The sequence below is a fragment of the Cyrtonyx montezumae genome, unplaced genomic scaffold (assembly GCF_038088225.1).
Source record: "Cyrtonyx montezumae isolate F1298 unplaced genomic scaffold, pur_monq_1.0 scaffold_24, whole genome shotgun sequence".
NCBI classification, from domain to species: domain Eukaryota; kingdom Metazoa; phylum Chordata; class Aves; order Galliformes; family Odontophoridae; genus Cyrtonyx; species Cyrtonyx montezumae.
In genome coordinates this window covers 1,248,856-1,320,944 of record NW_027071981.1, presented here as the reverse complement: position 1 = coordinate 1,320,944, position 72,089 = coordinate 1,248,856, and positions in this window count along the sequence as shown.

Below are 72,089 nucleotides of genomic sequence, written 5' to 3'. Positions count from 1 at the left end.
CAACTGTTGGAAGGAGAGATAGGAGAGGGAAGGTGGGCTATTTGCTACTCATTTTTGTTTTCTCCTGAAAGAACCCAGATCTATGCAGAGCATGGGCATCTCTGAAATCTCAGACTTTCACAGGGGTGGGATAAAACCTCTACCCACAAGTTCGATAAGGAATTTGAACTTGGGAAGGGTTTTGCTGAAGTGGAAGGAAAATGTCCAGCACTAGCTCTTAGTTAGAACAGAGTGAAGTCAGGAAGAGGGGAGTTGGCAAAGTAACTAACCTGAACACTCCTTTCTGGCCTGCAGAACAATTTACTGAAGGGGCAGCTAAATGGCACAGATTAAGCTCATTAATGTTTCAGATATTTGCTTGGTTTACACAGTGCTGTCCAGCAAATTATATTGATGCTTGACAGAATTATTGTCATTATTTACTTTGCTATAAACCAGATTTATAGATATTTGTGGCTTTTGTAAGGCTAAACATAAGAAACATTAATAGCTTTACTAATTATATCACTGCTTTAGAGATATAAATAGTGATAAAAATGCCATGTAAAGTGAGATAATAAAACATTTTTAAAGAGAGTTACTGATTGATGATCCCTTGGGCGAGCCTTAACTTTTGAATGTGAGAGCAGGGCCTCCTGCTCGGGTGTGAGTGCCTTTACGTCCATCAGCTGATCTGGGAGAGGAGAGGAAGAATAATAGCTATACGGAATGAGTGATTATTAAATCAGATTGCAGAATCTGAAAAATATTGAAATCCTGTAATAGTATAAACGGAGGCTGAACTTATTACAGCAAACCAGACTTTTTTTTCACCTTTCCTTCGTCCTCAGCCCCTCTAATGTTTCCATCTAATGACAGGTATGTGCAGACCCCAGCACAGCACAGCTCTGCTGAGGAATTCTGGGTCCTATCAACAGTGTGAATAATAATTTTATCGATACAGTTTTAGATTTTTTTATTTCCTAACACTTGCTCTTTCCAGGGCTATATACAAATTAGAGTATGTTTTTTACCAACCATCAAATGAAAAATCTGGTTTCCTAACTATTGATTCTAGTTTTGCTGTGAACATCTTTTTAAGGAGGGAGATAATGTGTGAAAAAAAAAAAAAGAGTTAATAAATGTTCAGCTGTTGCTGCCAGCGTGAATGGGAATTCATCATTGGTTTAAGTGCTAGTTGGACTCCAGACAATAATCCAAGCCTGTTTGACCACCATCAGTGCCATCAAGAACAAACCGGCAGGGCTCTGGGAGCTGCAGTCCCTGGGGATAGTGCACAGTCTCTGCTTTTCTATGATACACAGCACGGCGAGGCTCCGTGAGTTTTATTTTTTACTGAGTGTAATAATGACCTGGTTGGAACTCCCTGAAAGCCCACGGAAAGGCTTGAAGTCTCTGGTGGCCTTTGGATCACGATTGCTGCAGTACTGTCTTGGAGGGAACCACCATGGGAAATTCTCCCAGGTGGGAAAAAAAGAAACAGTTTTCTTACTTTTGCTTGTGATTTCTAATTAACTGGTCTTCCTAATGCAGTCGTGGGCAGTATATTGTGAAGATGGATGTAGCTAGAAGAAGAAAGCTGAGGCCACCGCATCCGTGGTGACATCTCGTTGCTGTCACATGGGATGAGCACGAGGCAGAGGATTACAGGCAAACCTTCAGGGGAGAGCTTGCCAAGCTTGTAGCAAGGGTGGGGAATGTAATGCTCAATCCACTGAAATCCTCTGCCTTTGGACTCATTCTTTGCAGTCTGAGAACAAGCCAAGCTGACTGCGTGGCTTGAAATCCTCCTTGGGAAAACAGGATGATACTGGGGCAGGGAGAGACAGATGCATAGCACCTGCATGCTTGCCCAGCTCATACAGTGTCCCAGCTGCACAGAGCAACTGGTGACCACCACAGGGATACCTTTCAGTGGAAGGATTCTGGGGTTTCTCTCTAGTCATACTGCAAATATCACAGGGGCTATTCTCCCTTTGATTTCAGTCTAGAGATGGAAGGAACAATTCACAAACTTTTTTGAACCATAAATAACCTATGTGCCTTGATGCTGGTTCCTGACCCAGGCCACGCCATAAGGTATTCTTATCCTTTTCTGAAACGTTTTTTCTGAGAGATTAGAACTGTCTCAGCTGACCATGTCATCAATCTGTGCCATAGTCTCAGAAAATAATTCCACTGCACACTTTTAAAATCTAATTCTCAAAACGTGGGTGAAAGGATGAGTATTTGCCTTAGGTTGGCAGAATTTTATAGTCAATATTAAAACTCAAAGTCAAATCGCTGTACATTGCTCCTTTATTTCGATCTTCTCTAATGTACTCCATGGGGCAGTGTGTAAAGTTAGCATATTTGAAGGTGAGAATATTTAAACTTTTTATTGGCTTCGAATTAGGAGGAGAAAAGGTTGAGTGTGGTTCTGGTTTGGAAAACGACGAGCTAAAAAATACTCTTGATACATAGCCCTGTTGGAGGTGAATTTCTGGTTGAAACCGAGTCACTGGAAAATTAAAACCATCCTTTTTATAGCCCTTTTCTCCCTGGATGTGTAAACATACTGGTGGTGCCTACAGTGGCTTCTTTTCTTCTTTGTGCATAGGGTGCTATGCTGGTGCACAGCTGGTCGGTGAACAGAGTGCAGTGGCTGAGTGACAGCAGCAGTGTCCACGTGGGGAGAAGACTTCCAGGTCCTTCTCTAGTATCTCTTAGGTAAGAGCTCACCTCGTGCACAAATTAGCTGATCAGGGGTAATGGGAGATAGAAACTAGGCAAGACTATTTCATTCACTGTAGCAGACATAGCATACCCTACATTTTTGAACTTGTTTGAGACCATTGCTCTCCACCTGCACTCTTGTTTATTGGTTTCCTGCGCTTTCCAAGATGGCTCTTAGACCTATAGGTGTTTTGAAATTCTTGGAGAAGCCTGCATCTCCCCCAGAACCTGGTCAGTTATCCTGCAAAAATGCCATCCACCAGTCTGAGCGGGGTCTTTCTGACTTATAGTAAACCAGCCCTGCTACTTGCTGTTTTAAAGATGACACTGGGAGTTTATTGGGGGAGAGAATCAGAGATGGAATAAAAGGAGAGAAATGTTCTTCGGCAAAGGCGTTCGGGATTGGGTGAGACTTCTTATCTGGGTGAGAGCAGAAATTGTTTGCCTTGGTTAATCTGTGAAAGAATTTATGAAAAAATAGGGGGACAACACAGGTTTTATGGCTGACAAGAACTTGAAGTTTCAGAAATGTAATGGCCATTTGTATTTACGAAGAGTATAACCCCATCTAATTGTTCCCCACCAGCGAGGATAAAGGCTCAGCAGTTGAGTGAGACTGTCAGGATGAGCTGAATAATGTTGATTTTTTTTTTTTACCTCCATTCTTTTTCCAAAAAAAGGGGACATTGCATTTTTAATTAAATGTTATACGAATACATTTCAGATAGACCCAAACACAGGGCAAGTATGCTTCAGAAATGCTGTTTCTACATTTAAAATGTATTTGAAATGTAATTTAAGAAAAGAGATAATGGAAAAAAAAAACACCCTAAAATAACTCGAAACAAGCCAGAATATAGTAGCTCATCATTACACTAATATATCAAACAATGTGAGCTTAGCTTAATTATCCCCTTTGAGAGTTGAGAAAACTAAGCACAACCTTCAATTTACAGCTGTTTGGTGCCGGGAACCTGAATTATTATTTAAGAAGAAGAGAAAAAAAAAAGTTTATTTATTGTGACCTACACTCAGTTTTTATTCATCATGGAAAATCTGTATATTCACAAATGAGGGCTATTCATCTGCAGACTACAGCATTCTTCAGCTGTCCGGGGCTGCATCAGCCGCACTTCTTCAGCTTTTGTGTTCATCTCGAAGCCTCTTCATCCAAATTGTTCATCATCTTGATGGCGGAGCTTTATCTTGCTCTAGTGCAGCTGCATTCCCCTTATCCAAAGTGCTGAGAGATACAAGGGAGAGAGAGAGAAGGAGAAAGAGAGGCAGAATAGAAGAGAAAAAGGAATGGCCAGTGCTCATATGAGGATAATTTGTAGTTTCTCAATAATAATAATAAAAAAAAAAAAAAAAGGAGGACAGGCTAATTACTGGCTTAACTAGGGCAGCCTGTGGATCCTCATGTCAAAAGGACTAGCGTAATTATTTGCCATCAAAGCACATTCATATTGTGGTACAAAAGAAGGGCTTTTCGCAAATGGATCTCACTAATAAACAGGGCTGAGAGGAGCATTATGTGTCTCCCTGGATGCAAGCGCATTAACACAGTGACATGGAGCATAACTCTCAGCCTCGAGAGAGAGAGAGGGAGAGGAGGGGGAAGAATGATAATTATCCCCCCTCCCCATCCTTCCTCTCCTTTTCCTTTGTGTCGGGCTAGGAAGCTGAACACGACCCGCTGGAAGGCCCAAGGCAGGCTATTAGTGACCTCTGAGCATTGACAAGGTGGCTACACTCTTAAAAGCCCGGCTTTCCATGTCAGGAGGGTCGCCAGAGCCTGCGAGAGGAGCTTTAAATGGTCCAGCAAACACTTCAACCTTAAAGACACCTGGAAGGTCATGACCAATTCGATGTAGATGAATCTGGCATAAAGAGGGCTCTTTTGAATCCGCAGACAAAAGTTTTTTTTCTTTTCTTTTCTTCCTTTCCACGTTGTTTTTTCACAGATCTTAGCATAAGAGGTACCAGAGAAAGAGGCATGATTCTAGAGACCACTTCTGCACTCACTGAGCAGATGTGGAGCCAGGCGCCCTCGAAGACTGTGGGCTTTCATTGGGGAAAGTAAACAGGCTCGGAAAGAAAAGGAAGGAGCAAGTAAGGATCTTCAGGGGAAGCCTGCTGGCATCAGTGTGCTATAGCACGTTTCAAACCCATACAGCAAAACACGTGTGTACGTGTAGATATATATGCGTGGATAGGTTATGTGAGGAGACTTTTTGTCTTATCTTTCACTATTCTATCCTCGAGCTCCATGGAGCTCTCTGCTATCAACACAGGCTACCAGAGGTGACCCCGCTCCCCCCCCTGCTGCCCCATGAGTGGAGGTCTGTGGGCTGCCAACCCCCAGTGGAGTGCTGCTGCTGGTTACGTGGCTACTTCTGGGCAATGCCAGGATGTGACGTGTTTCCCCAGCTCTCCTTTACTTGCCCTGTTTTCATGCGTGACCTCAGCCTTGGGTGTTCTGAGTGCTGTCAGGTCCAGGGCTGCCAAGGACATCCCTTCCACCCCACTGTCCCCAGCCCCTCTGAAACCCCTCAGGCAGTGCTTGGATCCTGGAAGGAGCAGACAGTTGGTTACAGGAGGCAGCTGCAGTAGTGTTTCTGGTAGGATGCTCCTGTGGCCAGAGAGGAAGGAGGAAGAGAGGCGGGCAGGGAGCAGGAACAGAGCCTGGGGCCGTGAGGTGCCCAAGTACCCTGAGATGATGGAGAGAAGCCACCCATTCCTGCTGCTCTTCTGCTCAGGAGGAATTTATAGAACTTTTGGGGGGAATTCCTATGTTTTTTTTATTTGTAAACTTTTTAAAAACACCTACTCTGAGCTCAGTATGCATTCGTAACTTTTTAATACCAGTAATCCGGGTCTGTGTGAGTATGTCCTATAAACAGGTCCTTGAAACATAAATAGGGCTCGTTCTTTCTTTCTTGTGACATCCCTTCCGACACGGCAGAACATGGCACACAACTGGAAGAAAGAAGGTATTGGTACCAGCAGGGAATGCATAGCACATGGTGACAGGAATCTGTGCAAACAACCAGAATGAAATGAAAGAACTTCTAAGACTAACTCACGTTTTCAAGGAACTGAAGACTAAGTTGCTTCCTCTCCAGCACTCTTCTGGGTCACATTCAGGTCACAGGGCAGAGCGGAGCCCCCTGGTCGGGGTGTGACACACGGGCACTTGCTGCACGCAGCACATTGATGGTGCTTCGTACATATTTTGCTCTGCAGTCAAGAAGAGCAACAAAATGGACTTGGGATAAGGAAATTCAGGAGGAGACCCTTCAGTGCAAACCGTAAAAAACCTGTTGCAGCTTATACTAAAATAGCAAATGCTGGCAACATGGGACTACAGGTGAACCTGTGCAGACAGGGCTTTGGGGCTAGGCAACAGCCCTAGGGAATGAACCACACCAGCAAATATCCACTCATCTGGAAGCTGTTCCCCAGAAAGGGATGCTGGAGTGACAAGAGACCTGCTGTGCAGGGAGCTGAAGCTGCTTGTGGTCTGCTCCTGGATGTTCCCTTGCCTCTTCAGCCCCATGGTTCCTTATGATCACATTTCCCTGGATTTTAGCAAATTCTGTATAGCCCTTTTAACCTTAGTTTACATGAAACTATAGCCAGAGACTTCATGGCAGAACTGGAGACCCACTGTTGTATAGATACAACAGTGAAGACGATAATTAATTTCACCCTAAAATAAATACCTCTATAAACAGAGTAAGAGGAGTTAGCTTTTTAGATGGAGAGATGGGGAGAGCTGGGTCTTCTTGGTGTTTTTAAATTAATCCCAGTGAACTTTCAGGCTTAGTTGCATCGAGCCATGCCAAAGTCTCAGTGCTGATATTAGCAATAAGGACAATATCATTAATATAGTTACATCAGATTAAAGAAAGTCATAGAGTTAGTATTCATTAAAAAAACCCCCATGTTAACGGTGACTTTTTTTGCCATTAACTGGGGCTTTTGCAGTATTTTAAACACTTACACAGTGTTTATGAACCTGGATAAGTATTTCTAGTGTTGCCAAGAATAATCAAAGACAAACAGAACAGTTGCAGCACTTTTTTCCCTGATGAAATGATATTGCTTCTAAACCCCTCGCTGGCCTCCAGCAAGGGACTGCGTCCTCTTAAAGCAGGAGTGTGCTGCTTGAACTTTGCTATCGCCTAATGCTTTCAAGGTTGCTTGTCTGAAGTGACTTAATTTGTAGAGCAGAGCCAACCTTGTACAAACGCTCCAAAAGGCACAGTGAGCCAGGGCAGCAGGGCTATTACTAATTTTTTATTAAAATCCCTTAGGCACACACAGAAGGCCCAAAAGCAGCTTTAATAATAGACAACATACAGCACATTTTTCTTGTATTCCCATGTAATCAAATCTAAAGCTTCTGTGCACTTTCTTTGTTTTACCTAGAGGACCAGCTTCCAATTTAGTTGTGGCCTGCACTAAACTGATTTTTCATTGTAATTAATGCCTACTTTGGCCTCACCACTTACACAACTTTCCATTAGAGGTTTGCAGCCATCCGCAGAGTGTTTGCTGAGTTACCCACCCATCCTACTACCGTTGCAATTTTTGTTAAACTGCTTTTTTTCTTCTTCTTTATTTTTTTTTTTTCTGCAAGGAATGTTTAAATTATGCAGTCCAATTGGTTTTGTTTCCCTTTTATTTTTTCTCTCCTTTCTCCCCCCCCCCCCCCCCACTCCCTCTCTTCCCCCCGCCTGCTGCACCTATTAAAGTGGTTGGGCAGGAGTCCAACTGGAAGGAAAGCCTTTAAGTGATTTCAGAGAGGGCCAGTGGAACTTATTTAGGCCTGGGGTCTGCTGCGGTTAATTTTCAGTCTGTGTTTTGTGCTGTCCATTTCCTCTGAAATACTACCTGGGGTTTAAGGTTCCTCGGCACAGGATGTTAATAGGCCTCTGCAAACATTCAAAAGGCAGCTTTCCCACCACTAACCTTAAAAAGATTGTGGCGCCGGGCCCGGGGTCAGATTGAATAGATGAAAAAGTATACGCTGTGCTTTTGCTTGCTCTTGGACCTTTCCCTGTTGGCTCGCCTGACATTTTCAGTGACTTTTCTTAGTACCTTATTTTCAGTGCGCTTCCTAGAAAATTCTGCTTATTACCTTCTCCCGTCCCCCCCCCCCCCCCCAACAACGCTGCTAAGCCAGGTAGCACAACAATCTGTGATTACAGCTTGCTGGCTTCACAACTCTCCTCCTTCAGCCTCAAGGTGCTGCCTCCTGATGGCCCCAAGGGCCGGCCGGACCCCTCGGTGTAACCTACCCACACCGCCGCTGGCACTGGGCCCACAGGGCTGAAGCAGGGAGCAAATCACCAATCTACGTGCCCGTGCCTTGCCAGCTTTGCTGCTGCCATAAGCAGTGCAGCCCCACGTGGGCTGCTGGCTGCTGCGGTTCCTTTTGCGGTGCTTAGATGTGAGCACTAGATCCGGGTGTTTGGGTTTGCTCAGAAGGATACCTAACGACGTTGACTCCCCATGCACGCTCCTTACACAGCCATAGAATCGTAGAATCATTAAAGTTGGAAAAGACCTTTAAGATCACCAGGTCCGATGCCACCACGTCCCCATCATGTCATTAAACCATGTCTTCCAGTGCCACATCTCCGCAGTTCTTGTGTCCTCCAGGCTGCAGCAGGCACAGTATGTACTGGGCAATGGTCTCTGTGTGTTCTGATCTCCTTTGCAGAGGTGCAGCTCCCACTCGGACAGGAGATGGCTGCTTTGAACTGAAGGGTTCGCCTGATTGCAGTGTGTGGATTTCTAGAGATCTCCTGTTAAATTTCCTTGGACCAAAGCAGAAAGGTGCACGTGATACCCCAGATCACACAGGTCTGCTCTTCACTGTCCCCATGCTGTGTCTCACCACTGTACGAAGAAGCAGATCTCTTCATATTTTTTTCTCCAGGGAACTAGGGAGGTGTGTGAGAGGCCCATGTCCAGCTGTCCCAGGTGTGTAGGTACTGGGCCACAGTTGCACCATGTGCCACGAGCAGCAGATGTACATCCGAACCCAACTCCCTTCTGGCCTCTGACCCTCCTCCAACACTATTCCTGTTCACCTCCAGTTCACTGGCTCCCTCCCACCTCTGCGAAGCAGGAGCCTTTCAGGTGAAGGCGTGTTTCATGCTGGTGATGGAAAAGAGCCTGGTGTTCAGGCTGTCCCGTGGTGCAGACATAATGGCATGTAGTTCAGATGCTGAGAGCATTTCACTGCTGCCTAGTGAGGTGAGCAGCAACTGGGCAGAGCTTTTGCACAGCTCGCAACGTATTGCTCGCAAGATGTTGACTCTTCATCCCCTGTCTTATTCCCAATGACTCGAGCACCAGCAATGGGTATGCATGGTACTGTTCTGCTGCAGGGATCTGGCTCTGCATGATTCCCAGGGCTGCCTTCTCTGAGAATGACCCACAGCACCGCATCTGCTCTGCCTGTACAGCAGTGGGTTGTGGGCAGTACCAGTGCCCACGGAGCATCCCGCAGGGCAGCACTAAACACATTTGTGTATCTCTCCCTGACATTTGCTCTGCTAAAAGGTCAGTGCTCCGCAGCAGAGATGGAAACAACGTTCCTCATAATCACGTATCACTGCGAATTGCCATCTCTGACTCCAAAGCTTCCAGTGATTTCTGCTGCAGCAATTGGAGTGATCCAACACAAAGCCTGCTGGGCTGGGAGCTCTGCCTGGACAATGCTCCCGATGCTCAGAGGAGGAAGCAATGACTGTTTGGGAACTGTTTGAGAAAACCCAGTAAATTTCTAGCTGCAGTAAGTTACACGTTCGCAGCGATGGGGAAAAATATGATGACAAGACAAATTTAATAAGAAGCACAACTCTGCAGAAAGAAAGGGCCATTCTGCTAAAAAGGCTTTCATATTTCTCAGCCTTCCTGCAGAACTGCCACTGGGATTTTGTAATCTCCAATGTTAGAGGTGGTGCTGGCAGAGGAAGAGACCAAGACTGAGTCCCAGTCAGTGTTCCAGCTCAGGAAAAGTGAGTGCAGGGAGGAGAGTGGAGACTTAGGTTGGACAGAAGAAAAAAGTTCATAACGAGAAGGGTGGTTACAGGTTGCCCAGAAAGGTGGTGGATGCTATGTCCCTGATAAGGTCAGGATGGACAGGGCTCTGAGCACCTGCTGGAACTGAATGTGTCCCTGTTCTTTGCAGGGGAGTTGGACCGGATGGCCTTTAAGGGTCGCTTCCAACTCAAACAATTCAGAAATTCACAAAACAGAGATGCAGTTTCCAAAATAAGTAGGTGTGACATTGGAGCTGGGCGGGCTTCTAGGGAGAGCCCATTTTGCAGACATGTCTGCTCTCTGCTTCTCACACTAGCCCCCAGTACAGCCTCAGGAGCACGTAAACATATAGAAGGGCCTGAAATGTTCATGGAGCGATGACTGCTGCAGAATAACTGGGTGTTTCGTTCTCTCTGTTTGCATGTGTTTGGTTAGTTGGAAAACAGGCACGTGGCTGACCGCTGGGCGACCTGGCTGGGAATGGTGAGCACTGTGCTGGCACTCCTCCAGGTCCAACATGCTGCCTGCCTGGCTGCAGGCTGGCTTTCCCCTTCTGCTGACTGTGAGTGTGCTGCTAGGTGACCACTCAACGGTGGTGTTTGGAGAAGTGATGATAATCTGCCGATTTTGTAACGCAAGAGTTTGGGGACAAGAAGGGCCTTTGGCCTCAGCTACGGGTGAGAGCTGGGGGGCCTTCCTGCAAAATCAAAGCCAAAAGAACAAACACCACACTACTTTGGAATGCTAGATATTTTTTTTTTCACGTTATTCCCCTTGGTTTTCTTCCTTAGTGTGGTGGAGGTGATAGGCTTCAGAGATGCACTTGGGCAAAGCCTATGGGGCTAGGAAAGAAGAGCGTTATCTAACATTTTGTGAGGCATCCTGCAAGCAGCAAGGAACCTCAGCCATGAGCATAAAAGAAAATGTCTGATTCTGCCGAGTGTTCCTTGCCTGGATTTCATGATGCAGGCAAAGTCTGTAGCAGTATCTGCTTGTTGGCTATGCAGATATTAAAGGTTATGGTGTAGTAACTACCTGAGCTACAATGCCAGGCTTTCTGACAAGCCATCGGCCAGTGAGCAATACGCCTTTCCTCTTGGCAGTTGGGTCCCCACAAGGATGCCCCACCACTGAAGCAGGATGCAGGATGCTTCCTATCCTGATCACCTGTAATTTGTACCCCTCTGTAGATCTGGAGCAATAGAAGGACCAGATCAGGAAACAGCATTTCACACAATTTCCTTGTGCTTGTAGTTTTGCCTTATAGAAAACCTTACTGGGCCTTAAGTTTTTAGATTCTTAGACTATCTCTACCTGGCAAGTATTTGTAGGTGCTCCTAATACAACACTTGAGCAAGTTTTTATTTTGAATTATTTGCCTTTGAGGCTGTGACTGAACACTGTTGCAGAGTAACAAGATGAGTTTGACCTCTTTTTATCTGTTCTCCTGTCTTGCTGCTGTAGAAAGTCAGTAACAAAGTCTAACTTAAACTACAGTTGCCATTAAGGAAAAAAATCCACTATTTTTATTAAATTTCAGAATCACCTCAGCTTGCATGAAAAACAATGGTATTGGATTTCTTTTTAAAATTAACAGTGTATGTAGCACAGTAAAAAAAAGCTGACATTTACTTAGAGCCTGGAAGTAAAGAGACTCTGAGGTGGATGGCAAATGGCAGCGCTTCTGTCTTCCATCCCACAGCCTACGTGGGATGTGGGATGATGTGGGGCAACGGGGCCGTGCATTTAGGAGAAAAGCCAAGGAACACCATCACCATTGCTACCTTTTGCCAGTAGGGGAGTTCACAGGGAAAAGAAAGATTTCTTTTAGCAGCTGGCCTGAATGTCTGCCAAAAGGGGAGGGAATTCTGAAGTGAAGCTGAAGATTTGATTCAAGGGTGCAGAAGACAGGAACTAAGACTGGACAGTCACTAGCTCCGGTGTGTGCTGTGGTCGGGTCCCATTCAAATTTCAAAGGGACATCTGTCCCCCAGCTGATGGAGGAATTGGAAGCGATGCACTGGAGTTGCAGAGCAGGGAGCTGACTGGCGACGAGCAGGGGAACTGATAGGAGACGTTACTCTAATTTGACTTCAGGTCTTTAATGCGTGTTTACTTACTATTTGTTATATAAAAATATGTTGTCAGTGTATTTCCTTAGGCTCCCTTGAAATTCTCTTAGGACGTTTCTACCACATTCAGCAAGATCCCTTACTGAAGCAGAGATTTGCTGTAGATCACCAGGAACCTGTTGTAGAGCAGCATCGTCATTGCCCTCCTAATTGATTCCTTCCTGCACTATTCAATCAATACAGCTATGGGATTATTGACTGTGTGATTTCTTTTCTTGATGGGATCCACAGTGGAAAAAGTAATACTGTATAAGACAGGGAAATAAAGCATGACTGTGTTACTGATGGCAATCCTGAGGATGGTTGGTCCATGGCACACTCATTCCTACTTTGGACCTGATCTCCAGCTTCTTCTGTGGCTTAGAGGACGCTCTGGTTATGCTGAGCAAATGCAGAACCAGATGCTTCTTCCAGGTTCTCCCTTTGTCCTCATGGCTCTTTGCTGTAGGGCTCTGTGATACAGAAATCACCCAGGGCTGGAGGGGGTGAGGGTGTAGCCCATCACTCCAAGCTAGAAGGTGCGACAGGCCCTTGGGCTTCAGCTTGAGTGATTTGCCTGGAAAAGTCATCCCACCCGCACTTAAGGGAGACTGTGCAGGAAGTGTCTGTAAAGGTCTGCGTGCAACTGAAACATCAGTGACACACGTCTCCTGCTCACAGCACTAGGGTGACTGTAAATAGACATGTTTCCTTCCACTGCAGTTCCCCAGCTGCCAGTCAGGAGCAGGATTTCACCGTATCATATGTCAGGTTCGCATTCCTGCTTTACAATGAGCGCTTGTGAGAAGGTACTGCAGGTTTCTCCCATTTCCTACCGTCAAAGGTTCCTGGCCTGGTTCTGCCTGGTTCTGTGACTAAAAGAGGAAAGGGATGGACCCACAGACCCACACCCTAGGAGAGGGTGGGAGAGGGAAAAGGTAAAAGGTGAGAGATGGACCTAAACACAAAACAGTGGCAATGAACTAAGGGAGAAAACTAATTTACTAAATATGATTGCGGAATGCAAGATAACACAATACAATGCAATTGGAATTGAAGCTAATAAATCAAATAAAATGAGAGAGAGTGTGTCCAAAACCAAAGGTCTTACTCTAATGCAGAAGGTGAGATGGCTAGGGAGCTCACACTACAGCGACGAGCAGTAAAAAAAAGGGGCAGTCAAATGACTCCCGAGCAATCTTTTTCTTTCCCTCTAAACAGAAGATGGAAACAGAACAGTGAAGTCTTCTGGGACAATGTAGTTCTTCTCTTCTGAGAATGTTAACTCTGAGAATTGTTAACTCTTTAACTCCCACTGCACCGCATGATGTTAGGATGGGGAATATCGATGAGAAAAATCACAAAACCGTGTCACCTACCTTGGCTGCTTCCAGTCCTGGTTCATCATACTCCCTGCCCTGAACTCCCACGTGTGCTAAGAACAAGGCAAAGATGTCTCAGGGCTGCAAGATTTTCTCCTCCCTAAACTGTAACTGCAATGGCCTCCCTGGGATCCCAGAACTGTAAGTGTCCTCTTGCTATCTCTGTTAACTCCGTGACCTGTCATTTGCAGAGCTCTCTGATGCTGCTTCAGCTGCTTGCAGCCTTACCTAGGACTTTGCAGCTGGATTGATTCATAGGACTTTACCTAACAGGTCTGTTAATCCCATGTTGAGAGACCTTGCCCAGCCTCCAACCAAGTCAATCAGCTGAAGAATGATTTTACTAACACAAAAGGCTATGTAGGGTATGGTGGTATTATTTTGAGGCCTCTTTAAAAAAACTCTGCCCCTCCTATGCATTTCTAAATGGTCTCTCCAATTCCATTTCTTTTTCATTATAAGCTATATGCTCAAAACTGAGTATCCATTTCTAGTGCTGGGTGAAATGTTTGAAACATGATAATTTGGTGATGGATTGATGTCCGAAAATGGTTCTTTTTTGGTTAGGAAAAGAATCAATAGTCTTCGTGTTTTATTGTGTGATCAGCTTGGTGGTCAGCCAGAACGAGCCCAATGGTGGGCAGAATTGTACTGGTTCTTTGGGAAGGATTCTCTTCATCTTCCCAGAAATCCTGTATTTTCTGCTAACAGATTCCAGGCACTGGACCAGATGGAACTGTTCAACAGGTATTGTCTCAGTGGGGGTCCTCTTGCCTCCATTATTATGAAATCCAGGCAAGGAACACTATCTGTAGGATCAGACCTTTTCTTTTATGCTCGTGGCTGAGGTTTCTGGGTGTTTGCAGGACACCATGCAAAATGTCAGATAATGCTCTTCTCTGATAGCTCTGCTGCACTGGGTTTGCAGGGTTTCAGTGAGATACAAGGGTGTGACCCCACCACCACATTTAAGAAAAAAATTTCCACGTAGCTCAGAAGCTAGTGAAGAACTTAGCCTAGGCGTGCCTATGAATGCTATGTCACTACATGTAACTTTGCTTGGCCCAATCTTGGACAAAGCATTTTGAGATATCTGCAGAAAGCGTGCCATGCCAGTATATCCGATCAGCTGATCAGTCCAGATCAGCAGCCAGGAGTTTCAAATAGCCACAAGGCAGCCAACTGATCTCCTCGTGCTTTGTCACCATAGTAATAAGTAAGAAGTGCGTATTTTTGAAAGGCTTTTACATCTTTGAAGGAAGAGAAAAGGATATAATAGTTTTGTTTTTTTTTTTTAAGTCACGTAATTTATTCTGACAAACAGATGTATTTTGTTGTTTCCACCATCACTTGGTGAAATACTTTAAAGCTGGTCCAAGGTGGTGCATTTTCTAATATAATATATACAGTACATCTAGCAGTTAACAAAATTTGGATGTGCAGCACAGAATGGTCATTATTTTTACTGAAAAAAAAAAAAAAAGACACTAATTACTTACAGACAAGATACTTAGCACAAACAGATAAGCTTCAAAATGAAAAATTCTTCGTTTATGATAATTATGTTCTCTGCTTTGTTTTCAGAGACTGATAATTTGAGGCTTTAAAATCACCAGGAAGCCATTAATTGGAATTCTTCAATAAAAAATAAATTACATAGAAGTTCATGATGAGTTGTAAAAGCACAGAGACTGTATTATGCAGTGAGCAACACTGCTCTACTATTTATAGGCACGCACAGCTATGTCTAACAGCAAAACTGTAAAGAATTTGAGATGTGTAGATAGCAATTATTAATGGATCCCAGAGATCTGCAGATATTTCAAATAACTGCTTTTAGCAGATCAGTTATCCAGTAAAAGCAGGGCTTTATATCCATCTGGCACTCTTCTAACATGTTGCTTCTTGTTTTTGACACCTTAACATGACATTACTCTCCTAGAGACTATTATAATAAGAATCCATGTACTGGAGCAGACGCTTTGCTGAATGCATGTGCTGATCAACCAGGCTTTGAGGAGATGGCTCTTGTGGAGGGTCACTATGCTCCTCTTTCCTACACCAGGCTTGGATCCTGAAATCTGTAGCAAGTGAACAAAGGACAACATTCGATTTCTCTTCTTGCACTGCTTTTCTGCTCTCTATCCAATCCTCACTTTCACTTGGGACCAAATCCTCAGTAGCTGAGTAGGACCAGGATGAGGTCCTGTTAGAGCTGATAGGGCAGGTTCAGGCCTAAGGATCTGCTCAGTGGCACCAGGCACAACATTCCTCTTTGACTTACGTAGGAGCGAGGCTGAGCCCTTGGAGCAAAGCAAGCTCTGTGGGGAGACCTAAGAGCCTCCAGCCATTCCCTAAATAGGACCACTGCTGTCCTTTCAAACACGTGCCATAGTGGAGCCACTGGCCTTCAGCAGTCTTCCACTGAATGCAAGACTCAGAAGAGTAGAATATGCAGTGAAGCACTGTGCTGTATTCAACTTACTCTTCTACTTTCTGCCTCTGGCTGGTATGCTGGCCGATGCCATGAAGAGATGGGGCTTTCCCCTTTCCTTACGGAGAAGCGTCCAACTTCGGATCTTGGCCTAAGACTTGAGATGGAAATGCCGATGGGCCTCAGTTAATTGTCTGTCCCAGAGGGATATAAAATGCTGTCGTATCCCAGCTATGCTCTTTTCACGACCGCTGACACCCTAGGTTCCAGCAAGGAGCTCTTTAGATAAAGCAGGTAATAAAAGTGATCACAGGGATCCTTGACACCATGCCATCTAGTAAAGAAAACAGCGGATTTCAACTCATTCACTAGTGAACTCAAGGGGATGCACAAAAGAGTGAAGTGGCCTTGGTAGAGACCTGATCTAAAGTTACACTTCAGGAGTAGGTAGGAAGTATTTCCTGAGGGCCTGATCAAAGGCTCTCTTCAATGCCAACATAATGCCTTCTGACTCTGAAGGTAGCACTCGAGGGCTTTACGTGACTTGTAGGATAAACATAAACAATTGAAGTCAGTTAATTCTCACAATATCAGTGAGTTCAGAGTAGCAAACCATCCTCTTTGATATTTGTGTGTAAAATTAGTGAAAGGTTTCAGCTGATGTCGTGTTCGCTTTGTTGGCTTTTTTTTTCCCCCTCTTCCCGTTTGTCTAGACCTGAGTCAGTGTGATCATAGGGAAAATAGGAAGACAAGGATAATGGGAGACAACAGCAGTGAGTCTGTGGGGAGACCACTGCAGTGTCAGGGCGAAATGACATAGTGTCACAAGACAAAGTCATACAATAAAAATATCAGGTCTCTGTTGGCACTTGAAAAGTGCTTTAATTCTTGGAGAATAAAACCTACCATACATCATCTGAAATCAATTGATAAGAGATCTCAGAGAAATTAAAAACTGTTTCCTCCCATTCATTAGTAAAGGTGGCTTCTGTCCAAAGCTGATTGTTGGTGTGGGCCAGCTGTGATAAATGTTCCCTTACCCATGAAAAAGAAACGCTTCTTAATGAGCTATCATCTTGTGTACATTTTAATTTCCAAATTGCTGCAGTGGATATACGGAGCTCCCCTGAAGTCATAGCACTGCTCAAGGCATGCTGCTCTGTGCAATATTTTGGAGTATTTGCTTTGCAGATTCTCAGGACTTCTTGATGCCAAACCACTTCCATGACATGAGATCTACTTATGAATTAGCATTGCACCAGTAAACTAATAACTTTTGTTTGTACGTATTATAGTACTGCTTACAAGAAAATATTCCTATCTAGTCAGTGTGTGGCACATCAGGATCAGTGGATTGTAATGGTAATGGTTGGGCACTCACAGCTCCTGTTTACCTCAGAGATGGTTACTGATGCACAGCATGGTTTGAAAATTGGGACATCTCTTTGTAGGGATAGATGCTTCCTACTAGAGTGGTTAATCTTGCGCTCCACAATGGTATTGGACCTTGAGGGCTGGAGAAGGAGCCATGTAAGCCAGCGTGGACCTCCAGGTTAACATTCTACCACAGTCCTTAAAAGAAAAACTGCAGAGCAGCCCAGCACAAGCTTGCAGCCCTGCAAGTGTCCCACAGGTCCCATCCTGCCCCAAAGCTCACAGCTCCCAAGCAGTATCGATGACTTTTCTCCCCTCAGTCTGAGCTGCTCTCAGCAGTGTGGCACCTGGGGCCAATGACAGCAGCGCTGCTAAGTGTCACCTGGAGGACCTTGGTGCTGTTTTATTCACTTTGTTCAGCTGTGGTGAGCTCTGCTTATAATGGAGACAGGGCACATCCGATGTCTTTGCTGCATTACAGGCAGCCGAGCCCTACTCCCAGCACCTCTGAGAATTTGACCATTTTTAGGAGGTATTAAAGAAGTAAAAGAAGTTCAGCATAATTTTTGGCATGGCAGAATTTTCAAAGGATTTCTGGAATTTAATGAACTCATTTAATAGGCATAATTGTCTGGAGTACATGTGAGAAAACTTCTGAAATAGCGGAATTAGGCATGCTCCATTTTGTAGCCTTTCAATGACCTCCAGCAAACGTGTGACCCAGATATGAGAGCCTCCTGTCCACTTGCATAAACATGATGCTTTAAAAAGGCGGGGAGTGGGTGTGTGTGGGGGGGGGGATGCGGATTATGAAGATTTGAACTCTTAATGGCACGTGGGGAGAGACATACTGCAGTGGCAAAACAAATCCAGGAGCAGATAGGAAATAGCCTCAAGTCTGTGCTTGATGTCAGCCTCCTCCTGTGAGAGGAAGATGGCGGTGGCTGTGGGGCAGCAGCCAGAGCCGCTCCGGGCTCTGCTGAATGGCAGCAAGGTGCATGAGTCTCCTCCAGCCCTCACAGGGGTGCCCAGGAGCCATGCCACGACTGTGCTGTGCCACACAGGGCCTGAACACCGTGAGGAGCCGTGAGGAGAGAGGATGCGGCCCGCCAGCGCACTGCCAGCCCCATGCAGCATGGGCCGCGGCTCGCCGCTGCTACCGTCAGGCTTAATTAAAAGCAGGAGCGAGCAAAGTGTTGCTGAGATTTAGAAATTATATGTCATTAGTTATTAACCACTACAAATTGGACAGAAGTTGTTTCGAGGAGAACAATTTCCACCTGTGGCGCTGCTAAGCGAAGCTGGTGTGGGGTGATGCGGGCTCCCCAGCTCCTGAGCTGCTGCGGCTTAGCATTGTTCAAACTTGCACTCAGCAACAATACTTTTCAGTCTGTGAGAACTTGTACTTCATTTTAACAGCAATTCATAAGCAGGAAAAAACATGTCCCTTTTTTTTTTTTCTTTTACTGAGCCAAACACTGAAACAAAATATTGGACTAAATTACGCTCTGATTTTGCAACTTTAAAATCTGCCTTTGCAAGTTAGTGCTGAATTTAGTTCACCCCCCTCAGGCATTTTCCATGCAATAAAAATTGTTTCCTTTTTTTTTTTTTTCTCTTGCCACTTGGGGAAAATGAAGTCCATGGCTAGATTACAATTGCCTGCGCTCCTGGCATGGTAGAACAGCACCATGCAGAAGGCTCGTGTTGGGTATCCTGCCTGGAAATCTGCATTATCAGCATCACTGAGGTTGATGATATTCAGACAAAGTTGTGAGTTGTGGCACCCGTGATAACAAAACCAAACAAATGGAAGAACACGACACTGAGATCTTAACACTTTCGTTCAGCAGCTGCACAAAAGAGAGTGGTGGGTCAGTCTGAAGTCTCTTCCTTTTCTCCTCCTGCTTCCACAGCCCCAGAGGGGAGAGGAGAGCAGTGTTTGCACTGCAATAGGTGTAAAACTGGCATATCCAACAACGTTTTAGAGTGAGAAGAGAGAGCAGCTCTCACAGTGTTGTGCTTGGCGATCTTAGATGTGCTCAGACCTGGAGTCTGGGGTGTGATGCATAGGGACAGACTGCTGCATGCAGGGCTCTAAGTTACTGCGTATAACAGCAGTTTGTTGTGCTAACAAATGTGGAATGCAAACCAGGTCGCTGGCACAAAAATAAGAAGGAAAACTTCAGTACCAAAGTTTTTATGTTAATCCAGTAGAAGCTACTATAATACCTATCAACTCCGGCTCTCTTAAAAGCCTGAATGGTTGAAGGCCTTCTACGTTGAGCCCACGTGTTGCATGTATATTACATTTTAGTTGGAAACTTGGTTGTGTATGTGTATGTGTTTCCTTGTGTCTGCAAGATGTGAAGTCGATAGCCAGGGAATGCAAAAGCTCATTATATGACATTGCTGAGTATGGCAAAGGGACAGAAATGGAGGATGCTGGGGTGGTGAGTGGCTGTAGCTGTCCTGGCACCAGTGATTGCTCATGGGGACGATTCAGAGCATCAGTACGTCGGCCCTTGTCACTGCCTTGTGAACTCACTTCTGTAGCTCGTGGCGAATTGGGGAAGTGAGATTTGCTCATGCAAATATTTCAGGTGAGAAGCTGCAAACACCCCCTGCTCACGCCTACTGGGCCAGACTCACCAGCATTCTGCTGTAGTTCAGGGGCAGATGCAGGCACAGACAACCACATGGGCGATGGGAACTGCTCACGCCCTTGCTCTCACATTCACCGTGTGCTAAACTGCATGCAGCTGTCATGCTCCAATGGCCTTGTCCCTGTGAGCTGGCCTTGGATATCCCCATGCTAGGGACAGCAGAGGCTGGGGCTTTCCACCAGCCCCATCACAGGTGTAGGGCACGGGCCAGCTGTCTCCCCAGTCTCTGCAGCGTCTGCCTGGTGCAGACATGGCAACTCGGTTTCTAGCAGTTAAAAGGAGAAGTGAGAGGCAGCTGGCATTCCTCACAAGGGTTAGCCTGAGCTTTCTCTCTGCGATGAACCATAAGGTAATCTGGAATGCCTGAGCTGCCTGCTCACTCATGGATATGGGAAGAGATACTCATGTGTTGGTGGCACCCACGTGCACTCTGCTCTCCTGGATGAAACATCCGGAGTCCGTGCTTGAGGCTAAGAGGTGCTACTGCTCCCCTGACAGCTCTTTCTGCTTTATTTCTCACCACAGGCTCAAAGCTTGTTGAGACACAAGCCCCAACACCACAGGACCTATGCACAGCCTGTGCAGAAGAACATTTGCTGCCTGATGAACACTCTGGGGTTGACTGGTGACAGGCATGGGGTGTGAGGAAGCAGCCTGGCACCAAGCAACAGCAAACTATGGCTTTGTTTGTGCGTGCGTGGTCAGTGCTGTCATCGATATTATAATCAGTTGCCATTGATTAGGAAATGTAACTGCATTACATAGACATAGATTAAAAGGCTGCAGACACCTGTGTTTCCAGACAATGCCTTTATTTCCAGACAGCATCTTCCTGCTCAAGGGCCTAAGCTGCTCATATCTTATGTAAGTGAAAGCAATATTGAAAAACATGATCTCTTTTTTTCACACCAAGAGACACATGTTCAAACAGAGAAGAGGGTGCACCATGCCTGCTGAAATGTAAGATTACATTGCTATCTCTGAAAAAGCTGCCCTGTCCGCACTCCTCTCACAGTGCTTTGGTGACAATTTGTGAGTAGCACCTCAAATCTGATTTTGGCAAGCGAGGCTTTGCAGCCTGTATTACCGTGTCTCACCTGGTTGGGCCTTGCTGTTATTCACAGCAGGATATGCCCCCCTCAAAGTCATCCCAAGGTCCATTGGTCTACTGCCATGACTTGTACAACACTGAGGGGTGGTTGCCCTTCCACATGCATTTTCACCCCCACAGCCACTGACATTGGTGTTCACCCTTGGAGGTGAATAGTTCAAAGGGAAGATCTAGTCTGAGTTTCCCTGATGGCAAATGTTGCACATCTATAGCTTCTTCCACAAGAGAATTTCTGCAGAATTTTGTTTCATATTCAGCATTTCTTCCTTTTCTGGCAGCAGTTAGGCAAGCCACACCTTTGGGGTATTTTTATGCTACTAGATTGCATAGCTTTCGTGAAGTAAAAAGAAGTGATAATATTACAGAATTACAGAATAATACCACCTCTATTTATGCTTTTTTTTTTTTCCCCTCCCCAAACCAACTTAATTCTAATGGTTTCCCAAGACTTCTGGAAAAGCCCTGCTCACACTGCTCCCAAGTAGAAGTATTTTGGTCACACTCTCTGACATGGGCCAACGTTCACTCTAATCCTGTCCTGCTGGGGACTGTGGAAAATAACGTGAAATGATGCCTTTAAGTGGTAAGAAGTTGAGATGTGTCTTTTGGAGGAAGTATTCACTCCCACTCCACAAACATCACAAAAAATTGGACTAGGGCCAAAGCCAGGGAGCTGCATCCCATCCACTGCAAGGGAAACCAGCAATCTGGGAACTTGTTATAGGAGAGAGAAAAGCAGGCTGACCTCTGTGATAAGCACGGAGGTGATGGGAGCAGTGGAGCCAGGAGGCAGTTATCACAGTTCTCTGTGCTAACATAGCCCAGTGGTGAATTTCAGAGGCAAAAATGGATCACAAACAGATCAGAAGGGGGGAAGTAATAATAATAATAATAATAATAAAAGGGATATTGCCTGCAGAGAGACTCGGCACTTTGTTGGGCTTCCAGGAGAAGTTGGCTCCAGCACACGGGAATTTCTGAGGAGGTGGCTTTCCGACTACTTTAGATTCTCTGCAAACAGGTTTCAAATGATAAAGTTCTTTTGGGGATACGGACTGTAATGAATGATCCATTTTAGACGAGGAAACAAATAGTTGAATACTGCAATATTTTAGCAGTGAGAAAGCCATTGTTTCCAGATTTGTTTTAATGGTACACAGTAGGAAGAGAATGATGTGATGACAGCATCTGTAAATGAGGGAGATCAAAGATCAACTGTGGTCCAGGGAGGAAGGGTGAGAATTGTTTGAAAACACTACACTTGAGCTCTTTTCTCGGATCCGTTAGAAAGTTTAACAATTTTTTTTTTCCTGGGCACACCAACTCCAGATGATGCACGAAGCCAGCGTGTCTTTGTTACTTGGCCAGCAATTAGATCCAGCTCCAACTGCTAATACTGATGAGCCTGGGGTCAGGAGGGACCTCAAGGTTTGCGCTGGGCAAGCGATAGCTGGCTGATGTTATTTCAGGGATGCTGTCATGAGTGCAGCTCACCACGTGAGCCAGGCTGGGCATTACTCACAGCTCGTAAGAAAAAAGTGAGGAGCAGCATTTGACTGAGTCATCTAAATACAGCCGCCTGAACAGTACTTTGAAAGGAGAAATTTCCTGTTGAGAAGCATTTATACGCAGCACCAGGAAAACAAATTTATCTGCCCTGGAGATCTAAATCTGAAGGCAAAAAGATGCAAACTAGGAAATCCCAAAACACAAGAAGAATTATGTTTCTCAAATAACATCGTATTTCTTGCATGATAATAATTATAAACAGGCTTGCTGCCTGATGACTTATGATTTATTCTCTTCTTTACTTAGTGCAAGAAAAATTTGTAAAGTATTTCCCTTCATTTGCAGAGTAATTGACTTATTCTTATGACAACCCTGGGCTTACGATCCAAAGCTGAGTCACATCACTCATTCAAGGATGGAAATCTCTGTGAAATGAGTGCTGTGATCCCACCACGTCTTGGTGGGTTCAGCATGAGGATGACTGCTGGGAGGTAATCTGGTAATCCACCCGAGCCCTGCAGAAAATACCACCAGAGGGACGGAGGGGCTGCCTTTACTCTTACATCTGCTGAAACAACAAATCTAGTGACTCTTCATCCCCTTGTATCATGTGTTGCCCCTGTCCCAGACTGCTCTGTCTCCTCTGTATAACGTCACTGCAGCGGCTGTTATGTTCTTTGTGCAAGTTGCCAACTTATTTTACAGGACCATTTGACGTTGCCTTAGCACAACATTAACTTTGCTATGCTGGGTCTGGGATTCATCTCCACACTCCTCCTCAAACTGTGTTTTCCTTGCAGACAGTGCTCCCTCATGCTGCCAGTTTGATCGGTGACTTGCTGCCTTGCCTATCCGAGGAGCATCCTGGTAAGCCCCACATTGGGCTTTTCACCATAACATGAAGACCCCAAGGAGAGAAGCGAGAAAAGAGCCTGGTGTCATAGCATCAGTGACCTTGCTAACCACGTCTGCTGTGATCTTGGATCTCATACCACGTGCCAAGCAGAAATAGTAGAACGCCTCTTGAGTGCTCTGGAAAATTGCAAGAAATATTCACAGGAAATCAAGATGTTAAGATAATATGTGCGGACAGAGTTGCAAGAGGACATATTAATGACATAATGCTTTTTGTGGATAGTGTAATATTCCTTAGAGAGCTCAAGAGAAATGATCAACCCTCCTTGGCTGGATCTTCTTTCCCCGGCAGTGACACTGGTAAGCAACCAGTACCTCACTTTGATGGTTCGTTTAGCCTTTGCCTGTAATCAGATGCAAATCTAATAATCCGTAGAGTGTTAAGAGCTTTTGGTATGGGTATCTTCTGTTGCTCTTTAACTGTGAGGAAGTGAAAAATAACAGCTTTGTAATTCTTTTCGAACTTGCTTTTTTCTGTCTCTCCCATCTCCTGTTACTTCTGAGCAATGAGTGGCACTATTTCCACGCAAAATGTCAGCAACAGCAAGAGTGGTCAATTGCACAACTGATTCATCAACAGCACAAAACTTGATGCTGCTTGGCATGCCATGGGCTTTTGGGGCCAGGATCTCATGGATGGTTTGTCAGGTTCTGCCAGTAGGGTGACACCAGGGGAAGATTAGGCACATGCTGTAAAACTGAACCCTGATCCAGGGACGAGCAAATGAGAGCAATAGCTGTTCAAAATGCCCGATGATGAAGTCAAATTGCGTCACCTCAATGTTGATTGAAATGCCTAATTTTCCTGGTGCTGGATGCTGTAAATGTTCTGAACTCATTGAAGAACACTGGAGCTACGTGGCTCAGACGTTGCCACTTAAACTCTCCATCTTCTTCTCTCCCCCGAGGGCGGAGTAGGAGAGAGGATGATCCTGCATGCAGAGCCTCTTTCCTCTGGCCTTACAGCTCCTACCCTGGGAAGGAGCAAACATGGTGCCAGCGGCTGGCAATGCACCTTGCAGCCCTGCTAGTAATGACCAAAGTCTATTTAAATCTTCATTTCCAGAAGCCAGTTAGCTTCATTCAAAGTATTTATGTAAAGACTCATTTAGCATCTTCTATCTGACAGACCCCATTATTTATCTGTCCTTGTGACAAGGAGTAAACATCACAACTCTTTGCCGTAATACCTGTGTTTAGGCAGAGTCATAACCTTCTTGGGGAGGCTGTGGTGTTTTCCAAGCTGGCATCCAAGCTGGAATCTATTTAAGGATGAGGAAGTTGCTCCATCCCAACACCTGCTGCTTGGGTAGCTGACTGACACCCGAATCCTTATAAATTTGTTTTAATAGTGAGCAATATCTGAGGTGAGAAATGGTCAGTCAGCAGCAACTGGAAGCAGAAAATCCTCTGCAAGTTTTAGTCCTCTCCTGTATTGCCTGAGCTGCTTTTCTGACTTTTTGTAATGGGTTTTCATTAATTAGGTCAAGTGTGGCCATTGTACGTGAAGTGCTACATGATCCAGCGTGAATGGAGTTCTGTGCTAATGTGTCTTTTCACTTCCTAAGTCCTGCGTTTTCTTCACTATCCAGGTTATGCTGAGATGGAAGGAGGAACTGGCAGAGGGAAGATTAACCTTTCACTGGCCACAGTGCGTTGCCTCTTATTGAGGAGGATTCGGGAACCCAACCCCCTCCAATCCAGCCTATCTGTCTGAATTGCTGAAAGCATAATGCTCCCATATGAGAGATAAGTAAGTGAGCTCTCTTTCTTTTCCATAGGGATGAACTATAGTGTATGCAGATTACTAGGGGAAGAAAATAATATCAGAGAAAGGTGGCTTTCTTAAAAGGCATCAGTAGCATTAGTGTCATGTGTGAAGCACCCATTTGTGACAACTGCATAGCCCTTTCAATGGAAAATTGTGCTGCGCTACCTTTTAAAGTATGAAATGCTAATTTTGGATTTACAGTTTTTGAACTGGAGGGCTGCATTTTGCATGGAATTTTGTTTAATTTCCCAGTGAAAAAAGGCATTTGAAACACAACTGCCTACAGCCAACTGTCAACAAAAATCAACTGTAATAACACGCAGCCTGTCACTGATTTATGTGGTGATGTGGTAATCTTCTCAATTTAGCTGGATATTTCTTCTTCATACAAAATAGCTGAAAGTCTTGCTAGACATTTATGAATATCAGGAGGTACTATTAGGGTGATAATGGGGCAAGATTAAGGAGGTGTTCGCTAGTTCAAAGTGCCAGTTAAAGAGACAGGGAATTGAGAAGTACTGGCACATATCTGTAAGGCCCATTGGTGTAAGTGAACTTTACGTTTTCAGAGTTCTGGGAGAAGGCATACTGGGTTCCATCTGCCAACAGAGCATCTTTCTAAATGGGAGCTAGGAGGAAGAGCTATAAACATTTTTATTCTCTTTCCAAAATTCGATTTTAATTTAGCAAGGAATGGGCTGGAAATCTTAGGTATCAAACACGGAGCCGAATAAGCATAGATGCTCTTATAGACAATGGAGTTGCTGGGGTCCTCTGGCCCTTCTCCAAAGATCTGAGCCTTAGCTGAGGTCACTTTGCATATGACTGCCTCTCAGTGATAACTGGCAAGTAGGATATCACATCCTGCATATCACAGCTAAGAAAAGTAATTGGCCTCTCGTAAAGAGCTAGAACTAATGCAGACAAAATGATACTGCAAGACTTGAACCACAAATAAAGAGAGAAGTTTGTGTTTTACAAAAATGTATAATTTACCAGGCATTTCATTATGCTGTATAAAAAGGCAAAAGTGCTAATTGAAAATAAATGCTGCTGCCTAGCTACAGTATATGCTGCCAGCATTATTGGGAACAGAAGTGCTTTATTGGTGAATATAGCTAAAATTTTGATACAACTGCAGGTTCGTATATTGTGTCTTGTTAAATTTGTCTCAGTTTGGGTATTTGTTACCTAGAAATGGGCAAATGTGAGTATCTGTCTATGCATCTATATACCTAGGGGTTTGTACGACTATATTAATTATTAACAGCCTGTTCTGCAGATGCTTGCATCTGCAGAGTCTGAGTGAGGATACATGTTGCTGAGTTTATTCAGAATGCCCAAAATACAGCAGTTATCTTCGTGGTTGCCTAAGATATTCCACTGCAAACTCCTGTCTTCCAGGAAACACAGTTACATACACAAATATGCCCAAGAAATGTTTTGGTTTTGGTTTATTTTCCCTGAAGCAAAGGGTTCTCTGAGTTCTAGTTTTCCTTCAGCAGAGTAAAAAGAGCGGGCTGCTTAGGGGTGCTGAAAATTACCAGAGGAGAAGCAGAAAATGGGTCTTCAAATTGTCACTGCTTCTGCTCCAACAGCATCTTCTGTTTCCCTCACTCTGGGGCAGAAGCAGAGAATAAGCAAGACAAAGGGGAGAGAGACTTTTTGGGACTACTGCAAGTACCACAGGGAACACGGGAGACTGCAAAATTAGTTGATTAGAAGGAGAGTTCCACTTTTATGGATGTGTTTAGATTCATACTTTAAAATTACCTTTTTTTTCTTCTTTTTTTTTTTTTCATTTCAACACTTAGTTATCTATAGAGTCAGCCAGGCTGCATTGTTCAGGCAGTCATGGTTGTGTTTGGATTGGTCAGGGCCTATGAATTCACTTGGCCTTGAAGCAAAAAACTCATCATGAATAATGAAAGAAAAGGAAAATAATACCTGTGACAGAATGACTTTAAAAATGATTAATATCTATGCTTTTCCACATAATTTGCCTCCAGACTTTTCCCTTTTCAAAATAGCTTGCCATTAGCAGTTGAACTTTCAATAGTTGGTACTTTGATGGAACTGGTGCTCTAAAGCCAAAGGGAACATTATTATTATTATTATTTTATGAAATCAAGGTTCATTTTGATAAATTCAAAGCCTGTTATGAATACAGGCAGGCCCAAATTCTGCCCTTGACCACCAAAATACTGAAATTTCTTGAGGCAGTGGTGGTAAACCCCACCAACCAGGTTCCCAGCCAATAACTGCTTATGGAAAAGCAGCTCCCCTGCACAGCATCACGGAGGAGATCTGCAGTCATGAAGGAACAGCCTATATCAGAGCTGGAATCAACTGTTACTGAGTACTCAGCAATTCTCAGGGGCTCCAACTTGGGCTCCTGATGCCTCATCTCTAGGCAGGAAGTTTCCTTTCTTTGAGGCTTTTATTAAAAACTGGTTCAGGTAAATGCTGACAATAAGCAAGCAAACCTGTTGAGTCGCAAGTCCACATCTTCCCAGGCAATAAGATGACTCTCGGTGACATTTAGGAGAGCTAACAGCTGAAAAAAATACTGCATTTTTTTACCCTTTCTACTTAACATAACAAAACAGGGCAGCTCTTGCAATTGCATTTAGATTCCTTCTCAACAGAGCGATCCCAACACCTCGTCTATAATTTCTGAAGGCACCCTGATAAAGGAAGTCTGCTATTCCTAAAGTCTGGAGGCTCTATGGTATGACAGCGCTCGAGGCTTTTTTGAGGTGATAAGCAGGAGCTGGGTAACTGCAGGACATGCTCCTTTTCCTGATAGTTCAAGTAGCTGCACGATGTGAAAGATGCTAGTATTGTCTGTGTGTGCTCAGAAACTAATCCCTCTACCCACTTCCATTGAGCTCCTGTTATACAACCGTGCTCTGTTGGCTTGTTTAACGTTCAGCATTAAGAGGTGTCTTTACCCAGATGACAATCTATAGATGGCAGCAAGATTTTATAGGAATTGGTACTTTTAAGGAAAGTCAGACTTCTTTTGATTTTCTGTCAAAATAGCGGATGATGATTTTGTTAGCAGTGGCTGGACCTGTCACTTCTGTGAGCATTATGATCTTGCAGGACACAAAGTCAAAATTGTTATGGTCTTAAGCATTGCTCCTATTGATGATGTGGGCAGCATTTTCTGTGGTAAAAGTCTCTACTCCCGCAGACATCTCTCTAGCTTTACTCGCATCAGTCAGCGTAAGTACTGATGTTATAAAGTAAACCGTCTTGAGATGCTCTGACTGAGAAAGCACTGGTTGCTTTCTCCCTGGTTAAAACAAGGATTGCCCCATGTTTCCCCCTTCGTCCTTTTTCTGAGGTCCCCCGGTTGCAGCTCATTTTTGTTGGGGTACTGAGGGGATAAAGGGCTGTTCTCCCTGAGAAGCCACCAGAACCTCACGTGCTTCTCCAGTCAGGCTCTGACTTGCATCTGCCTGAGCCTTGCAGCTGGGACAAGGTCTCCTCACGTACATAGCAGGTCAAACTATTTTTGTTGCCCAATGAAAGCATGGCAACCTCTGCTTAGAATGTGTCAGGTGTCCCACCACGGGGACTTGAAGGCTTTGGGGAGGAAGGCTTACAGAGAAAATCCTCACTGTCCTCCCACCCCAACTGCAGGGGTTTCACCCACAGCATATAGTGGTCTGGTTTTTGGGAAGTACAATGCACATGTGTCTGATCTGCAGATATAATTGAATGTTCACATAAATCCATGGTATGTACACCCGTGCTGCCTCCTCAGGATGTGTAAGCATTCTTTGTGTGCGTGCGTGTTCTCTGCAGGCTACGCAACGCATTAATAGAGCAATCTGTATACTGCATTAAGACATGCTATGTGCAGACAGTGCTCCAGGTACTGAAACTTCTTTTTTTTCTTTTTTTTTTTGGAAATCCTGAAATATGGGTGATATGGTCCACTGCAAAATGAACCTATTTTGGAAATGGCACAATTGTAATGTAAAATATACTGGGGTCGGTGGGGTGTGATGTTTTTTGCATACATTTTTTCTCCCTTGACCCATACCATTCTCCTGCATATAGGGGGAAAAGGCTTCATCTCACACAGAAATATGATGTCCTTTACTGCCAGAGGCTGTTGCTGTTTAAAATGAGGAAAAAGCACAATGCATGAAGAAGGAAAATTAAAGCATATTCATTTTGGAAATTAGATACGGTGTCAGGAGACTTTCTGGAAATAGTACGGTTTGAATGGAGCAAAAGGCTACATGACAGTTCACTGAACTTTTGACCACTATTTATACTATGGGAGCTCTTGAAATGGGAAGATGGCAAAGTATTTTATAGCTGTTTAATAGTGGATTGTGGTTTTTATGAGATATTTATCTTCTCTCTGAGTGTACAGAAGATGAGCAAACATTATGTAGCATAATTATGTTGCATTGGGAGCACTTTAATTTAGGGCTAGTTGTTTTTTCCCTGTTTGGGATAGATCTCTCAAGAAGCAAAGCCATACTCAATGCTACCTGAATGCTGGGTCCCATCCCTGAAATGTTGCTGGGATTGCTTGTCGGGGGTCAGAATGGACCTAAGGGATGTTTAGTTGCTTGTAACATGGAGAAGAATGTCTAAAACTGGTGGTCATGGCCCAGGCCCATTTGAAAATCTCAAGTAACTAACTCCAGGCTGACAATATATACCGAAACTCGTTCTAATCTTGTATAATAGTTGTAGTCCCTCTTTAACATTCCAGGTACACTAGGAAATGTACCCTTCTGGGGTTAGCAGCTATCTCATTACAATGGTAACGATGCATCACCAGGCAGACATGCATGAGTGAAGTGCTGTTTGCAAAAAAAAAAAAACCAAAAACCTTTTGGGGTATTTTTAGGTCCTATTAAATTGGGCCACACAATACAGTTGTTTTTATTTCTTTTTCTTTTTTCTATGTGACATCAGGAAAAGTTGAAGCTGAAGGACATCCACTGTGTAGTGATCCCTTTGTCTTTTGTCACTTAGCCTTCCATATGGAGTGGCCTATGTGGAGAGGAGAGAAAAGATTACGCTTCTGCCATGGAAGATGCTTTTCTTCCTTGGACCAGAAGCTCCTCTCCTATCACTAGCCAGTAACAAGCCTTCTGTTCATCCTTATGTCAAAGCCATACTACTGAGCTAATAGAGATCACTGACAATTAGAGATGTGCTGAAATGATTTGGCAAACTCTGATTGAACCTGAGGGTATTTTTGGGTCCCTCCGAGCCTGCCAGGTGTGCTGCCAGCCGTAGCACTTCCCACGTCCCCCAGCTGAATGGGAGAGCAGTTGGGACGTTGAGTCCAGCTGGGCCCGGAGGATGGGAGGATGAGAGAGGGGGGTTTCAATAGACACAGCTCTTCCCTCGGAGGCTGCTCTTTGTTGCTTCTCCTCGCCAAGATGTCCCAGGCACTATCAGGTCTCTTACTTCTGCATGAGATGGATATGATAATATCCTAGGATGACTGTCTCCTCCTTGACACTGGCTCGGTGAGGTGCATATGGAGGAGCCAAGTCATTTGAACAGGCAAGATGGACAACATGGAAGATTATATTTTAGAAAGATTACAATTCCCTATCAGATAGTGTCTCAACAAGTTTTTGGTTTTGTTTCCTTGTTCTTGTTCTACTTTTTTTTCCCCTGAAGACAGCCAAAGCATTTCTGTCTTGTGCTTCCTGGTTGTCCAAGGCAATATAACAAATCAGTAAAAGACTGGAAAACGCTCCTTAAATTCAGTGGAATTTAAGTAGGGTCTGTGAGGGTAGAACAAGGGGAAATGGCTTGGAGCTTGAAGAAGGTAGATTTAGGTTGGATATAAGGAAAAAGTCTTTTACAGTGAGGGAGGTGAGGCGCTGAAACAGGTTGCACAGCAATGTGGTCGATGCCCCAGACTCTCAAGGGAAGGCTGGATCTCATGATCTAGACGTGGTGTCCCTGTTCATTGCAGGGGAGTTGGACTAGATGACCTTTCAACTCTAAGGATTCTGTGATTCCATGATCTAGGGATCTTAATTATGCAAAACAAGGTATGGAATAAGTGGTTATCTCGGATGTTTTCCTTACTGTCTATTCCATTTGATACTGCTTAAAGATAACTACTTAAAACAGTAACCCAACTAACCAGTGTTGATATCACAACCTCCCTTAACGTGCCCCAGAGAAATGCTTCACAATTAAGTGTGTATAAGGTGATGGCCCATCACTAAGAAAAGCAGATGACCGATGGCTAAGATATGGCCAGCAGCTGTATGTCAGTGACTTGGTCTCCACTCTGAAGCCAGACTTTACTCATTAAGCTTGTCACAGCCCTGCACTAGCCCTGACTGGCAGGTGGTGGTGGTGCAGGGGGAGGCTGGCTCCTCAGCTTCATTAGGAGTTCTGTTGCAGGAAAATTGCAAAGGGATTTTTTGTAGATCATTTGGATTCCTGTGGAATTGAAATGAAGAGATGTATTTTCATAATTTTATTTTATTACCTTTACGGCTCCAGGGTCTCTTTCTTTTTCATCGTGGCACTGAATTCTGTATTTCAGTATCCCCATCTGCCTGACATTTGTGGAGGGCTTGGGAAGTGTCTGAGCCTAAAGTCCAGTGGAACTTTTCAGCTGCACCATGTACAGAATCACATCTATGAAAACAGTAGTGGTGAATAACAACAGGTGTCTGAAAACTAGAAATTAGAAAACTTGAATTTGCATTTTGCTGACGTATGAAATACCTCTCTAGACCCCATGACTGTACACATTTTGCTGTGAAAAACCACACAAAACCTCCAGACCAGAGCTGAGTTTTGGAGGTAAACAGACTAAAAAAAACCAAATTACTTGGCCCCATCTTTTGCATTGTAGACCATGGAAACATATATTCTACATGAGCATGAATGATTGCACAATGATTTTAGAGTTGATTGTTGCTCTTTCTTAACAGAAATGCATAACATAATGCAATAGCAATGCTGAGTCCAGCCAACCTTTTCCTTTGTCACTCTCTGCAGACGAAGGTGTCAAGGCCTGATCCAAGTCCCCCTCAGCCTCTACTTAGTTAAGACCTGCTTGCTCAGCCGGAGCACCATGCTGTGGTAGAGCTTATAGCTTCATAGGTTCATAAGGTTGGAAAGGACCTACAAGATCATCTAGTCCAACCATCCTCCTATCACTATCCCTACCCAACTACTAAATGAAATCCCTAAGCTGATGCTGTCTCATCAGCAAATGCTGTCAATATCACTCAGAAAATCTTCTTAGGCTGGAAATAGTTTCTGAGGAATACGAATTCAATATAGATTCATAAATTGAAAGGAATCAGATGAATTGCAGTAGATTTGTGAATAATTTGCACATAGAAGCGGTGATCAAATTGGTCAGATAACACGTTCTCTATCAGTAGTTTGCAGTGCTCTACTTAGCTACCAAACGATCTTGGCTCTTCATTAGGCTTTCAGAAAAAAAAAAAAAGATGGGCTCTGTTATTATTTTTTTAGCTCTATTCTTTTTTGGTTTGTTTTGTCTCAAGGGCCATTGTTTACTTTTGTAGTGGATGAAAGATGAATTTGGGTTGTATTCTGACATTACAATGAAACTGTCGATAGAAATCAATGACTTGTCACGTGAGTTAAGGCCTATAAGGCAGCCTGACAGAGTGCTACTGTCTTCAGCCTCCATCCTGGTGCTCCCCTCCTCCATCCTGGTGCTCCCTTTTTCAGGAGGTGTGTGACTCTACTGTTATAAAATGGTGTTGTCATAGTTCAGAGGGTGGTAATGGAGTTGGTGTTGTGCCCTAGTGCTGGCACTGAAGTTACTGACCTTCAGCTGCCATGGATAGTGTACTCTGCACTGAAGCACTGAAGTACTGCTGCACCAACCTCACCTTTCTTGGCCACGGCTGCACTGTAACATCGGCATGGAACTACAGAAGGATTAGTGAGCCTTGGGGAGTGTCTCTTCTATGTGCATGACATCACCACCGATGAAGGCAGTGTCGCTACGCTTGCAGTGGGGTTTGCCATGCAAGCTGGGTGCCAATGGGCCACTGGTCGCTCTCAGGACACCATGCAACACCTTCTTCCCAAAGCTGCAAGCTCCCACCCTGCTCTTGCTGCTTGTGGCTCCTTGCCCCCAGATTTGGCTAGATTGTAAATAACACAGTCAGGCTTCATGTTCTTTCCAGAACAAAAGCCCCTTCAGCTTAAGCTTAAGCCCCCAGAATAGATGACCCTAAACAGAAATCATTATTATTATTATTTTTTAATTAAAAAAGAGAGAAAACCCAAAAGAACATGATTTATAACAAGATACAGGAACAATTTATTCTGTCTCTCCATGGATTAGAGAGGTGGTACTTGGAGCAGCTTGTTAAACAGAAGTGCTTGGCCCCTGGCCTTGCACTGCTGTTTAATGATCCACTCTACGTGTGCCACCTCTCTAATCCATGGAGAGATGGGTACAAATTGTATCTATAATGTTATATTACTTAACAGTATAATGTAGGATAAATCACAGAACTGCGTCCCTGCCTTGTAATTGGTGAGTTGTGTTGCATGAGAAATTCAATATAAAATGGTTACTCTTATGCATAACTACCTCTCTGGATCAAACCAATGCTGTCCAGAAGAGGTGAGGGGAAAGTTAAAGCTTTTTTAATTAAAAAAAAAAGCAAAAATACGACTTGGAATGGCTTTATGGGCCCCTCACTGGCTGCATGGACCCCCGCTCTGGAACTGGTGTTTAATGGTCCCCTGCCTGTGAATGCTGCCCTGGAACAGGCCTGCAGTTGGTGCTCTTGGAAATGGAGGTGCCTGCAGTGTGCAGAGATCTCCCTCCAAATGCAAGGTGCTCACACATGCCTTATTTCTGAGGTCCCTGTGTTTTCCTGCCCTTTCGTGCTAGGCAGCTCCCCTGTGCTGGGGGCAGGAGGGCCGTGAGGGCATCCCTGCTCTGCTCCTGTGCCTGGCGTGGTGACATGACAGTGCTCCCACACCTGAGGTGCCAAATGAGAATCCCTTGATCAAAGCCAGCATCTCATCCTTGAATGGTGACTAGAAACAACTGCTGCTGCCAGAGAGGCTTAAACTGCCCAAGATATCACTACGCAACGCTTTATCAGTAAAAGAAATACTTTTTCTGACCCTGTTGGTAACCTGCCCATGTCCTAAAGGAAGGTGGTGTGATTTACTCCACGAAGCTGCAGCTGTAGGTGTCCACTCCCGCCCTGGAAAATAACCACCAGCCTTTAAGAAATAATAAATAGAGTCGGGAGATGTTCTAACAAATGGTGATTAACTAAAGCCAGTGACATTAAAGCGAGTTGCCTCTTTTCTTTTTCTTTTTTTTTTCAATTGGAAAATATGCTAGTGGCAGGAAAAGAAGACTTAGAAGTAAGAGTTTATCTCTGTGCATGATGGAGATAGGATATGGGGAGGGCCACGATAGCAGAGAGCTGAAAAAAAGAAAGGGGCTGAGCTGTGTGCTCAGCACTTGCTTTGCTTGGTACATACTGCCCTGCAAGCACCTCACTGACCACGCTTGCATTGCAAGCAACACACTTGTGTTCCCTTCTAGTGTGGTGCTCCTGTAAAGGTGGATAATGCACAAACTTCAAGGAGCCTTCAATATGCTATTTTGCCTTTTGCTTTGGAATTTATTTATCTGAAGCAAGAAGAGCTCCCCAAAACTCGCTGAATTTTTCCAACACTTTTGACTCAGAAAAGCTAGCAGAACAATGGCAGTACTTCCCCAGGCAACAAGACAACGGTTTGATACCTCCCTTTTCTTTTTGTTAATAAATTATATTTAGCTCTGTGGTACCCAGAGTTCCTTCCTTGTCAGGATGTTTTGCTGTTACTGGGTGTGAATCATGTACTCACTGATGGGCTGCTACATGTTTCCTTCTTATCTCCTCTTCCTGGTTAGTTGTGCCTTCTCCTGTTAGTGACAGCCTGGGGTGGGGGAACAAGGAAATAAACGTGCTGCTGGTTCCTCGCTGAAAGCCCCAAAGGGCCTTTGCAACGTGGGGCAAAGCATTTTTCTCCATGGTGGCAGCAGCCCTGTCCCTCCTCAAAACCCCAGGAGGGTCTGTGCCTGGGGAGCGAGGGATGAGCAGAAGCAGTACAAAAAGCTCAGACATCCACCCCAGCGTTGCACACTCTCTGAGTGCTAATCAGTGCTAACGTCATAGATTCGTAAAATTAAATCCATCCAGTGCAGTAGGGCTTTTTTCTTTTTCTTTTTTTATCCCCTTCTGACTTTTCTCTGTTTGCTTTGTCCAACACAAACTCGCTGTTTCCTGGACAGCACCAGCAGCAGAGTGCTTTGCCTCCCTCCCCCCCCGGGTCCATGGGATTGCTGCGAGTGTTTGCATGTGCGTCTGCAGGACAGCGTGATGCTGAGGATTGCAGGGATGGTCAGAAACTTTTTAATGCAGTGTAAAGTAGCTGCACTTGAACGCAGCCCTTCCTGACCGTCCAGGACCTCCATACTGAGCATATAAATCCTGGGGTGGATTAAGCAGTATCCCCACAGTAATGTGCCTGTTGGAGTTTCACTTAACCCGGTGCAGCTTAAAACATTTGGATATTCCAGTCTGTTTCCCTTCTGTATGTGGAAAGTTGACGGCAGGGCAGCATCCTGAACTCTGACTCCCTGTAAAAGTTTAAATTGCTGCCCTGCTGGGCTGGGTGAATGCTAATTGCTTTGCTGCTCACAATGCGTCCAGACTGCTTATTTAACAGAAATCCCCAAAGACACTTCTTTTGCATGCCAAATATACTGCGCTCAACAAAACACACAAAATAGCGGGCCTGTTTGCATACAGCAAGTGCAATCACAAATCTGATATTTAGCAACCTTTAAGGATGATCTCAGTTCTCCATTCAGTGCAGCAGTGATCACCGTGCGCTGCCTGCAGCAGCAGCTGCAGCACGAATACGGGGCATGCTGCTCCTGGCAGAGCAGAGCATGTCCCTAAATGATTGTCGTGAGTATGGGACTGGGGTGTCCAAAGAAAGCAGGGCTTTTTTCAATCAGTCAGGAGGGATTTCTGGACTCTCACCAGGGCAGGTATTGGTGGAGGTGTGTTTGCAGTAAGGACAAAGCTGCCTTGCACTTTGAAGGGCAGAGCTGAGCAGCCACAAGGGCTGCTTCCTGGCAGCTGGGGCTTTGCACTGGGCCACGTTACAAGCACAAATTTTTCTGAGCTTTGGTGGGAAGTAAAGGCTTTGCGGTCACAATTAGTTGGTTGTGACCCCTTGAGTCTTCTAAAAAAGTGGTGTTACGTCGTTGGCTTCTTTCCCCACGTATAAGGAACAAACCTGTTTATTTTCAGCCAGGATGAGTTCGCACTGCGTGATGATGACAGTCCGGATTTGGTTTTCTTCCAGGAGCACTCAGAATGCCGAGCTCTGGGAAAGCCTGTGATAAACACCTGTAATAGGAAAGGTCACAGCTGCCCCTGAACTTCCTGAGGAGGAAGACCACCTCCTACAGACCCCAGCAGACCCAGGCACGTTGTCTCTGCTATGCATGATGAACTGAGATGCTTTGCAGGAGCCCCATGGCCCAGTGTCGGTTCCTGGGAAGGTGCTGTTGCTGCACCTCTGGGAGCAGTGCCCAGGGAGAACATGGAGCACATGCAGGTGATGGCAGCAGTGAGGTGAGAGCACGGCTGGGATGTGCCACCCCACTGCTGCTCATGTGATTTGGTGAGTGCACGCTGTGGCTGCTTCTGTCCTGGAGCAGCGGGCTGAGAAAATGTTTGGGGGCAGGTTAAAGAAAAGGCACTTGGATCATTTATTAAGTAACATACATTTCTAGGGGAAAGAAACAGCCTGAGAATAACTGATGACAGCAAGAAAAAAACCAACCTGTGAATCTCATGATGTTTCAGACTCATAAGAAGTGTCACTAAATCAACAAACAGAGTATTCATTAGGAAAAATGCACTTAATTTCAGACCAGGGATGTGGAAGTGCCATGGGAGTTTTCTTGGAGAATTTTTATCCCAATCAGAAAAAAGAAAAGACTACAATTATTAGGGGAGTCTGTTCTTCGGAGAGCACCAACCCAGTTTTCTGTACCCAAGAGGTCTAAGCAATCTCCAATAAGTTTTAGCTGAGCAGCTCTTTCTCCCATTGTTGTCTATTCTGGATGAGACGTGAGACGTCTCATTGCTGTTTTCCAAATCAGCCGCAACACTGAACCTCTGAGACCTTAATGAATAGGAAGGTGAGGGAATGGTGTGATAACTAGGGCCATCTGTGCGGATGAAAAGCCTTAAAGTCTCACCTGTAGGTAAGGGTTGACCTCAGCAAGCTGCCTGAGCCAGCCAAGCAGCACCACGGGGTTTGGGAATGCCCCACATGGAGATGCTTGGTGCTACCTGGGATTGGGATGCCAAGAATCACACCGGAAACCATCAGAGAAAGATTCCCCCTCCTCAGAGCTGCCCATAGCTTCTCCCTGTACCAAACACCGAGTCGACCAGCCCCTCCCCTGCCTCACCCTCACCCAGCAGACGTGCAGAAGTGTGTCTGTGTTGTACCTGTGTGGGCACTGCCCAGCACCCAGCTCCTTTCTGCATCCTGTGCCATGGGGGTGCTGGAACAGGAGCTCAGCACTTCAGATTACACCTTGGGTTTGTTACTCCTGTGAGAAGTTATTTCTGGACCCTCTGCCAACCCTCAGTTTCTAGTAAATGAGAACGAGAACGTACTAGTTCTGGGGCTTAGGATACTTTATGAAAGGAGAGGAAAAAAAAAAATGAAGGAAAAATGATTTTGATCTGAGACAGAAATTCAGACAAAGGATTACCCGTGTTGTTTGAACAGACAGTGCATAAACATTACTTTATATTAGAAGGAACGGAGACTTGCAACATTCAGGAAACTACTTTATTCATGAAATAAAACTAGGCCCATTCTGCTTATTCAAATACCACCCACAACTTTCTGGGGAAAGATCATATGCAGAGCATATTTGGAAACATTATTAGGAATGCATAAAGTACAGTATTAGTCAATTTTATATGCTCAGTTGCATGAAATCTGTGTGTTTAAAAAATATAATAATTTGCATTTCATGGCTTTTGATAACCTCAGGAGTGCACTTGAAATTCAGCACATGCCCACAGCACCTCCCAGCTCACCCCATTTTTAACTGAAGACCAATGGTTTCTATTAAGGGATCAGGCAGGGACTCTGACAAGCCAGTCAATAACTATGTGAGGTTACTTCATTAATGCTATAATGGCTGATAGAGTGAGAGGCAAAAAACAGGTTCCTGACAGCAGCAAATGAAAATGATAGAGATTCCTGAAGCAACGCGCCTTTCCTTTGTCATTGTCTTTTGCTTGGCTTATTCAAAATGTGGCATTTATGTATTCAGCCTTGATGAATGTTGCAGGCTTTAAGTACTTTTTCCATCTCTAATGCAGTGCCGATTGCACATTGTTCTTTCTTTCTCTCCCTCTCTCTCTCTCTCTTTTTTTTTTTCCTATAACCTCTGCTGTCAAGGCACTGTGAGCTGAAGGGTTGCAGGCACTGGCTAAATAGCTTTTTTGCTGTAAACGGCAAGGGTGACGGGACAATGCATCACCAGCGCCGCGAGGTCAGGCAGCCGGCGGGTGGTGGAGGTGGGGGCTGCCACAAGCTGCTGCCAGAGCCCCCGGGCAGGGCAGCAGGACCCACCCTGTGTTGGGGCAGGCTGCCTGGCCTGAGGGCTCTACGGTCGCCCTGCTCCTCAAATCTCCTCTGGAGCATCTCCTAGTCCATCCCAGCATTGCTTCCGGGCTGCCCAACCAGTAGGGTTGGGTGGGGAATGTCCGCATTTGGTAATGGGGATGGGAATGGAGCTTCTCAGGATGGTTCTGAGTATTGCCTGGAAATGCCTGCTTTGCAGTTGGAAATGAGGTGTTCTTGCTGAGTAACATGGGTTTGTTCAGCCCGGGGATAAGAAGACTGAGGAGGGAACCCGTTAATGTATATAAATAATGTGAGGTGGCAGGTGAATGGATGAGGCCAGGTTCTTCTCAGTGCTGTGTAGTGAGAGGACAAGAAACAGCAGCCTTGAACATAGGTGTAGCAGAAATGCTAAGTCAAGGCTTGAACCAGGGATTGAGCAACTGGTGGGAAGGCAGGACCAACCCATGGGGCTTCAGGTGCATACTTGAGTGACCAGAAGGGGTGAAGCAAGGATGCACCCCTACCCAGATCTCATCTAAGGGGTGGTAGTGGAGGCAAAGGTATCTCTTTGGAGGTTCCTGCCTATCTGAGGCCTTCTAAAGGTAAGCAGATCTTTTCCTTTATTTCTGTGTCCATGGCTGTTGCATTTGAGCAAATTCTCACTTACTGTGGCCTAGGACCTTCCTGCTCTGCTGTACTTTCTATTGTTTTACAGTAGGAATTTCCATGCAAACATGTGGAAGAACGTTTTTACAGTCAGGGTGTGACAGTGTGCAGTTGCCTAGAGATGTTGTAGTGTCTTCTTCCGTGGAGATGTAGGCATCCAGACGGCTCTTGAACCTGTGCAGCCTACGGCAGGGTATCTGCTTTAGCAGGTGGTTGGACTCAAGGATCCCCTGAGGTCCCTTCCATACCCCGTCATTCTGCGATTCAACTCTTTGTGGTATGGCGTGTCTTGTGCTGCTATGTTTGGCCACAGGCTCCTTCTGCGTGTGGCCTTCCTGTGGGGCAACATGCTGGAGAAGCAAGGCATGCCAGCCCTATGCCTGTATCTTGCACTTGGCACCCTGTACTCATGCCGTGGGAGGAGGTGGCCATGTGCCAGCGGACAGCTTTACAAAGGGCAGTGCCATAGGTGAGACTAAGTTTCAAGCTGAGTGTCATCAAACTAAGTTAGAAAAATACTTCTTGTTTATTTGTCCATCCCCATTGCTGTTCCAGGCATCTCAGCCTAATGTTGAGTATCTTTGTGAAAGGTAATCTATTCTTTTCACAGGGTGTTTGAGCAACCTGATAAATACCTATCTGTCCTCTGCTTTCCTATCCGAAGGCAGTTCTGTGCTTGCATAAAAGCAGCATGTTTAAGGACAGCTTCTGCAGGTAGTTCAGCACAGTGCACAGGGATGTGCTTATCTTTACACAGTGCCCAGCAGCCACGCCACATGTGTGATAGTAGGCATAGGCTCAATGGTCTGCTGACTTGAGCATAAATATCCAAATAATTAATTAGTGGGTTTACAGTGAAAGACTCCTGGCTGAGAAATGAGGATGCAAAAAGTATGTAAAGCAGCTGCAGAGGTGTGATTTCCACCAAACTTGGTAAAGAAAAATGTTGGTCCTAAGCATGTCAGTGTGTCTGGATGAGGAAGGGCCAAAGGAGGAGCTTAAGTATGAATCAAAGCTCAGTTTTAAATTGCTTCCACAGCAGAAGCAAAGAGGCTTGGAGCATGCATTATTATTATTTTGCTTTTAATTAAAGCACTTGTAACTTCAGGGATTTTTCCATGTTCATGATTTAACAAGAGCAAACCTAAAGCAGAGGAGTAGAATCATTAAGGTTGGAAAAGTACTAAGATCATCAAGACTAACCATCAGCTTGTCCCCACCGTGCTCACTAAACCGTGTCCCTCAGTGTCACGTGGTGACACTGGTGAGGCAGATATCTCAGCTGAAGTGCATCTACACCAATGCACGCAGCATGGGCAACAAACAAGAGGAGCTTGAAGCCATTGTGAGGCAGCCTAACTATGACCTTGTGGCTATTACAGAAACACGGTGGGACCCCTCCCACGACTGGAGTACTGGGATTGATGGCTAGAAGCTCTTCAGAAGGGGTAGGAAGAAAGGGTGGTGGTATAGCTCTCTATATCAAAGGGTGGTTTGATGTTGAAGAGCTTGAGGTTGGAAATGACAAAGTAGAGTGTCTATGGATAAGGATCAGGGGGATGGTCTGCGTAGTGACATCGTGGTGGGGGTCTGTTATAGACCGCCTAGTCAGGATGAAGAGATAGATGAGGTGTTCTATAAGCAACTCGTAGATGTTGCACGATGGCCAGCACTTGTTCTCGTGGGGGACTTTAACTTCCCTGATGTATGCTGGAAATATAATACTGCGCAGAGGAAGCAGTCCATGTTTCTAGAATGTGTGGAGGATTGCTTCCTGACACAGCTGGTGCAAGAGCCTACCAGGGGAGATGCCTTGCTAGACCTGCTCTTCACTAACAGGGAAGGACTAGTAGGGGATGTGAAGGTTGGAGATTGTCTTGGCCAGAGTGACCATGAAATGGTGGAGTTTGCTATTCTGGGTGACGTCAAGAGGGTGACTAGCAAAACTATTACCTTGGACTTCCGGAGGGCAGACTTTGACCTGTTCAGGACACTTGTTGCAAGGATCCCGTGGGACTCACTCCTGAGGGGTAAAGGGGTCTAGGAAGCCTGGATGCTCCTCAAGATGGAAATCTTCAAGGCACAGGAGCAGGCTGTCCCGGAGTCCCGTAAGTCGAGCCGGAGGGGAAGAAGACCAGTGTGGATGAATCGGGAACTTTTGTTGAGACTCCGAAAGAAAAAGAGAGTCTATGTCCTCTGGAAGATGGGACAGGCTACTTGGGGAGACTACAGAGAGCTGGCCAAGATTTGCAGGCAGGAAGTTAGAAATGCAAAAGCCCAGCTTGAACTTAGACTGGCTACTGCTGTAAAGGAGAGCAGAAAATCCTTTTACAAATATATTAACAGTAAGAGAAGAACTAGGGAGAATTTCTCTCCTTTACTTGATGAGGCAGGGGATGTAACCACAGAGGATAAGGAAAAGGCTGAGGTTCTCAATGCCTTCTTCATATCTGTCTTTAATACCTCGGTATCAGGGAAAGTTATGGAGCAGATGATGTTGAGGGAGATCACACGGCACGTGCATGGCAACCAGGGGATCAGACCCAGCCAGCACGGGTTCACCAAGGGCAGGTCGTGCTTGTCCAACCTCATCTCCTTCTATGACTGGGTGACCAGACAGGTAGATGAGGGAAAGGCTGTTGATGTAGTCTACCTGGACTTCAGCAAGGCCTTCGACACGGTCTCCCACAGTATTCTCCTAAGGAAACTGGCAGCCCCTGGTGTGGACAGGTTCACTCTTCTCTGGGTGGAGAACTGGCTGGAGGGCCGTGCCCAGAGGGTAGTGGTGAATGGAGTTAAGTCCAGCTGGCGTCCTGTTACGAGTGGTGTCCCCCAAGGGTGCAGGTATGGAGGAGGCTGGCAACAGCGTTTGCTCTGCCTGAAGAGAGGTCTATTTTTAAAGCATAAAAGTCTGGGAAGTGATTTTTCTGGGTGCAAGGGAATGCTGGGAGCCTGGGGTGATAAGCCATGTGTCTCTGCCTTCACCCTTTTCAAAATTTGGGTGTTTAGGTTCAAAATAATGGCGTTTCAAATGGAAGATCTGAAACTGTAATGTTGCATGCCTTTATGTGCAGGTCTGAGTGTTGGCGGAGTCCCTTTTTCTCTTCTTGCTCAGAGGTAACTGGAAAACATTTTCCTATGAAATTCACAGGAGACATTACACCTATTTTACCTGCCCACATTTACAGAATACTCTGAGCTCAAAGGAGGGCATTTAATGAACTTAATGAATCAATCAATTAAATCAAATTTCATATGCTTTTCATGATCTGCTTGTTAATTCAAGGCCAAATTCTGTTCACCCCAGCCCAGTACTCCCCAGCAAATATGAGATTAAAATAGGTCAATTGTTATATGTGGTGTGTTTATAAAAGGATATATTAATCAAAGGGCATGTATTACACAAAGAAAGGGACACGCAGATACTTCTACAGCAGTGGTATATTACAAGCATTTAAAAAATCTTCTGCATATTAGTCTGCATCCCTCATTTCCTCTTACAAACAGAAGTTAGAGAAATTATTGCTAGCAAACAATCTATTTTAGACCAACACAGTATGTTCTGAAAGATCCAGTTTGTCATGCCAATAGTCTCATTGGCTGTGATTTGTATATTAAAAAGATTTTAATTGCCCAGGTAAGTGCCTGCACCTGCTAAGACATTGAATATTAGAGCACTTTATTCTAATCTCTTATAATATAGGGCACACTTCACCCATAAAATTATTCTCTACACAATTATAGCTCGGTTTTGCTGAAGCAGAAAGTGCAACTTAACAGTTTGGTTTTGCTCATAATTATTAAAATCATGCAAATTAGGATCATTAGGTAGCAGTTGTCTAGTTAACCACTCGATAGCCTGGTCATGTTTTCCCTTTCAGTACAAACAGTGACAGGGATGGAAACACACCACCTCCCCAGCTCTGTGCTGTGCAGTGGGAATGGGGTCTGGAAGCATAGGAAGGAGCCCAAAGAGCCCTGGAATAACTCCTCTGTTTCTGCAGCAGAATCAAGGCTTGAGTTCTGGCCTGCAAGGTGAGAGTTGGCCATGGGTTCACCCACTTGCAGCTCAGATTCACCCATGCTGCCCATGCATTTGCAGGGTTGGCTTAGCATTGCTCTGGAGACAGGCAAAGGAACGTTCTGGTAGTATTTGCTCTTCAAAGGTCAGTGCCACACTCTGCATCCCTCAGCAGAGCCCTGTGGTGTGGCTGGTGGTGACCATCCCAGTTTGGCCACAGGGCCTCTGCTTTGAGGCCTCCGTGGCAGAGCTGTGCCTCAGTCCACTGGTGGGATCAATGAGGGATGCCTTAATCAATGAGGTGTGCTTTGACCGCTGAGTTAAATGAAGTTTGAGTCTCGCCCACGTATTTCCTCCCTGGCTTGTGCATATTCACTAATATCCTGTTTCTTCCTGCATTCTGTGCTCGGTTTTGTCTGTTCAGAGGTCCTAAAGCTACTCAGAAGTTGCTAGAGGAAGGAGTTCATAGGTTCATAAGGTTGGAAAGGACCTACAAGATCATCTAGTCCAACCATCCTCCTATCCCTATCCCTACCCAACTACTAAATCAAATCCCTAAGTTGAATTGAGTGTAATATCACCATTGGTTGTGTGAGCTGCTTATGTTTCTCATACATCACCTTTCTGTTTAAGTGGGAAATCTGCAGTTTCAAATCATAGAAATTTGTTCTGAATTGGAACAAAAGCACCAAGTTGAAATTGCCTGTGAAAAACACATTTCTAGGACATGCTATTTTGAATTAGTCAAAATGTTCTGGTTCAATAAATCAAAAGATTTCATTCCAATTATGTGTTTCCTTCCTCTTATAATTAGGAATATAATGTAAAGTAACAGTTCAGAACAACTTTTTCTTTTGCAGTGAATAATTGACTCGCTCTGTTCCAGTGAAGTTTAACGTCAGAATTGATTCTCACCGAATCACCCTGGTTCAGTTTTGCTCTAAATGAAATTCTGTCCAGATGTGCTTGTTCCTTGCACCAAGTTCCTCTCAGACAGAGTAAGATCTGCTGATGAAGAATGCCTTATCCCAGCTGCGTTCACCAACTTTTGTCTGGAAGCCCCAGGGTCTCAAGATCAAATCATTTGTCACCTTCCTCTCTTTTACTGGAAGGATCTTACACGGCTGTTTGCTGGAGTAGTGATACTTTCTGTAGTTAGTAAATGCAATGGAGTACCTCCAGTGCCTGCAGGGGGGCTGCTCCAGGGATGAATTTGCCCCACTGCCTTCATCCAAATGGGTTTCTCTGAATGTCAGAGGACAACATCCTGATCAAAGGACGCATTGTTCTTGCAGGCATCTCCTGCAAGTCCTGAAGCACAGTGCTGTTGTCATGGGGGTGATGTGTTTTGTTTTGTCCTGTGTGAGCAGCTACTGCAGCACAACGTCATGCGTATGTGCGAGAGGATTTATCTTGGGGTATTTTAAGTGGAAGGAGTAATGGGATGAAACTGAGCGAAGTAAAACTCACGGTGATGCCATGGAAAAAAAGTACGATCTGGTGATCTGTGGATGGGCCTCCCAGGAGATGGGGGAAAACCATGCCAGACTGACTAGGGAATGATGCTGAGGTGGGAACAGGCTGAGAGGAAATACTGCAGTTGTCAGCAGGAGGCACGAGGTGTCCTATGGGATTGTTAGAGTGATTCAAAGAGTGTCTGTTTTCGTGTTTTGTTTTGTAATTGACCAAAACGTACACAGCAGACTCTCACAGGGCTGTGCTGAGCCAACACTCTCACTGAAGTCAAATGAAGAGGAACTTTAGAGGTTTGCACTCTTGGAAAATGTCCATGGGTGAAATTGTAGGAAACACAAGAAATTCCCTCCAAAATGCTCATTTTGCTGTACATCCTCCCTACGGGGGACGTGTGTGTAATTAGCAATTGCTTCCAGTAAATGACTCTCTGATCATGACGACAATCTAATTTGAAGGAAATTATTGTAAATAAAATAAAATAAAATAAAATAAAATAAAATAAAAAACAACACAATTTATGGAGGGGCTCTTACATTAACAAGCACCTTGCCCGTGCAATGCCTCCACTCGCAGCTGAACATTTGCCAGCCCTCATATGGAGCATGCTTATGGTTTATGGCTTGCCTACCATGGGCATCCTGCAGCATGGGGAAGGGGAAATAATCACCTCCTGAAAATGACTGGTCTTTCCTGCCGTGGTTGTTTATGCTCAATGGGCACCACAATGATTTGCGTGGCCTCTGTATGTGCTGGTTTTGAAGGATACAACTTGTGAAGAAACCTCTTAAAAGGACTCTCCTTTTTTGTTTCTGTTTTGTTCTTCTTTATTATTTTAAAGCATTTCGTGTAATATTGTCTCTCGATGTGTTGCTGATGTAAATCCTTATTGTTAGGTGTCCCGTGGGGGAAATCCCTTTTCCTTCTCACCAGCTGGAGCATCTGGGCTTGACATCACTGTGGAATGGAATCTTTCTCCCATTTATTCCATTCTTCATCAGACTTTGGTATATTTTTAGGTCTCCACAAAGTCTCTCCTGTACCTCTGCACTGCAGAGGATGAGCGAGAGGTCCTTGACCTGGTTGTCCCCCCTTGTCCCATATGTCACCAGGATACCTGTCTTTGCCCCGCAGTGCCTCTGGGTTCTGCTCCTGACAAGGTTTTCCCTGCTGTCACCAACATCACACGTGGAGAAGGAGACTAATGCTCTTCAAACGTTGTTAAGGTGGGATTTTGAACAGCTTAGCATTGCGTTTGAACCCACATCAGGGTTAAGTTTGCCCTGTATCTGAGGACCCAAAGGAAGGAGACACTGAAAGTTTATACTTTATTATTGTTCTTTTTACTTTGTTCTTTTTTTTAATACAAGATTGTTATCCTTTAACCACTTCCATACCTCGTGAATCAAATCTGCAAGCACTACAGCTCCTCACCACACAAGATCATAGAATCATAGAATAGTTCAGGATGGAAGGGACCTTCAAGATCATCTAGTTCCAACCCCCTGCTGTAGGCAGGGACACCTCCCTCTAGAGCAGGCTGCTCACAGCCCACCCAGCCTGGCCTTGAATGCTTCCAGGGAGGGGGCATCCACAACCTCACTGGGCAACCTGTTCTAGTGCATCACCACCCTCACAGTAAAGATCTTCTTCCTCATATCTAGTGTAAAGGACTAAAGGTGTTTCACTTCTGATTCATTTTCTAAATCACAAATCTTACAGATTCTGCAGAAATAACAAATGGGTTCATCTCTGAACTCACCATAACCATGCAATGATTATATAAACTGCTACTTGTGGCAATGGGGCATATTTTTTTATTGCAAGCAGAGGACTTCTTATTTAAATAAACTTAGGGAAAATCAAATCAGCTCAATAAAATTGGGATGCTCCTAGCAATCAGAGTTTCACTTTAAAATAATCGTAATTGAAACTCCATTCTGCTCCCCTGCAAATGCAGTTTGAGGGTGCTTTTGCTGCCTCAGGCCCTCTGCTGTGTTGAGATGCTTCCTGCTCACAGCAGGATGGGTTCCAGTCCCTGCAGCTGTCCTTCACTTTTAGGGTCCTGGCAAGCTCTGTTCCCAAACAAGTTCCCAAACTGCCCCAGCTTTCCCTTTCCTAGCAGGACCAAGTGTGCAGGGACTGCATGCAGGAGACAATCACTTTGTGCTCAGAGTCAGAAGCAAAGGGCAGACGTCAGAATTCCCTTGCTTTGAGCAAGCAGTGCATCTGCAGTGGATGAGGAGTTACCCTGTACTACATGGGTGGGCTGGAGCATCTCCCTGGGGCCGTCGCCTCCCCTCTTCGCCTTCCGACCCTGGTGTTCTTATCCGGAGCAACAGCACGCACATTTATCACACGACTTTATGAACAGTGAAGGTTTATTACATTGCACTTAAACCTCATTTAACCTTTTCTCTGCAAGCAATACTTTAAAGTGGGATTGGATCATGCTGCTTGTAGAACTCTTACAGGGAAGGCTGAGGAGGAGCAACCTGGGGGTGAATGGCACAGAAAGCTCCCAGGAAGAAGCACGTTCCCCTGGGAGCCAATGCAAATCCCATCACTTGGGATGCTGAAAGTGAACGAAGCTCCAACCTAAAGACAGCATTCGCAGATGGAGACTCCAAAGCCGAATCACCTGCTTCTGTATGTGATTTCAGAGATTTCCCTCTACGTCTTACATCGGCCCCAACTGTGTACAGTGTTTGTGTTACTTGGGAATGGAAAAACGTGAGCGATGTGAAGTGTGATCTAAGAGCACGTCCTGAAATTAAAGGAATCTGAATTCTGACAGAGCAAAAAACTTGATCTTCGATTTCTACAGAGCCAAAAATAAAAAAATTATAGTGGCGATATGTAAATTCTCACTACGCCAAGGGCTTCAGATTCCGTCGTGAATGCTCACATCCTTCCCTTTGTACTGCTGAGTTTAGATGGCTGTTGATAAAGTCCAGGTGCTGCTGCATTGCTGTGTAAGGCAGGTAAGGAAAACAAGGCTTTAGTTAGATTTTGTTTTGATTACACTTTTTTCTTCTTCTTTAATTCTCTCTATTGTAATTAGGTTCCGTTTGGGTTACAGATTAGCTTAAATTATATCACTTCACAGACCTAAGACCTTAAGCTAATAAATTTCCTTCCAAAGCACCTTTAGTGCTTTGCAAACTTTGTGTTAAATACTGCAATTAGTAAAGGCCACACAAATAATTTGTTTGTGGGGTCTTCCAGTGCAGCTTCCCATCAACTCGTGGCTTTCCTTGGAAGGGAAGACCTCGGTATCCAAGTTGAATCTGAGCATTCAGAGTCTCACACCCGACGTGCCCTCTGCTTTCTTGAAAATCTTCTCACATTAGAGCTCAGAAACACCAAGTGTTCTCAACAGAAGCAATTAAGATATCTCTTCTTGGGAAGTCTGGGCCTCTGCTGAATGCAGCCATAAACAAGTACTTTTAAAAGTCTTCCAACGTAGCGTCAAATATTTCCGGAGATTGCTGTTGACGCTTTTTGTAGCTTGAGGATAGAGTGGAGGAGTTGTAGAAATCACTGTATTTAAGGGAGCTGGGCCAGGGTGCTGCTTGCTAGGCAACCTGACAATTAAATCAATAATTTCCCTAGTGGTGCTGCTGCACTGGGATGAGTCTTCCGAAGTCAACTTGGAGGTAAGCAAGAATGTGCCATAACACTGTGTTTTTGAACCGCAGCATAGAGACTTAATTGATTTACTCTTTATTCTTTTCAAAAGACAGCTGAATGTCAAAGGTCTTTCTTTTGTGAAGTACTGGAAAACCCGTTGTCAAACAACCTCTACTCATTTAATAATTTATCCCATTTCGTAAAAGAAAGGCAGCTGACATGCAGTAAATCTAGTCCATGCTGAAATTACTGCATTGAACAATAATAAGAGGAATGAATAATCTAGTACATCTATTTAAAATTAAACATATATGAAACTGTATTTCCAAATGATCACCAAAGGCTATAGTTTAAAGGCAGGACAGAAACCATGAGCAGAATGAAAATGCCGAGCAGTAGTTTGCAAGTGGCAGTGGAATTATTTATTCTATTTTTTCTATACATAAGGCATAGAGCTAAATGAACAATGTTTAAGCATGTCAGAATTTCATCAATTTTGCATGAGCATTCACAAATATCCTGGTGGGGGTAATTGCTTGCAAATACATTTAAACTAATGATATGTTATATCCTTACTTGATATAAAACTATTAAAAGATACGTTATTGCATTTGACAATGCCATGAAGCTGGGTCAAAGCTTAATGACAGATTTCTGCATTTGTAAATTAAGATACACTCTGCTGGAAGCAAATATTTTGTAAAAATAAAAGCCATCTACTAGGAAAGTTTGATCATTGATCTAAGGTTGCTTTTTGGTTTCTCCGAGCACCGAGCCTGAAAAACTGGGAAAAAATTGAGATCTCTTTCCAAAGGGAACTCTGAAAACACAGCGTGGTTGTTCCCTACGCAACAAGACTGCATAAGGTTTGTAAAGTATATGATGTGGCTTTTGATGGTGCAGTGGGAGACCTGAGGGGTGGAGCCTGTGCCTCATTCAGAGGTTGCTTGGGTTCTCCTGCAGTAAAAGTTAGATGTCTTGCCTTAGCTAAAGTTGAAGGTGCTGGGCAGTCTTGTTGGCCTGGGAAGAAATTCATGGAGCTGGTTCAGAGAGCGTCAAAAACTCTGCAAAGAAGCCACCTGAAAGAAGGTTAATGTGAGTTTGTTAAGGTCTGGCCACGTCCTCCCTTCCTCTGCGTGCACAGGCTGTTATTTTGGCTTTCTGCTTAGGCAAGTTTGCGGTCAACGTGGCACTGTGCTGGTGACCGATTTCAGTTATTTACCGACGGGGAGAATAAATACAAAATGCTTAGGAAATAAGGCATCTGCAAGATGCAGCCAGGCAGATCTTCAGTGGGCAATAGCTTCGGGAAATAGTGTCAGTCACAGCCCACAGCTCTGGGTGGTTTGTGCTGGAGAACGCCCGTTTGGGAAGCTTCACGCCCGCCCTTGCTGCCATCTCTGTGGCTCTCTGTCGTGCAGCAGTCCTGAAATATCCCTTCCCACCACCTCTCATGCTCTCTTTCATTCTTTGTACTGCTCCAATTTCCAACATCACCGAGGATTATTATAACCTCCCTTCGTAATGTACTATAAATTTTATTATAAAGCACAAATTCTTTGGCTCCCCATCCCCATCTCGCAGGGAGACAGCATGCCGTAGCTCTTAACGCTGGCAGTAATGTGAGCAGAGAGCTAATGAAGGTCTTTATGTAAATTTTCCAGTTATCAGGTAAAATCTTCACATTGAAATCTGTCACATGTTATAAAAATTCTTTATGTTATCAAATGCTAATGATAACTCAGAACACAGAGCCCACGGAGGATCTTTGAAATCCTTCATGAAAACTGCATTCGGCCCCGGTAAGCGGAGCCTTGAATTTCTACGCTGACTACTCCAGTTTGTAATTAGCATAGTGCAAGCTTCTCTGCCCTCTGAAACCATAATGTTAATTAAAAAAATTACACTGTGTTTAAAAGTGCAATTAAGAGACCGCACAGCACAAAAAGAGCTGGGGAACCTCTTCTGGCACTTTGAAGCCAGGTCACAACGCAGCCCATGAAAGGGAGCTCAAGGCTTGCTCCCCTCTCAAGGCTTGGGGAGATCACAGGGAGAGCTCACTAGAACAAGCTCCACTGGGCTCAGAGGAGTCTTTCATGGTAGTGCTCCTCCCTGGGAGGGAAAACAGTCCAAAGGAGGTGGGAAATAAAACAGAACCAATTAGGGACCCAGTCCTTCAATGGTGGTTGCGTCTGTCTGGGGCAACTGCTGCCACGGCGCTTCGGGGCAGGATCTGAGAGGGGTGGGACAAGGGGGAAAGATTTTAAACTTAAAGAGGGCAGATTGAGGTTGGATACGAGGGGGACATTCTTAACTGAGATTGTGGCACACGCTGGCCAGACAAGCTGTGGACGTCTCATCTCTGGAGATGCTCAAGGACAGGTTGGATTGGGCCCAGGAAGCCTGATATGGTCAGGGGCCGCCAGCCCAACTGCTGCTTCCTCCCAGTCCAAGCCATTTGGGGATTTCATGACCAGGCCCTCAAAGACAGCTGTGAAATCATGGCTACTCTTTCTTTTTAATATTTGTGTGGCAAATGCACAGCAATGCAAGGCTGTGTGTCGCGTGGAAGGCCTGCAGAAACAATCACAGAAAGTATATCCAGATATACATTGAACACTACATATATTTAACACTAATGTGATACAATGAACGGTGTAGCGCCCTCCACCAAAGTCCTGCCAGATGCCCTGCACAAGGTTTTAACTGATTAATTAAGGCCCAGAGCACCCCCTCAGTGGTGGATGCCCACACACCAGCTGCCCATCCCTCCCTGCTTGCCCCCAACACTGCTCCTGTCCCCATGCACCCCATGCCCGGGGCGTTCTGGGGGAGATACTGCAAGCTGCACTCCATCACATCTCCTCGGTCTTCCCTCGAGTATTTTCTGGTAGCTTTTCCATATTGCCCTGTGTGAAAACTTCAATAACTGCTTGATAAATCATTGCCCTGATGTTTGCTAGGAAAAACACATGCTGCTGTGGGTGAGGCCAGAAGCGTACGTGGTGGGGGTGTAGGGGGAGCGGTGGGATGTGCTGAGAAACTTTGGAGCAGCCTTGGGTTTTTGTTATGTACGTGCTTGGGAAAAAAAAAAATCCGCTTTCCTTCTCTCTGCCTTCTACCTGCCCAACTGGTTATAGACCCAGACAGTTTACATATGTGATCCTTCCTATTTAGAAAATTAATGGTGCTTTCTGGCTCCAAATCACAGCTTGTGGTACTCTGCGGGTGATGAAAATCTTGGCCAGCTTCAGCAGCAAATCAGCCATTAGAAAATTAACCCTTGGTGGCAAAAGAGCAAAGGTACCCCACTAAGGTCCCATGCCAAGTGGCAGACTGTAGCTTTCTAGTGTACCTACATATGTCAGCCATGTACAGCCGGTGCAGGTGGTCCCCCCAGAGAGCGACCATCAGCGCATTTGGAGCTGGATGCTGTGCAGAGGGCACGGTGGCAGTGCTTGGCAGCAAGACCCATCAATATGCCACGGTTCTCACTGAGGTGTGAGAGAAGTGCTGCTTGCCCTCTGTGAGAGCTGGGGGATTCTGCAGCTCGCTGACCTACGATAACACATTTTCTCCCCACTTTTTAAATCAGATCAGTGCTAGGAGAGGCTGTGGCTGCGACTGCCCACCAGTAGCAGAGCTCGAGTCGGCAGGACAGACAGCTTGCTGTGGGCAGGCATTGGCTGCAGCACTGGGACCGGGCTGTCTGCAGGCTCATGGCTCCAGAATCCACAGAGCTCTCTCTTGAACTGTTTCATGCAGTTCAGAACTGCTCAGAACATGGGAGGGGGGCAGCAGAGTCGGACACTCCTTGCCAGTTTACTTGGACAAAAATCCAACAAAATAAAGGCTAAGAGAATAGCAGAGGATGCGTTTCCAGTTAACATCTGCTAGTGCTATGAACAAGATCAGTAATGTATAGAAGTCATTGAGCTCATCCAGGTATCAGGATCAGGCTCCCAGCAGGCGGCCCACGCCCGTGCTCAGCCCACGGTGGGTCCGTGCATCACAGTGTCCCAGTGCCTCAGCCCCACTTTTCCTCTCTTTTCCTTGCATACACCATGTGCCACGGCAGCAGCCGGGGCTAATGTACAGAATTAATTGCCCCGCTGAGATGTTCCTTTCCAAAAAAAGTAATAATAGTCAGGATTTAGCTTCCCGAATGTAAAACCCTCTGGTGCACTAATAAAATGAAAAGGTTTCACAAAATAATATCCCAAATAATTGGGTTCCCTCTACCAAAGGACCTCATGTTGTTTCTCTTAAGCAAAATGAAAAAGAAAGAAAGAAAAGAAAGAAAAGAAAGAAAGAAAGAGAAAGAAAGAAAGAAAGAAAGAAAGAAAGAAAGAAAGAAAGAAAGAAAGAAAGAAAGAAAGAAAGAAAGAAAGAAAGAAAGAAAGAAAGAAAGAAAGAAAGAAAGAAAGAAAGAAAGAAAGAAAGAAAGAAAGAAAGAAAGAAAGAAAGAAAGAAAGAAAGAAAGAAAGAAAGAAAGAAAGAAAGAAAGAAAGAAAGAAAGAAAGAAAGAAAGAAAGAAAGAAAGAAAGAAAGAAAGAAAGAAAGAAAGAAAGAAAGAAAGAAAGAAAGAAAGAAAGAAAGAAAGAAAGAAAGAAAGAAAGAAAGAAAGAAAGAAAGAAAGAAAGAAAGAAAGAAAGAAAGAAAGAAAGAAAGAAAGAAAGAAAGAAAGAAAGAAAGAAAGAAAGAAAGAAAGAAAGAGAAAGGGAGGAAGGGAGGAACGGAGGGAGGGAGGGAGGAAAAGGAAGGAAAAGGAAGGAAATGAAAGGAAGGAAAAGGAAGGGAAAGGAAGGAGAAGGAAGGAAGGAAGGAAGAATGAAAAAGTGATTATTCCTTTGGACATAATAAAACATAATTGGAAAAAAAATCAGTAAAGAAAGTGTAAGGTAATCACTTTCACTTTTCTGAAAGAAACGGATGTCTTCGTCTTCCTCCTCCGAAGAGGAAGAAGTCTTAATGCGTTCGCATCATTCTAGAGGAAGAAAGAAAAGAAAAAAGTAAAAAAGGAGAGCTTTTGCTCTCCATTTATTTACAACTGAAGGTGCGCTGCTTGCTGCCGCTGCTGACACCCCCCCCCTCGCAGCTCGGCTGGGTCCGCCTGCCTCAGCGAGGGGGGAATATACATATTTTTTCTTCCGTTCAATGATGATTTGGTTTCGTTTTCTTCTCCCGGTCCCGACAGTGCTTTCCGGTGCCTGCGCCCACTCGAAGTTGGGGGCAGCTCCTGCCCTGCACCCCGCGCTGCCTCCTCCGCTCTCCCAATCTGCGCGCTCCTACGGTAGCGCCGCGCTCATGGTGAAATGAGCGCACCGTGAATAGCTTCGTATTAAAGCCGCTACCCCAGCGCTGCCACCGGGGCTGTCCGACCCCCTCCACAAACCCCCCCACCGCTTTTCTCTCCCACGTGAGACGCGAAGACGCGCAGACGGCGATCTCCACCTCGCCTCGCAGCATCCCCAGCTCTTCCGTTTGTTTTTTCCTCTCCCTGCCCCCCCCCCCCCCCGGCATCAACCCAGAAGTAAATTCCCCCGAAAGGAGCGGGGGAAAGGGGAGCTGAGGTTTGGGGGGTGAGGGAGGGGGGGATGGTGCTGGAAGCGAGCAGCGCGGGAGATAGTTGTCCCAGCTACGAGATAAAAGCTGCATTACATGAAATTAATGGAGGCTGTCTGAGACGTACATGAATCACTGTTTCAACACTGAGAAACCAGCACAAAAGAATAAAGAAATCTGAGTACTAACTATATCTTCAAAGGTCTCCTATTTACCCAGCCATACCGGGTACTGACACAAGTGGGAGAAATATAAGAAAAAAGCACTGCTGTGATCGAATGAATGAGACCATATGAGCTATATTGGTGCCGTATGCATTCTATTTAGCTGATATCAAACACAGTTTAATGAAAGTTAAATAGTTTCTGAGGAGTGCATGAGCTGGAACAGATTAGATTCCACCGAGGGGTCTGTCAGCATATTGTTGCTCACATGTATTCCCCGCGCAGAGCTGCCACGATTCCAGCATCCCATTAGCAATACACAAAAGACTTATGCAGATAGTGGGCATAAGCACGCACCGCCATGTTGGGAAATGAGAAAGGGAAAAAAAAAGGGGGGGAGAAGAAAAACAGAGGGAGATTTTGTTCGATGCGCTCATCTGAAAATAGATATCTGTAATTTGGAAGTGATAAGAATAGATGGGTGGAAGGAGAGGCGGAGACTGCGGGGAAAATGGCAAAATAAATAAAGGGGGGAAAGATGTAAGCTACCCTAAAAGAGCAGATATGGCACCAAGTGTACCAAGAGGTTCTTACCTCCCAGGGAAAATGACACAGGGATGCTGTGCCCTTTCAGTCAGGGGTCACATCTGGCCCTGAAGGAACGGGGTTTGAGGGCATGGGGTCCTGCAGCCCTCATCCCCTTGGAGCTTGCGGAGCTGAGACACGGGGTCATCCCAGGAGCTGAAACAGTCACTGCCACTGAAATCAGCAGGGATAGGGATCGGTTCCTATCACTTCTGGGGACTCGTGCTCCCTGGGTAAAATAATAATAAAAAAAAAACCCCAACCATCTCCTTCTCAGAGGTGTCTGTTTTAGAATTAGCACCGTGACAAGGCTGGTGGGGGTATTTAGATATCAGATGGCGATTGCTCACTGATTACTGCATTTTGATTTAATGTGACAGAGCTGTCTTGCACCATGAAATCTGTGTTTTCACAGGAAATAGGAGCTGCCATGCTGGAACAGACCACGTGCACCTGCCCTGTGCTGTATGGGGCAGCCCCCTGGCCCACTGTGGCTCAGGGCTGCCTATTGCTGAGGTTTCTGCTTGCCCTCAGCTGGCGGCTTGCTGATCTCTGTAGCAGGAATGTGGCTTCCCCTCAAACTTCTGCATAAACCCCAACTGCTGCACATGATTCTGGAGTGGGGACTTCTGGGTGTGTGCGTGGTGATGGAGAGCCCAGGGCAGCCTGGGGCTGCCTTTATTGATGCTATCTGTGCTGGGAGGGCGGTGCTTCCTGAGGCATCCCTTGTGAGTTATTTTGTCATTATTAATAAGGATAAAATGGCCCAAACTGAGAGCACTGAGACCCACTCAGGGTGGCCTGTCAGGCCCACTGATAGAATCGACTCCATTTCTTCGTTCTCCTTCTAAATTCAATATATATATATGTACTAAAATAATACAAGTTCAGGCCTGTTGGAGCCAGAAGGGGCTTTCCCATGTTGTTTATGTTTGTTCTTACAACACTGTGTAATCACGTGCCATTTCCTACTTGTGGCAGCGAGCTGGCAGTGATTCCAGCCATAACACTAATGCTAATCACGAGAACTGGCTAAGGATAGGTAGCACTGGGTTTTTGTCTTTGGAGCTGGTAGAGCTCAAGCAGCTGCACCTCAAAGAAGTGGAAACTGAGCTCTGAACACCTTGCCCAGAGTCAGAATCAAGAGTGTGGGGTTTGCAGTTTCACTAATGGAGAATCTGGAGACGGGCTGTGTGCTCTCACTGGTGATGTTTGCGTGCATCATTGAGACACAGCTCGATGTGCCTCCAGTCAGCATCAGGGCAGGAGGACTTAGGCAGTAGGAGAGCACTGCACTGAGCATCAGTTTGGTTCAGACATCTTTTTGGGGCGGACAACACTCAGTTCCTCCACCTTGCTGGGGCAGTTCTGGACACAGGAAACACCGTCGAGAACTGCTGATGAATATTAAACCTCCAGCTAACAGTAATGTGGAAGTTTCCACCAACATAAGCCGTGCAATGAAAAAAGGTAACTTTTCCAATGCCCAGAACTATTTCCATTGTCAACAAGGTGTGGATGGACATTAACATTAGATAGGGAAGGGAAAGAAGAAAGAAGCACGTTTGTTCAGCTTTCGTGGATCTTGCAACTGTTTTTCTTCAGCCTGTAGGTGGCAATAGCACAAAAAATGGGTTTTCTTTTCTTTCTTGAACAGTGTTTAGCAACGAAATGAGGAAAGCTGCAAGGGGATCTGTAGTAGGACTGCACGCGTGGAGTTAGTCATCCTAACTGCAGATGGCATTTTTGCATGTTTTATAAGGCAGGGATATATACAAATGTTTAGCACCCTGAAATATAATGCACGGAGCTTCCGGAAGCAGGCGGGTTGGTAGGACCAGAGGATGCTGAGCTTATGCTAAATCCATGCAGCTGTGAAAAAAAGCACTCCTTGGTGATGAGCTGTCAGCTTGTCCCCAGCCAGGACAGCTTCTGATGCCCACAGAGGCCAGTTCGCTGTGGGTCCTGCCTGAATCCCTTTATATTCAGTGGGAGAATCTCACGAGGCCAGCTGGAACAGGACCAGAGCTTTCTGCCTAGTGGGGCCGCAGGGCATGTACTGTATGTAGCCTTTGGCTGTTGGGTGCCTTGAGCTCTTCAGCTGTGCAGTGGAAATAACATCTTCCTTGCCTGGTCAGGGGGCTGGAAACTTTAAATACTGCTGAAAGGAGGCTATAGTATGTATGGATTTCCTTCCTCCCACTTCTTACGTTTCAAGAGCAGGGAAATCTTACATTTTTAAACTGTTCAATATATCCCATGCCTCAAACACTAGCACCTCCAGCTTCCCAAAACATCAGTCTGCTGAAAACAAACTACTGATGACCAGATTTGTCAGATTTGAGCTCACGGACAGGGAAAGTTCATTTGGGTGGTCCGAGGATAGTAAATTTGGAAGAAAGAAATCTAGCAAATGTAGAGCTGAGTCACTCTTTATTGCATTGTCCATTAATTTTTTTTTATTTTTTGCCTGAGAGCTCCGTGGGAACCCAAGTAACGATAAAATAAAGAGCTGAGGTGAAAATTTCTTGTGACACTTTGTGGTTTGAGACACGACTGACCCAGTGCAAAGGTGTGCCTTGAGAACAGAGCACCTGCAGGATTTTTCCCACAGAAATTCAGAATTCTGGGTAAGGACTGGGGAATGCTGGCTGGTGCTGTATGACACAATCAAAGCTCCAGTACTTGGGAGCTCTGACCTTGCCAGAAGGTCTGTCCAGGACAGTTTAGGTGCAGCTGGATGCAAACAGCCTAGGTTGCCAAACCTCCCCCATTCCCAAAACTGAAAAAATTGAGCAAACATCGTAAAAAAGATGGGAGCTCCTGCCCTCACTGGTATTGAAGCTCCCAGAAGAAAGCCAAGAGCACGGGAAGGGAGAAGATTTGCAGCTGCTGAAGATGGAAGGCATTGGCTGAGGGAGGACTGAGGCCACAGAGCTCTCACCAGAGACTGTGTGGGATTTTATTTTTTCCTCTGCTTCTTTTTAAGCGAACTATTTCGTCATTGGGAAATGCTAATTTGTGGAAGCAAAACAACTCCGGGCAAAGGATGTGCTTTGACAAATTTCCCATCTTGAGGACGAGTGGGAGAAGCGTGGAAAGAAGAGGAAATAAATGTAGCACAACTGCAATGTCATGGGGGGTAAGTGGTGCGATGGAGACAGGGGCTAAATCACTACTAAATCACTGCAGGCAGAATTGATGTGAGGCTGGAGCACACTGAGAACTGGGCAGGGGCATAAACCTAATTGATTTGAGGCTGGAGCAAGGAGTTAATTGGGGGCCAGGGTGGAACAGTAAGTAACACAGTGCTGTGATAGCCATGAGCATATCTCACTCTGTGCATCCCGTGTTGTGCCTGTGTGGAGCACAAGCACCTGGAGACCGGGGAGTGCCAAGTGGCTCAAACCATGACTGAGGCCTCCCCTTTGGCTGAGGGTTGGTCTCTTGCCTTTGGAGATGAGCTGCAGAACTTTCTGAGTGTTCACTGTTCTGCTGCGATAGACCTCAGGAAAGAGATGTCTCAGCAGCATGTGTCATCTGTAGTCTTGTTTTGACTGGGGAAGAGGAGGAGCAATTGTCTGCCAGAACAATTATTTCCAAGATCATGGAAAAACGAGCACTTCTGCAGAGAACTTCATTCCTCTCAGTGAAGAAATTTACGTCCCCAAGGAAACCACCCAGACCAGGTCCACAGTTATTCCTTACAAGTGCTCCTCCCCAACCCCCCCCTCCTTTTTTTTTTTTTTTAACTGTTGAATTGAGCACTCAAAATTTGAAAATGCAAAGATGAAGGTTGCCTGGGCAACTGCTTTGCACTGAACGAGGAAATGATCCTGTGAAACAAACATTAAGTGATCATGTAATTAAAGACTGAATCAAAATTCCATTGTACAAGGAAGGAGTCTAAATTAAAGTTGACCAGGAAACTTTCAGTTTGACAATTCCTAAATTGTAAAAACTTCACATAAATTTAACTTTTTATTAGTTCTTACCTTGTATGTGATCTCGTTTTTTTTTCTTATGCAAGAGAATTTATTGAATATTGATGCTTTATGGCCATGCTCACCTCCAGCCAAAGGCCTTCGGGTTCCCAGCACGTCTACATCGAGATAAAAAGTGCAACTCCTGTCTGCTGTGCACTAGGGAATGTTGCACAGCTGAAAGGACATCGCAGCTTTTCAGAGTATTGGTATGTACAGTCTGCATCAGAGTGATAGCGAATTTAGTCTGCATCAGAGGCGCCAAACAAGATGCAAGAGATGAGTATAAAGATGTAGGAAGCCTTGTCCATGAGAAGAATACACCTGCGCCAGTGGTAGTTAGAGGCTGTTTTATACCCTCAAGAATAATTCCTCTATCCCTCTCAAGTCCTATTTTCTATTTGCTTCTTGGCAGTGGCACTGTTTTAGGTTTCACCCTTTCACCATTTCCATTACCCAGTATGTCAGAGGGAAGTATCCATGACTCCTGGGGTCGCTTGAAGCTCAGGGACAAGAGATTGGCCCAAAACAACTGTTAACCAGACATCAGCAGCACTATCAATTGCCTTAAAACTGGAATGTTGAATGCCACTTGGTAAAGAAAAACACTGAAGCAATGTCCACATCTGCACAATGCCTGAAGCCTTCTAAATGATACCTCCCGTTCTGTTCCTTTAGCAAAACCACAGTGGCATCTTCTGATGCATTTCAGTGTACCCACTGTTTCAAAACTGTATTTAACAATTAGCATCAGCAAGCTCCTCTCTCTAATTCACCTGGAAACATACACGTGTTTTTATCTTACACATTTTTTATCTTACTAAGTCACAGTTACACAGACCTCTACAATTCTCTTGCTATTTTCAAGGGCAAAAAATGTCCATACATAGAGCGTGTACTAAAGTTTGGCTTTTATTATTATCATAATTATTATTGTACTGGGCTATCTGTAAATGCAAAGCTTGTATTTGACACGAATTATCTCTGTGCTGGTATCTACCATGAGATGCTCCAAATGTGAAGAAGAAAGACTGGTTTTAAACCATCTCCTGTTTGCACTCAGTTCACTTATTCCTACAGATACAGTATGTAAGCTTCACATTGCATTTGCAGGAGTGACTACGGGTTTAGAGCACCTCAGTTCTCATATACCCTTAGTTATACTGGGACACTCGATGCAAGCCCTTGCCCTAGGACAAGCAGATTAGGCTGGCTTCTCTATTAGCTATTTCCTCCACTCAGAAGGACCATTTTCCTCAACTTACATTAATTGATAGAGACTCTTGTTTCTTGTAGCATCAGTCAACCATATGCCTGCAGATAAGAAAGAACTCCAGTATGTAGGTGCCAATGCATTTTCTCAGTTTGTTTTGAATAATGCCAACTGTATATCTCTATCTATCTATATATAGACTTGGCAGAAGCTGATGCAGGGATTAAGGGACTAGAAGACCTTGTGAGACTTCTTCTATCTCAGTTTCATGTTGATGACCCCAAACAGTACCTTCTGAGCAAAGTAGACTCTGTGACTGTTGTACTCAGCTTTTTACTGATTTCAATTTTCAGGGGTAGATTGGGAAGTTCATTCAAAGTTCTTCCTTTATTTGGGGACATACCTGCTATGTTCCCATTGACAGAGAACAACTGCTGTTATTTTGTTTTTTTCTGCACCCCTACTTCTGTTGGGTCCCATTTCTGCTTCCTCACCCAGCCCACTTCTGTCTAATCATCATGTTCTCGCCCAGCTCCACTGTTTCACCTGTCACCAGCTGACTCACTTAGCCAAGCACAGATGCTTATTTTTTTAATCACACAAGTGTTTTCATTTCATGGCTTTCTCCAACCAGTGTAGCTCACTCTTCAGCATTAGCTCTTCACTGTGGAGTCTCCATCCACCCAGCCAGGCCAGCTGTAGGTCACCTCTCCCATCCTGTATTATTTTGCTTGTCTCTTTATTCCATGAGTTTCTTTCCATCCTCAAGTACCCCTTCGCTCCTTTTGAGTTTCCTCTTCTGCTCTGCTCAGACTGGGAGATACCCAGGGAAAACTGATTCCTGCTTTTCACTCCAAGACCCCTCTTTGAATAGCTGGAAGCCACAATTACAGAAAAAGTCTGGTTTGAGTTTGGCAAAGTTATAAGCTAATGAAACAGCCTCTTATAATGGGAAGTGTCATACAACCTTAATAATAGACAGTGCCATCAGCCTTGCCTATAGTATGCATGTGTGTGTGTGTGTGTGTGTGTATAAAAATGAAACCTGAAAACTGAATGAACATGAAAAGGCCTCGACCTACTTTCAAACCGAAACGCAGGCTCCCCATCTCTAATGGAAGGAGACAGGACAGGTCTTGTACATCTCTGTCTTCTTTTTACAGAAGTGTGTTACAAGTCTGAATTACTGTGAAAGGAGACTTGCCAATAATAAGACTGGGGAGGGTTTCTGCAGGTTCTTACTTATACACAGGTGAAGTGAGTCCAGGTCAACTCACATAGATACTGCAACGTGCCATAACCAAGAGTAGGTACAAAGGCTGGGCCCTCAGGTAGACAGAGCTCTCACCTAACAGTCTCAGACTGCATGGTTTTGGGGTCTGCTCTCCATCTGCCACTCAGAGCAAATTTGGAGAGAAAGAGAGGGATCCGTAGTGTCCTCTTTAAGCTCTCCGTTAGCATATCAGGAAAAGGAGAGCTCTTATTCCTGGAAGCAACGTTTTGTAACTGTCATACTCACTTCCTTCACGCTCTGGAACAGATTGCCTACTTGACCTGAGGGCTGAAGTCATTTACATTTCTGATCCGCTCATCTCTCAGAAACTTCCACAAATTAGACATACCGTAAACTATGTTTGCTGTAGTGAGGGCAGGGAAGTCTGAAGCGAGGTCTGGGTGTCATGTTTGACCTCACATGAAATACTGGTTCAAAAATAGGCCTTCAGAGTCTCGAAACGTCAAGGCACTGGCTAATGTCTAATTGACTTTAGCTAAGTATTTCTTTCCAAGAGAGCCCTTCTGCACCACAGCTCTCCAATCAAGCTTCCCAAGGTCTTATGGGTGAGTGAAAACGGGAGAGCTATCATGATCTCCAGAAAGATTTTGAGATAAGGATGCATAATTGCTAGATGTTTTCCTTCTAATATTTCTAATGAGCCTTTCCAAGTGACTGCCAATATCTTAGCTGAAAGATGCTGTGGGATGGCAAGCAGTGGAGGCATTATTCCTCTGGCATTATTCCTCTGCTAAAAAATTCCTCTAATTTTTCCCATGTGAACAGAGAACATGAAAAGAGCACCAAAAGTCTCTCCTTTTGCTTGACCACTCATTCTCTAAGGCTGAAGCCCTGTGGATGAAACCCATTCCTGGTGTAGGGCTGTTCCTGTAATTTACTTGTATTATTCTTATCAAAAGTGTTACCTCCAAAACTATTTCCTTTTAATTATACTTAGAGCCAGCTCACTCAGAATACACGAAAGGATACAGAGGCTTTACAGGATTTTTTTTTCTCTTTTTCATTAAGCACCACATGTGCCTCTCTTGGCATCCATGGAGTGGTTCCCCATCACCTTGAAGACATCACCACATGTGCTGTAGGATCCATAGCTAGCGGGTATAAAATTGGCGGTTATTGTTCACTTATGTGCTGTAATGCTTCCCATACGACCTGGTGATGAGGATGGTGGTGCTAGAGGTGCAAGGACTACATTAAAAACTTAAAGAAGAATAAAGGGACACGAGCTGATGGCTGCTGGGATCATATCTTCCAAGGCAAAGAGAGCTAGTCAAGAGCTAATGGATCTGCACCTGAGGGAAACCTAACAACAATTGTACTTTTAAGGAAGGAGAGTCTCCCTGGCTCCATCTGTGCCTTAGAGCTGGGGGATTAACTCTTCCAGCTCATGCCTGGGGCCGCAGCTGGAGTAGCAAAGCAAAGAGCTGCACGGCTCTTCAGGAGCTGCTCTGCTCCTCCATGAGCAGTGAAAACACTGCCCAACTCCCAGTGCACCTTCAGAGGGTTTCGAGGCTGGGTTGGAGCCCTGGACATCAGCTGAAGGCAGCCAGTGAGTGGGGAGACCTCCCCAGTAACAGCACAGGTCTCGGTGGTGGAGTTTTCCTGCCCAGGCTGGGCTACGGCACGTGGAAGGAGCTGAGTGTCCCCCAGCCAGGGCTCTGCACTGTGATGTCCTCACGATATCAGAGCTTTGCCCTCATCCTGCATGAGGAAGGAGCTTTGCTGGCTGCTCAGATGATATCTGGAGATAACAGGAGCACTGCCAATTGTGACATATTTCACTTTGCTCAGCACTGTCCAGATGATGTATTCTCAGCCCTAATTAGGTTGTTCAAAGCCTAGTCTTTGTGAATAAGCCATCACTGTGCGAAGACTGGTCTGGCAGTCCTCTGGCCTGCTCATTCACAAATCTTGCCTGCTGCTTCCCCTAGCATGAACTTGTTGCCTCCTGCAGCCAGAGGGAAGGACCAGCTGTACTGCATGGGCGTGTGAGAAGCACAAGAGTCAGCCTCAGCATTCTGTAGGGGCCCGTGGGCTCTACAAGGACAAAACCTGGATTTGGTGTAGGGAAGTGACTGCAGCCAGCGCTTGTCTGGCAATGCTCAGACTGTGAGAGCGTGGCTCGCTCCTTCAAGTCTGCTGCTAATTCGTGGGTGCAGAACGCCCACTGGCTGGACTAAATCAAGCTCTGTAAAATGTATTTATTAATACTTACTTCCTAGGTCTGTTTATTTAAATATTTGTAAAAGGCTTTGGAACTTGAAGCGAGGGAAGAGCACAGGTTCTGGCACTGGGTCCAATGCGTGAGCAGTGGGGATGAGTGCAGAGAGTGCCCACACTTCTGGCATCACGTGGCATCTTCCAGAGGGATGGCCTCGAAACCCACTACTCTGTAAGGACAGAACAAAGCAGTACAGGGCAGCGGGTGCAGCACTCAGTGCAGCCACCATGTGCTTGTTGCTGATCTCTGCTCTGAGCAGCATTGAGTGACCTGGGCAGAAGAGCCCTGCAGTGCTGACAGCACTGGGTGACCATGCAGAAGGGCCCCACAGAAGTGACATGGGGGAAGGCACAGCACTGGGGGCCTCAGGGACGCGCTGTCCGTGGACAAGGAGAAAATATTTCATCTCCCGCAGGTCAGGCAGCTCTCAGCTGCTGCTTCAGGTTTGAGGATTTGCAGACAGACAAACTCCACAACCCTGCAAAGGTCACTCTAAATATCAGGCAGATAAACAGCACCTTCGCTGAGAGCACAGCTCCGATTTATGGAGCTCGGCTCACTCTTTCCTTCACATGATAAAGCAAAGTGCGTGCTGCTTTGGGAGCGGCAGCTGAGACATTTAAAGTCACATCACTTCCTGGGGTGGTTGTAAGAAATATGCCTTCCTGTGACTGCAGCCTGCTTCCTCTTTAAGGCCTTTTTCTCTCCAACTATTTTGCTTTGGGGAATTGCTGCTTCTTTAGCCCAGCCCTGCAGAAGAACACGGCACCTGCCTGGCTCCTGCTCTCCTGAAGGAGTCTCACCTCCCTCCACCCAAGGCTGTGCGCTGCCATCACATCCAGTGATCACTGCCCGTGGCAACTGTGCACAATTGACATCTGGGAAGAGGAGAGGCAGGGCCTTCATTTCTTCTAGCTCTACTTAGGGTCTGCAGAAAACAGAGAATTTAATTTTGTACAGAAAACACTGAAGTTCATCAGTTCTCAGGGCCTTTCTTTTATTGTGGCTCTGATGTCCATCAGTATCACTGCTCTTCCGTGCCCCGAAACCCTCATCACCAGAATTTACCTGCTTCACTTTCAGCACCACCCAAACTTCCCACGGCCCATGGAATAACTCTGAAGCGAGTATGAATCACACTGCCATCCTGTCCCTGTCTGGGATGCTTGGACTTCATCCAATTGAACCAATTTGGCTCTTAAGCCGACTCACATAGTAACTGCGTAGTCAATCTGTGGAAAACCATTAGACTGCCCTGGATGGAAGTTAGAGAAAAAAAATCCAAAGCTTCTTCTGAGGCCCTACAGGCTAACTTGCAACAGATGTCCATGGCCGTACGCTGTGGTTACAGCCATTGGTGCCAGCCAAGCAAACCCAGCTTCAGTCCCCAGCTCCCATTGCTAACTGCAGCCTGGGAGTCACGCAAGTGATCCACCTGGTCTGTCACTGCGGTGCAAAGCAAAAATCAAGAAATGCTGTTTTCCTTGGCTAGCAGTGCTCTGGAAGCAGTGGGGACAGAGAGGCAGACATGGGCAGAGACAAGGAGCAGGGTGCCTGCAGTGCTTGTGGTGCTGGCACTAACCATGTGCTCAGCTCTAGGGGCAGAGGCCCTGGATGCCAGCACGGGCACGGCCCCCACTGCATCACTGCAGCCCATTCCCTCCTACATGTGAGACAGGAGAGTGACACTCTATTAAAATTGGTTATTCTAGATGGCTCACCTCAAAAGGCGCAGGGGATTCGATATAATTATGGAAGTATTCCCCTGCTAGCCATAGTTGGGGCAGTAGAGATGCGATGCCATATTGTGCTACTGACAGAGCCCAGCATATCTTTAAGTTGTAATTGAAATATCATCACAAAATGATTTTTTTCCTCATAATTTTTGATCCAGTCTTCCATGACCCAAGCAGACAGCCTGACAATTAGGGCTGAGTGAGCATCCAATGAGCAAAGAAGTAAATGAATCTGTCAATACGTAGACATGTTTGCATCCTAACATGAACCTGGGTATCTTGGTAGAAATGACTGCCTCCTTTCTCATGGACTGTGACAACAATTAATGCTTAATATCCTTTGGATAGCTAGCTTTTAAGCTTTTTAACATGTTTCCTTAGACCTGCGGGCTGTTTGCAAGGCAGCAGCTCTATCACACTGTCCATGAGCTAGAGCCAACCAGTGCAGCTGGAGCAAAGTTTTATGGTACCAGTCCATGTTTTCATGACACACCACATTTTCTTTTCTCTTCTTGGGTTTTATTCGGGAAATTTTACCAGTTTTGGTGTTGCACAAGGGGAAGAACCAAGTGTGTGGTGGTGCTTCTGCATCTCTACTGGCTTGGCATTTACTAGTTGTCCTGGGGTCGGGGTCATGCTCCGGCCTCACACCATTTCCAGGAGGAAAACCTGTCCCCTTCCAATCACTTCCTGTTAAACACCCTCCCAAGTAGCACAGACTTCTTTTCTACCTAAATTAGTTCCAGTCTTAAGCAGTGTTTCTCCCGTTTTGCCCAGCTGCCACGTCCTGTACAGCGCTCAGCTGGATCTTCCCATAGCACATGGGAGAGAATTACCTAGGGAAAAATAAATAGAAAACGTGTACAAACTGGCAGTGAATCTGACAAAGAAACTCCACAGCAAGCTATCACCGGAGTTTCTTTTTCCTCCATTTTGCTGGATTTCAGGTCAGTCCTTAGATTGGTCCCACTGGCTTACAGGAGCATCCACGGATCCTAATAGCATTGAGCGACTTTTGGGATTGGCCCCCTTGGGATCGGCAACTATTGGGATTGGGAGAAGTCAAAAGAATAATGAAGATGGTGAGGGGCTTGGAGCACAAGCCTTGTAGAGGGCGGCTGAGGAACGTGGGATTGTTCAGTCTGGAGAAGAAGAGGCTCAGGGAAGACCTTATCATTCTCTTACAATCATCGCAAAGGAGACTGCAATGAGGTGGGGGTCGGCCGGGGCTCCCTGACCTGAGGGAACAGAGGCTCCCTTGATGCGTGGCTCTCCTGGACCTGGCGATGGGAACCAAGGGGAAGACAGGGCCCTTATCTGCCACATTCCTGTGTGGGCAGTGAGGGAGGTGCAGGCTCCCCAAGGCACCGGGCTGCAGGAAGGTCAGCGCCGGGGCAGCACTGCTCCGTGCTCCATGCCCACCCCGTATCGCCCCGTGGCCGCCGCCGTGCTCTCTTCGTGCAGTGCCGAGGGGCCTGGAGATTGTTAAGCGGCGAGTTTTGTTTACTCCCTCTTTTATACGAGCATATTTCACAGGGCTGGGAGCAGGGGAGAGCTCGTCCGCTGGCATACCCTCTGCATCCATTTTAGGGCTGTGCCTCTCACCAGCGGTCCCAGCAGGGAAGGGGCTGGGGATGCAGAATACAGCTGGAATACAGCTCGCCCCCGTCGGGGGTTTGTCTTCCCCTTATGAAAACAGAGAGGCCTCTGAATGTCAGCCCAGCCCGCCTGTCAGTTCTCAGCTGCACCATGGGATAAAGCCGCTGATCCCTTTTATCCCCTTCTGGGAGCAGTATTAATAGTATATTCATTTTTGTTCCATTTATAATTCATTACTGCACAGTTATTTGGATTTACTCGCGTTAAAAGGCGTAACGAGACAAAAACTTAGCTGGTTGTGAGCCAGGAGGAGGGGACTGTGCATCCCTGGCGTTCCCCATGGGCAGAGCGGGAGGGGCCTCACCCCATCCCCATGGCACGGAGCTTGGAGAGGAGCTGGGGTGCTGCCCGCAAGGACAACGCCATTACTTCGTGTGGGCAGCACTGTCATCCCTCTGAATTCACTGGATATCTGCCCCTGCTGGGTGCGTGAGACCCCTCCTCACAATGGGGATGTTCGTTCTCAGCAGAGAGAGGCTAGAATTTCAAATTAAAAAATAAATAAATCTGATTGCTTCAACCTCTGCTCTGTGCCTTCATCTCTTCCTAGTGGCACCGGTCCTGGTCCCACTATGGTCACTGCAGCTCCAGGGCCACTGGAGCCAGTGGCACGTGTGCCACAGGAGGCCCAAATATTCACAGTGGAAGAAGAATCACCAAGAAAACCCCAGACCAAAACAAGATGTGATTCTCAAGACTCCTTTTACACCCATGGCCCTGTCAGTGTCTGCACTTTGCTGGCATCACATGAAGAAGCTGGGCAGTGCTGGGCAATGCACTCCAGGGTGGTTTTTTTTCCTCTCTCACTCTTTTTTTTTTTTTAATAAACTTTTATTTTTTTATATTTCCCCAAAAATCTTTCCCCTAGCAGATCCCATCTATGCTCCGAGTTTCTCCGAGGACAAACTCGCTCCTTACTCTCGTGGAGGGTGCTGATGCCTCATGCCATCTCCTCTGTGTGTTTCAGCTGCATTAACCTCTCTGCTGATGGAGGTCTGGCACAGCCCACCTGCATGGTCACCCCAAATGTGCTTTTGTGAGCTTTCTAACTGTTCATGGGACACTGTGTGTTGTTGATGGGGGTGGGGGGGACGGCTGCAGCAGCCCCGCTCCAGGAGCACGGTTTGCAGCCCCATTCACGTGCATTGTCTGGCATTGTTGCAGCAGACACGCTCCATTCAAGACCCCTCTCTCGCCTCCTTTCAGCCAAGTGCCCGCTGGTCCTGCTCTGTTTGTCGGCAAGAATGCGCTGCCGGGAGGAGGAATGTTTCCCAGACTGGGGTGAGGAGGTCAGTCTGGACCGCTGGACCCGTGCTTAAAAACCCCCACACCCTGATGGTTAGTTTGCTAAAATGCAGAAATGGTTTCCGGGAGGTTTTGCCAGATAAGGGTCTGTGTTGTGTATTTATTTACACACGTCTGTAAAATAGCGTTTGCAGTAATGCCTCGTGCGAAATGCCAGCTGAATAAATCTGTCACTGAAACTTCAATTCCAGACTACTGCACTCCAAGATCCGCTCTCAGAAGTGAAAAAGCATCTCAGAAAGTTCACAAAAAATCTGAGGTAGGTGAGCTGTTGCGGTGCAATAGAAAACGTACCCCGTATGGATTAGCAGTCCTGCACGTAAACGTTGTCTAACTGTATTGGCAGGGCAAATGTGCCTGATCTACTGCTGCAGGAATCGGCCACATTTCCTCAGATTGTAAATTATCTGGAGGAAAAGTCCAGTTCTAATCTGGAAGTGCGGTCAAGCAATCCTAACACCAGTAGCAAATCAGACAATCAACCAAATTATTAATTTTTTTCAGTATTTTTATTAGTCTCTGGTAGCAGCGACATACAATCTGCCAGAAAGTAAATCCTCAGTAAATCTTGAAGTACTTTTAGAAGCAGTTTTAATCTAAGGATGTCCTGTAAAGCTATGTGAGCCACAGTGATCAAAGAGGAGCAGAGTGCCTGGATTTAGGATCTCAGAGATGACTTTTCTTGTTTGTTGTTACCTCTCTTTACGTTTTCCAACTGTGTGCTGTCGTATGTGCGTTGTGGATGTACCCAGTAATAGACACACTTAAATAACATTTAAATGTGGCAGCTAGGCACAAACTCCTGAAGGAGAAAAAGACAGCAGAAAAAAAAGAAGGAAGGAAGCAGAGTGAGACAGGTTTCTGTTTTGTGCAAAACATTTCCTTCTCTCCCACACGGTCTTCTCAAAGAGCACTCTCAGTCTGGTACCTTCAAACAGCTGAGGTATAAAGACACCAAGAAAGGAAGAACTAAAATTTGAGAAAAGTTTGGATCATTCGAGTCAAAACTATTGAAATCTTTGCCAAATCATTTTTAATATGTAATACCCTCCCCAGAGATTCTTGGTACTAAATCCAATATACTTATGTGCTTGTGCCGTGATGCTGAGTACAAAGGGAACTTCTATTCACCCTTCTAAAAATGTCTAACTCAGATGTGGAGGTTTCTTTCCATTCTCTGAAATCCTACACGTGCATACAGGCACAGGGCAGACCTATTGTGACTTTTTAGATCATCTGCATCGTCCCATACCAGCTGACCAAAGTAAACTGGCATCGAAAAAGGCTATCCCACTGATTTGTCTGTGGAGATGCAGTAGCAAGCACTTGTTCAGGGTAGAATCGGTCCCACCCGGAGCAAGCAGCCTGTGCCAGTCGTGTATGAGCATGTCACCACTGTACTTTTTTATTTGCATAAAACAATTACCCCATGGACAGTAGCTTTGGAGTTGTCTAGACAACATGCTTTCGATGGTATCGCTGACCTCAGACTCACTGAGCTAGCTCTAAATTAGCAATGAGCAGGGCTGGAGGGATGTATTATGGTAGTTATAAACCATAAGAAGGTATTTAAATAGATAGATAAGACACATGCAAATCTTTTCATTGCCATGACAACCATCTTGATATAGGTTTTCCATATGTAGCAAGAAGGGCAGAGCAAAAGGCACTGGAAAAGTAGCAAGAACGTGTAATGATAATGAACCCTGACAGTGTATTAGTCTAGATTTTGGTCACTTATTAACTCTTAATAGAATACAAACTTCTATAGTAATACAGTGTTCAGTGGGTCAGGGAGCAATTACTTATAAAACTTTGCTCTAAAGATCTCTGCTGTATGGCTACACCTAATGTACCAGTTCTTTGCAAATTGATCTGACTGATTAAAAAACACTTTGCTATTAGATGTAAATTGCTTAGCTACTTAAAAATGCTTTGCAGGGATGGGCTGCACAGAGCATGGAAATATGTCATTTATTTTTCCCTCCTGGTTTTATTGGCTGGGTGAGGAGTCTTGTAAATCAGAATTCTGCAGTCAGATGTTAAGGGATAGCTATGGACCACCGATTTCAAAAGGGAAACATGCTCCAGCCCCCTGACACACATACAAGCCCTCAGCATTGTTATTTGTCTGAGCAGACCAGCACTGGTATTTATCCCTTTTGATCCATCCATCTTTCAGCGCAGTTCTTCAGTCCTTCGAAATGCAAACCCAGTGGTCTGAAGGCCAACTCGTGGCTCTGATAGTGACTCGTGTGCCAGCAAGTTCAGTTTGAAGGCGCTGGGTTGTGGGAAGCCCAGGTGGGGAGGTCGTGGGCTTGCTGCCTCACTCTGCAGATCAGCTGTGCTGATTCAGGCTTGGGTCTTCGGAAGTGAGTTGTGATTGATCTTGCAGGGTTTTTGTTCCTTGATGGCAGTGCCGAATGGATCAGGAGCCCCTGTTCGTGCTTCTTGCCATACCTACAACAGAAGATTTCCTCTCAGGCTGGCAGGCAGCGTGGTGCCACCTCCCCAGCCCAGCTCCAAGTCTGCTGCAGCCTCCATGCCTTCTCCCTCTGCCCAGCTCCTTCCTAACCCACTCCTTGTCCTCTAAAAACGGCGTCCTTTTAAGGCAATAATTTTGGCTGGTAGCATCAGGCTTTGACTGCATGGCTCCTGCAATGCCCATGTCAAGCTTCTTCCTCCAAGTTCCTTTTGGGCAGTGGCACCTCCAGCACTTGGAGATGTCAAGGTAGGTAAGGTGCTACAACAGCCACTTACTTTTGTTTTGCCATTGTTTTGTGTTCCCTCTCTCTGCCCAACTTGTGAGGCAGGCAGGAAGCAATTTGGGCAGGCACTGTCCCACCCTCCTTCTGGGTGCAGCACTGAGCACAGCCACTCCAGCTGAAACCCTGTGCATGATACCATGGTGCAGAGAATAATTAGAAGTCTGTGCATGTTTCCTAGGTGTGATACACTCCTCTAGTGTGTAAATCAGTCACAGTCCTGGAGGAATAATCCAAGTGAGATAACTGTGAAGGGGAAAAGGCCCCAGGTGTGATAGGGGTTTGCATTAGCAATGCCTTTTTCATCCATCTGACCAGAACTGGAGAGGGACAGAATTTGACTTATAAGGGTGTTTTGATCAACTGATCGTTTCAGTGACAGTCCTCCTGGAGTACACACACACATACAAAATATCTCATTTGCGTGCAGGAGCAGTCAGGAGCCGGAGAAACCAAAAGGTTTCCTTCTTGAAAGATCAATCTGTTTAGGACCTCCTAGTTCTCTTATAATCCTGGAGAATTTGACCATTGGCTCAACTGGGGGAAATATTTCACAGTGAGTGATTATCACTGTCTGCAGTAGAAGCAGAAGCAGGACAGAGAGGAATCTGGCTCAGAGCAGACATAAGAAGGTACGGTTTATTGGTATGTTATCATTAATTACTGCTTAGGCTGAAGGTCTGACGAGCACTGCTCATGGACAGCACTTGGTGGTGGTGTCCAGGTGTGCTCACGGTCCTGTGCCACACCTCCAGCACATATCTCTTCGTTGGTGTCCTTTGGGGAAGTCAAAGCTGCTGGAGAAGACTGGTGCTGAAAAGTATCCCAAATCCGAATATGGAGGCAATGCAAGGGCAAACCCATTTTTCCTGCAGCTGGGTGCTTTTTAGAAGTCACAGGTAACACGTGCTACTAACAACAACTCCGTCATTTAGGAAAGACACTTGGGTGCTTCAGAAAAGGAAGGGTATGACAGAGGAGTCTACCCATGTATTTTCCTTTAAGATCACCTATAAACTTTATTGCAGACTAACCACAGAACTGAAAATTGTTGGTATTAA